The 72,089-nt window shown below is 42.2% G+C and overlaps 4 protein-coding genes and 2 pseudogenes across 4 annotated transcripts; all 6 read right to left on the bottom strand.

The window, feature by feature from the left end:
- Positions 1–6,982: 6,982 nt before the first annotated feature.
- On the bottom strand, positions 6,983–7,915 carry LOC129539394 (olfactory receptor 1L3-like). Its single transcript, XM_055399945.2, has one exon. It carries the CDS (start codon positions 7,913–7,915, stop codon positions 6,983–6,985), a length of 933 nt encoding a protein of 310 aa, XP_055255920.1.
- Positions 7,916–27,979: 20,064 nt separating this feature from the next.
- LOC129539407 (olfactory receptor 1L8-like) lies at positions 27,980–28,924 on the bottom strand. Its single transcript, XM_055399975.2, has one exon. It carries the CDS (start codon positions 28,922–28,924, stop codon positions 27,980–27,982), a length of 945 nt encoding a protein of 314 aa, XP_055255950.2.
- Positions 28,925–37,972: 9,048 nt separating this feature from the next.
- Positions 37,973–38,902, bottom strand: LOC129539410 (olfactory receptor 1L8-like). The gene has a single exon (XM_055399981.2). The coding sequence runs from the start codon at positions 38,900–38,902 to the stop codon at positions 37,973–37,975; it is 930 nt and encodes a 309-aa protein (XP_055255956.2).
- Positions 38,903–48,854: 9,952 nt separating this feature from the next.
- On the bottom strand, positions 48,855–50,657 carry LOC129539996 (olfactory receptor 1L8-like). The gene is made up of 2 exons (XM_055401180.1): positions 50,653–50,657; positions 48,855–49,815 (listed from the first exon to the last, which is right to left on the bottom strand). Exons 1-2 carry the CDS (start codon positions 50,655–50,657, stop codon positions 48,855–48,857), a joined length of 966 nt encoding a protein of 321 aa, XP_055257155.1.
- An 8,475-nt stretch (positions 50,658–59,132) lies between these two features.
- On the bottom strand, positions 59,133–60,069 carry LOC129539406 (olfactory receptor 1L8-like; annotated as a pseudogene).
- A 4,875-nt stretch (positions 60,070–64,944) lies between these two features.
- LOC129539398 (olfactory receptor 1L8-like) lies at positions 64,945–65,880 on the bottom strand (annotated as a pseudogene).
- Positions 65,881–72,089: the final 6,209 nt, after the last annotated feature.

The following is a 72,089-nucleotide window of genomic DNA, read 5'->3' as shown; positions in this document are numbered from 1 at the left end:
AAGGCCCCTGCCCCACAGGGGAGGAAGCCACCCTGAGCTCCCCCTGCCCCCAGGTGGCCCTGCAGAGCTGCTGCTGCCACCGCCCTCCAAAGACTGTGGATTTTAAGCCTGACTCGGTAGGCTTCTTTTCTTCCTCTCTTCCTCCTCAGCCCTGTCCTTCCCCACAGCCTCTCTCCAAGGCCTCAGGGCTGGATTCAGGGCCCTTCTCGCTGGGAGGGCTCCTTGGGGACTGAGCAAGGCCCAGTCTCCCAAATCTGTTTCCGTACCCCCATGTCAAGACTCTGAGGCATTTAATTTTGAATGTTTTCTGGCACGAATTAAGACACTTAAAACTTGTGTGTATGTGAGTGTACAGTTTGTTCTCACATTGCTTCACCATGGCAACAAGGCCTGGCCACTAAGGGCTCATCATCATTCCAGGTCCCTCTCCCCACCCCTCTTCCCTGCACCCACCCGGCTTCATTGAGGACCAAGCCCCGTAGCCAGTTCTGCTTGGTGGCTGCCACTCCACCACCACCACCACCACCCCACTCACTTCCAGGCTGAACAGGAAAGACCACACAGCCAAGACAGAGCGTTTTCCTGGTCATTTCAAATCAGGGGCCTCTGCTTCCTCATCTTTAGATGGGCCAACAACCATTAAGGAAATCCTTTCTCTGCTCATTTCGTTCACCTCTCCCCAGTGCACCCTGGTGTACCCCACCCCTACCATGGCTCCTCAGTCTTTCCAGACTTTGAAACCAACCAAAAAAGTGAAAATATTTTTGTACCGTGTGTAACAAAATATTTATGCAACATGAAAGAGGAGAGTGAAAAAGCTGGCTCAAAGCTCAACATTCAAAAAACTAAGATCATGGCATCCCGTCCCGTCCCGTCACTTCATGGCAAATAGATGGGGAAACAATGGAAACAGTGATGGACTTTATTTTTGGGGCTCTGAAATCACTGCAGATGGTGACTGCAGCCATGAAATTAAAAGACGCTTGCTCCTTGTTATGACCAACCTAAGTTTGAAAGTGAAAGTGAAAGTTTAGTTGCTCAGTCATGTCTGACTCTTTGTGACCCTCAGTTTTTCCAGCAGTCATGGATGGATGTGAGAGTTGGACCATAAGGAAAGCTGAGTGCCAAAGAACTGATGTTTTTGAACTGTGGTGTTGGAGAAGACTCTTGACTGCAAGGAGATCCAACCAGTCCATCCTAAAGGAAATCAGTCCTGAATATTCTTTGGGAGGACTGATGCTGAAACTGAAGCTCCAATACTTTGGCCACCTGATGCGAAGAACTGACTCATTGGAAAAGACCCTGATGCTGGGAAGGATTGAAGACAGGAGAAGAAGGGGGTGACACAGGATGAGATGCTTGGATGGCATCACTGACTCAATGGATGTGAGTTTGAGGCAGCTCCGGGAGTTGGTGATGGACAGGGAATTCTGGTGGTGCTGCAGTCCGTGGGGTCACAAAGAGTCAGACATGACTGTGACTGAATTGATCTGAACTGAACTGAAAGCTTCATGTGTGAGGTTAATTATTGAAGAACCCTTGTCCGCCTTATCAGATAAGTTTAACGTTTTCTTTTGAGACATAAAGAAGAAAAGGGTTTCCTTTCTTTAGCAGTAAGCCTTAACGTCAGCTCTTAGTTTAAGAAAAATGAAGGAAAAATTGTGCAATTTTTTGTTTTGTGAGCTTTGCCGTTGGCTGCAGCTGCGGCTGTCTTGTCATTTTCAGACTTAGAAGATGAGGTGGCTATTGTAATTGCTCATCCTGTGAGAATGTGAAACTGGGTAATATATGAAACACAAAGTAAAAGAAATCATCCAAAGAAAAAAAGAAAAAACCATAGCATACTGTCGATTATTGTAGCCTAGTAAGTCTTGAAGCTAGGTAGCGTGAGTCCCTTCCTTCTTATTTTTTCTCAAATTTATTTTGATTCTTCTAGGTTCTTTGGCATTTCCATATAAGTTTTAGAATAAATGTTTTAATTTCTGTAAAAAAACTGGTAGAATTAAAGTAACTTTTGGTTTTTAATATTTTTATCTTATTTTGGTATCCCTTATTGGGGATGTAAACTTTAAAAAACTATACTTCTGCTACCCAGAGATGACCATTGTTTTTCCAGTTTGGTGGGTTTTCTTCTATGACTTAAAAATTATTTATGTTTATAGTAGATCTTACTTTTGAAGAGTTTAAGGCAGCTTGGAGGAACATATAAGCTACAAGATGTGTAAACTGAAAATAAGGTTGTTGCTAAGTCACGTCAGTTGTGTCCAACTCTGTGTGACCCCATAGATGGAAGCCCACCAGGCTCCCTTATCCCTAGGATTCTCCAGGCAAGAACACTGGAGTGGGTTGCCATTTCCTTCTCCAATGTGTGAAAGTGAAAAGTGAAAGTGAAGTAGCTCAGTCGTGTCCGACCCTTAGTGACCCCACAGACTGCAGCCTACCAGGCTCCTCCATCCATGGGATTTTCTAGGCAAGAGTACTGGAGTGGCTTGCCATTGCCTTCTCCGTTTAGACAAGCACAAAAGAAGGAATAAACAAGGGTGGGGACATAAAATTGAGCCAGGAATGACTCTGAAAATGCAGATGGTAATGACCCTTGTTACGGGTGAGCCTTAGATTTGGCTCCAAGCTTTCTGATCAGTCACAGAATTCACAACCAAAGATAAAAATAAACAGTTGCTTAGATGAAATACTAACATCTGTGTTCTAAGAACAGACACAATGCATGAGCTTTCTTTTAATCAGCTTCAGTTAGAGGCTTTTGGAAATCACATTGGTGCATCAAAGTTAATATTAGTAATGGTTTGGAGGCAAAAATCACACTGTCTAGATGGCACTAGTGGTAAAGACTCTACCTGCCAATGCAGAAGACACAAGAATTGTGGGTTCAATCCCTGGGTCAAGAAGACCCCTTGAAGTAGGAAATGGCATATATTCTTGCCTGGAAAATCCCATGGAGAGGGGAGCCTGCTGGGCTACAGTCAATGGAGTTGCAAAGAGTTGGACATAACTGAGTGGCTGAGCACACAGATATTTATATCTCCAGTGATCTGTGTTGACCATACACTGGATATCAGATCCATGAGAAAGTATGGATGTTATACACATCATTTGGGCAATCTTCTCCAGATAATTTTTCCTTTAGTTAAACTTTTGATAAACATCAAGTGTCAGTGAGCTCTAAATATTATTTCCTGGTTAGTGCTTCAGCTATGACTGGTTTTTATTATTAGTTGAATATCGATGAGTCTTTATTTAGCATTAGTGATCAAGTAACACATTGTAGTGTTGAGAGCAGAGTATTGGGCCAGACTTTTAAATCCTAACCCCATAACTTTACCAACTGTGTAAACATAGGCAAGTTATGACATTTCATCAAATCTCAAGGGTCTAATATGTCTGAAAAGGTTACATGTTCTATGGTTACAACTACATGACATTAAGGAAAAGGAGAAGCTGTAGAGATAGTTGAAAAGATCAATGGTTGCCAGATGGTTTTTTCAAAAGTAATTTCATTTATTTAGTTTTGGCTGTACTGGGTCTCTGGTGCTTCGTGAGAACCTTCTCTAGTTGCGGTGAGCAGAGGCTGCTCTTCACTGCAGTAAGTGGAGGCTACTCCCGTTGTGGCGGCTTCTCTTGTTGGGCACATGCTCTGGGCCTGCTGGCTGCAGTAGTTGCGCGCAGGAGCTCAGTAGTTTCAGCTCGTGGGCTCTAGAGCACAGGTTCAGTAGTTGTGGCTCATGGGCTTAGTTGCTCCAAGGCATGTGGAGTCTCCCCGGACCAAGGATTGAACTTGTGTTTCCTGCCCTGGCAGGTGGATTCTTTACCACTGCACCACCAGGGAAATCCTGGAGGGTTTTTTGTTTTTCCCGGTGGGAGGAAATGAATACGTGAAATAGAGAGCATTTTTAAGGCAGTGAAACTAGCCTATTATAAACCTCATAGAGCTCAAATTGTCATCTCACTACACTGTATTCAATTTTAGTGTTGAAAAATGAGGGCAATTGTTCTCTAAGTGACTAAACCAAATTATACTCCTTTGTGCACTGTCATAGAATTTCACTGTTCCCTACACTCACCAATGTTCAGAATTGCCAGAAATATTTTTTTTCTTGTTCATCTGCTGTGTGTAAAATAATAGCTCACCCTGGTTGTAAGTTTTCCTAATCACTCCTGAGGGTGAGCACAAACCATCTTTTTATAAACAATCTTCCTAAATGATTATGTTTTCTTTCTTCTGAAAGAGTGGATATGGCATGTAATTTGACTACTCTGACGAGTCTAAATGCCCATCTTTCTTCAGGGCATAATGGAGAGTGGTCTTCAGGTGTGTAGCACTTAAAACAAGTGGCCCCAGGGGAGGCTGGGCAGAGAAGTAAAAAGTGGATCTAAGAGAAGAATCATAATGGAGTCGGCAGGTTTGGGAAGGCAAATGGGAGAACAGTAGAGATGTCCACTAGGGTGCTGACAGGCTACTTTTATGCTGTAGCGTCAATTGATGACACGATAGTAAAGAATTGATAGTAATAAAGAATCTGCCTGCCAGTGCAGGAGATGCAAGACAAAGGTTCGATCCCTGGGTGGGGAAGATCCCGTGGAGGAGGAAATGACTACTCACTCCAATATTCTTGCCTGGAAAATTCCATGGACTTAGGAGCCTGGCGGGCTACTGTCCATGGGATCGCAAAAGAGTCAGACACATTTGAGCAATGATCGCACACGCACAGGGGCAATTACAGTGGAGTTCTAGCTTCCTGAGTTCTGCTGCTTTCTATCTCCGTGTCTTGCAGAGCCCCTTCTTTTGTCCCAGTAACTGTAGGAGTCCTGGTGCAGAGTTGTCAAACGTAAATGCAGTTCCAGTACATGGTATAGTGCCAGTTGCCTCAGATCATCTGAGAAGCTTATGAAAACTCCCTGAGCCTCTCCTCTGCAGATTCTTTTTTAAAAAATTGTTAACTAATTTTATTTCAAAAAATGTTTATCTGACTGCACTGGGTCTTAGTTGCAGCATGCAGGATCTTTAGTTGCAGCATATTGGATCTAGTTCCCTCACCAGGGATGGAACCCAGGCCCCCTGTATTGGGAGTCCAGAGTCTTAGCCACTGGACCACCAGGGAATTCCTCCCTCCGTAGATTCTGATTCACCTAGTCTAGAAAGGGACATAGAAGGCTACATCTCCCCATTTCCCAGATTTTCCTGAGTATTTTCCCAGGACTGGCCTCAGAGAATCAGGAGCTGACCCTTGAGTTTTTGCTGCAAGACTCTGATGTGGCCAGAATCTTTTGCATATGTCCCAATCTGCCCAAAAGGAATAAAACACTGTTGTTCCCTGTTCCATTTTGTCAGGCATGGGCACAGAATCTTCCCCAGGTGGCCAGAGTACAGTAAATTCAGTTCAGTCGCTCAGTCATGTCTAACTCTTTGCGACCCCATGAACCGCAGCATGCCAGGCCTCCTTGTCCATCACCAACTCCTGGAGTTCACCCAAACCCATGTCCATTGAGTTGGTGATGCCATCTAGGATGGACTGATTGGATCTCTCTGCAGTCCAAGGGACTCTGAAGAGTCTTCTCCAATACCACAGTTCAAAAGCATCAATTCTTTGGCTCTCAGCTTTCTTTATAGTCCAACTCTCACATCCATACATGACCACTGGAGAAACCATAGCTTTGACTAGATGGACCTTTGTTGACAAAGTAATGTCTCTGCTTTTTAATATGCTGTCCAGGTTGGTCATAACTTTCCTTCCAAGGAGCAAGCGTCTTTTAATTTCATAAGGCTCTATCTGTTGACAAACCTAGACAGCATATTAAAAAGCAGACATCACTTTTCCGACAAAGGTCCATCTAGTCAGAGCTGTGATTTTTCCAGTAGTCATGTATGGATATGAGACATGGACCTTAAAGAAGGCTGACCACCAGAGGAGTGATGCTTTCAAACTGTGGTGCAGGAGAAGACTCTTGAGAGTCCCTTGTACTGCAAGGAGATATAACCAGTCAATTCTAAAGGAAATCAGTCCTGAATAATCATTGGAAGAACTGATGTTGAAGCTGAAGCTCCAAAACTTTGGCCACCTGATGGGAAGAGCTGACTCATTGGAAAAGACCTTGATGCTGGGAAGGATTGAAGGCAGGCAGAGAAGGGGATGACAGAGGATGAGATGGTTGGATGGCGTCACTGACTCAAAGGACATGAGTTTGAGCCAACTCTGAGAGATAGAGAAGGACAGGGAAGCCTGGCAGGCTGCAGTCCATGGGGATGCAAAGAGTCAGACACGACTGAGAGACTGAGCAATAACAAATGCCTGTTGATAATATTTTATTGAAGGATTACACCATAGAAAAGAAAAATACACCGTAGAAACTACGTTCAAGTATAGCACCAGCCCCTAACTTCTCCTAAGAAATCATCAGGCCAGCTGCTCACCTGTCTCCAAGCGGACAAAGACATTTCCTGTCCCTAGACGTGGAGGTCTTCTCAACACCTACTACAGTCAGAGCTCAAGTGCTTCTCAAGAGCCCTGAAAGGAGAAGGTTTTCCCTTTACCTGTTTCTAGGTTCCAGATCCTCATGTAATCAGCCATTCTATGCCCATGACTGATTGAATAAGGAGATATTTGGTCAAGAGAAATTAAAGGCAGGATATTCATTTTCAGCTGCACTTGAAAGGAGTGAATGACAAAAGTGAACGGGAGAAGGAGGTGAGGATTGGGTATGAAGACTCTGGCCAATTGAGGGGCCCCAATAAGGCGGCTTTGATTGGTGGAGATATAAATATATGAATATGCTGTATGCTTACATAATTGTACTATAAATAAATAAGACTGTAGATTCTAGTCTTGTCAGTCATCTACACCATTTCTAATGGACTCTTGCCTTAGGTATGCTAACCTTCAGTAGCTTGATGTTCACACCAGGAATCATCAGAAGTGAGGGGCCTCAGGAGAAGACTCACCCCTGAGCGTGCCCACAGGAGTGCTGCCTAGGTCATCCTCCTGCTCATCAGCTTCCTCAGGCCCCTCTTCATATCTTTGTTCCTCAGGCTGTAGACAAAAGGGTTCAGCATGGAGGACAGAACTGTGTAGATGACGGTCGCCACTCGGTCCTTGATGGTGTAGGTGGACAGGGGTCGGAAATAAACATAAATAATGCTTCCATAAAAGAGGGTCACCATGGTGACATGGGAACCACAGGTAGAGAAAGCTTTATGTTTCCCAGCAGCTGAAGGGATCTTAAGAACAGCAATGAGGATTCGTAGGTAAGAGATGATAACACATATGAAAGGGCTCACCAGGGTTATCAGTCCTTCAGTATTAATTACAATTTCATTGACAAGTGTGGAGGAACAGGACAGTTTCAGTAGAGGGTTGATGTCGCAGAGGAAGTGGTGGATGATATTGGAGTCACAAAAGAGAAGACGATTTATCAGGAGGACCAGTAAGAGGGAATGGAGATGAGAGATGGAGCAGGAGAAGGTCACCAGCAGGACACAACGGCGGCGGCTCATGGCAGTGACATAGTGGAAGGGGTCACAGATGGCCACATAGCGGTCAATGGCCATGGCTGCCAGGAGGTAACTCTCTGTGTTGGCAAAAGCCAAGAAGAAATACATCTGGGCCATACACTCAGCATAGGAGATGGACTTCTGCTTTGACAGAAAGTTCACCAGCATCTTGGGAACTATGGTGGTTGCGTAGCAAACATCAATAAAAGATAAAATGCTAAGGAAAAAATACATGGGTGTGTGGAGCTGAGTGTCAGAGCGGATGGCCAGGATGATAAGCACATTTCCCACTATTGTGACTACGTACATGATGAAGAACAGGGCAAAGAGTGGCTTCTGGTCCTCGGGCCGGGAGGAGAGTCCCAGGAGGATGAACTCAGAGACTCTGCTGGTTTGGTTAACTCTCTCCATGGTCCTGCATAGGCCAAAACATATATTCAAATATATAGTAAAAATATATATTTTAATTCAACAAATTTCAATTTATTCCTCTCTTTCCTAGGATTCCTATAAAAAGTTCGTGATTTTGTCATCCTTTCCACAGTCCACAAAAGTAGGATGAACAATAAAATTGAACCTGTGTTAAGTGCAAGGACATCAGAGAGTGAATTTCCTTTCAGAAAGAATCCCAGATAGACTTCAGCAATGCACAATTCTGATTTCCCCACAAATATTTATTAGATTTGCTGAACTTCATCTCTCTACCATCTTTGCAAACAAAACAAAACAAATAAACAAAAAACCCAACAGTGAATCAGGTAAATGAGATAACTGCTGACATAGGCACAGAGGGTCAATAGTCATCCTTTCAGGGTCAAAATTTTAATTGAAACCTGGTTTGGGGGAAAAAAAAGCTGAATTATAGAATTGGCAAAAATTTCACTTGGGGTTTTCCATAAGATGTATGGAAAAACCCAAATGAACTTTTTGGTCAGCCCAGTATTTGAACCTATGCATTAAAACATTCATAAACATTGAGGATTCATGCTCTCACAATTATTCAGTATCACTGTTTTAAACACTTACTAGGAACCCAACACTGAGATTAAAAAGATGAGTGATTCTCAGTTCTTATTCTTAAGGTGGTTATAGTCTGGCAGGAAGGACAAACTTGTAAACAAATAACTGCCACAAAATTCTACAGGTATGGTGATAGACATACTGAAAAGCAGCAAGCATCATGTGGTGTTTTTGAGAAGAGAATGCATTTTGAAATCAGCTCCTTCACTTTCTGGCTGTGTGGCTTTGGGCTGATTACCTAACATCTCTGTTTCCAGGTGTCCTTCTCTGTAATCTGGGATAGTAAATACCTCCCTTCTCGGCTTCCTCTTCTCCTGCTCCACCATCGTCTTCACGTCTTCCTTTACTTCCTGCCCAAATTCTCTCCTTTTTCAGGTGTACCTGGATGCTCTTGAAAACAGTTATTCTATACTTCTTTGCAAAACCTCATAGCTTTCATATTTTTCATTGTTTGACCGTGCTTCACCCAAGTTTACGAGACTTGGTGGGAGAAATATTTATTTGTGCTTGGCATTATTTGAAAATGAGTGCACAATTAAGAGAAACAATAGTCAAGCTTAAGACCTATTAAGCCTTACTGTGTATTAGGCAGTGAGCTAAATGCTTTATGTATATTACAGATAACAACTCCCTAACCTGGTTCTCAACAACAGTCCCTTTCAATAGATGAGAACATTGAGGTTAGATGTCGAGCACTTTCCTCAAGATCACGCAACCCAGAAGGGCCAGAGCCTAGATCCCAAACAGGATAATCTTAAGCACAAAATGCTTTCATAAAGTTCCAAAAGTTTATGCTAGAAACAAATGTGCAGGGGAGTTGTTTTTCACTGTGGAATTTTCCACCGTAACATCTTTATTCCAGTGATGACAGGCTTGCAAAATCAGTGTTGCGTGTAGTCTCTTACTGTAACTGCTAGAGACAGGACCTCTCCCAAGCCTTGTGTGGACTGGGAGCTGTGGTTCTGTGGAGCTGTGCGAGGGCGGAGGGAAACGTTCAGGAGACAGAGCCAGGAGACGTGGGTTCAGACCTGGGCTCTACCATCTACTCACAATGTGTCTGGCAGAATCCCTTCATCACTCTGAGTTAATCCTAATCCTTAAGATAAAAGCTGCTCTCAAGAGAAAAACAAGGAACATGGGTGTGAAAACCACAAACACGGTATATGTCAGCAGGATGACTGGGAAATGTCTGATAAGAAGAAAGCAGCATCAGGGAAGGCGAGGTGGAGCTAGATGGAGTGCAGACACAGAAAAGGAGTTTGGCTATGAGAACAGATGTGGCTGAGTCTAGAAGCGTGGTGGGTGGATGTTACTGGAATCGGTGATTTTCCTATTTTATTCCATTCTGGGTAGTACCCATCAGCATGGGCTTTGTTTCTTTAAGGATCTCCGTGGTTTCACCTGCTAGGTGTCTCTCGAATCCTGCAACTCTTCCTCTCCCTGGTCAGCACTCTGTTGAAAGGAATCATTTCCCATTCAGACTGTTGCAGCCTCATCTAAATGATGTATTTGGTTCCCCTGTCCTCTCTTGACGGCCCCTCCCCCGTCATTCTCTACCCTGCAGCCACAGTGATCTTTTAACAATAAATGTGATCACCTAACTTTTGAGGTTCAAGTCTGTTTGTTTCCTGGGGCTACTGTAACGAGGTATCACATCGGAGAGATGTGGTTGGAAGACTCTCTCCAGAGTGGAGCTGTGGCATCACCCTTCCCCCAGACTCCTTGGAGAATGGGCCTCCAGGAAGCCGCTCCTTGTATCTTATCTGGGTCTCCCCAACACAGCTTCAGTGATTATCCAACTGCAAGGTCAGAGGCTCCTTGGAGCTTGCTTGGTGCTCATTCAGGGCTCAGTGAGGGACACAAAGTCTCAGGGAGAGGTGGCGACTTGGCCAAGACCACAGAATAGAGTCAGACCTCCTGCAGACCTAGGGCGCCCAGCACCTGGCACTGGCTCCTTCCCTAGTTTTACACAGAAAATGCAGGTCCCTCCTGCAAACATGCTTCCTTCTCTGGTCTCAGAGCCAATGTGACAGGAAACTCTGACTCTTCATGCATCTCATTATAGGGGGTCAAGAGTGTAGCAACGGGCATGAGGAGCCCGAGAAGTCACCTCAGATTGCTGGGGTCAGAGGGCATGACCTTCTGGTTTAGGTCTTCTCATGTCACAGAATCATGCAAATAGTGTTGCTAAAGCCCTGACTTAAAACAATCAAAACGCCTTTTCTCATGGTTCCAAAGGCTAGAAGTACAAAGTCAAGCTTGTGGCAGGATTGGTTCCTTCTAGAGATGCTTATGGAGGGTCTGCTGCAGGCCTCTTGCCCAGCTTCTGGTGGATAGGGGCGGTCCTGGATAGTTCTCGACTTGGAGATGCCTCAGTTCAGTCTCTGCCTCTGTCTCCACATGGCCAGTCATGCTCCGTTTCTTTACACGGCCCTCTTCCTCTCTGTGCCTGCCTCCAGAATTCCTTCTAGGAAAGATACCAGCCTCGAGGGCCCACTTGACTCCATGGTAACCTCATCTTAACTTGATTATATGTACAAAGACCCTACTGTCAAGTTAGGTTTCATTCTGTTTCCATACCAAATCCTATCTGAAGACAGTGCACTTAAGAATCTTCACAGCTTCTGTTAGAGACATAATTGACATAATTCCTTTTTAGGAATGAAGGAAAATACTCCCACTTTTGAACCATCCTTTTATGTCAATTCTACATAATTACCTGTTACTTTATACATATTTTAAAAGATATAATTTTCTAAATATTTAATATTCTGCTAATTTGATTTTGAATAGTAAATGTCGAGTATCCTGCTATTATACTTTGTTAAAAAGGAAACAGCATACATTTTTAGAATATTTTTATGAATAAATTTAAGGCACTGAAAATACAAAAATTAGGTAGCTTTCTGGAGTTTTTGGTGAATATAAATTTGGTGGGAGGGGGGACACTACTCAAGCCCCTCTTCATTTAATGTGAATTGAGTTCCTGTTCCCCTCCAGTCCCATCACATTCCTGTTTCCCCAGGGGTTTCCTCCTGCTCTTCAATCACATTCCTACCTGGACGGTCCTCGCCCCTTGCCCGCACGCTTTTCCTCTCTCTCGTCCTTTGGGTATCAATTCAGCCGACACTTGTTCTGGGTCAAGTCTCCCTGTTTCATGCTCTCATGGAGCGCTCCTTTCCCCTCCTTTACGGCACATATCACAGTTTGTAATTATCATTTATTTATGTGAGTGGTGTTTGTCTTGACCAGACACAGGAATCCAGTTTCCTTTCCCTCACCATTCTATCCCCAGAGTTTAGCACAGTGTTTGTGGAGGAAACGAAGCCTCACCTGGCACTGAGGCTGGAGCACCACGAGATGAAAGTCGGAGCTGGGTGTTACGACGAAGGAGGTGATGATGCCTTGTGTCCTCAAGTTGCTTGTCTGTGTAGAACTTGTGTCTGTGATTCCTGATGGGCTGGTTGACAAGACTTGGCTCTGGCAACGTGTTTACCTGAGCTACAAACCCAGCCCAGACACTGCTCTTGATTCTGCATTTTCTCTCATTTCCCACATCCCACTGATGATCACATCCTAGAGATGTTGCCTGTCCACCTCTCTTGGTCTCTGCCAGCACTGCTCAAATGGAGACCTTTATCATCTCCAGCTTCCAAAATAGCCTCCTGGCAGCCATACTTGTCTTTCAGTTTCCTCTCAGCACTGTAGGCAGGTCAGTTTTTCTAAAGCGCAAATTTGAATAACTCACTATATTAGTTTGCTGGGGCTGTTGAAACAAAGTACCATGCATTGAGAGGCTTGTAAACGGTGGAAATGTACTGTCTCACAGTTGTTGGGACTAAAGGTCCACAAAGTGTCAGCGTGGCTGGCTCCTTCTGAGGGCTGTGAGGAAGTGTCTGCTCCACGCCTCTGTACTTGACTCACAGGTGGGGTCTTCCCCCTGTGTCTCTTCTCATCCTCTTCCATTTTGCATGTGTGTTTCTGTGTCCAAATTTCCCCTTTTAATGAGGACGCCAGTCATGTTGGATTAGGATCCACCCTGATAACCTCATTTTAACTTGATTACCTCTGAGAAGACCCTACCTCCGGGGGACTTCCCTGGTGGTCCAGTGGTTAAGAATCTGCCTTCCAAGGCAGGGGATGCAGGTTTGATCCGTGATCGGGGAACCAAGATCCCACATGCTACCAACTACAGAGTCCATATGCTCAAAAGTAAATAAATATTCAAGAAATAATTTCAGATTCTTAAAGATCCTGTTTATGAATCAGGTCACAATCTGAGGTTCTGGGGATTAGGGCTCCAATATATCTTTTTTTGAGGGGGACACAATTCAACCCATAACAGTCACTTTTCTACTGCAGAAGACTCCTTGTTGCTAAGTTGCTTCAGTCATGTCCAACTCTTTGTGACCCTATGAACTGCAGCCCACCAGGCTCCTCTGTCTGTAGGATTCTCCAGGGAAGAATAGTGGGGTGCGTTACCATTTCCTGCTTCAGGGGATCTTCCTGACTCAGGGATCAAACCAGCATCTCTATGTCTCCTGCACTGGCATTGACAGGCAGGTTCTTTACCACCAGAGCTAACTGGGAAGGCTCCAGCCTCCCTGTTGCCCACAGACTGAAGACCAGCTTCTTCCGGAGCTTACAGTGCATCCGGTGATGTGTCTGCGGCTGGACTCTGCATCTCAACTCTTGCTTCCCTCTCTGTTCTCTTTCATGCCAGCATTGCTTGCTTCTTCTTATCTTGGTCACTTACTGTTCCATCTGTTTGAAATGTTCCCTGCGTGCCGTTTGTTAGCTCTGGTGGCTGGTGGGCACTCAGAATGGATACCCCGTTCTTTCTGAAGCCTGGCCTGCCCTTCTTCCTGGATGGACACCTGGATGAGGTGCCCCTTTGGCACACATAGCACAGAACTGAATCTCAGTACGTACAAGGCTGTCTTCTCTACTTCAGCTGCACAAGAATGAGGATTGTGTCTGGTTCTTCGTTACACCATCCACTCTGGAGCCATGCCTGGAACATAAAAATCCCTTGATAAATATTTATAAAATGAAAGCATGCCTGGATGGTCATTTAGGAGTTTGAACAGATGGAAGGAAGAGTTGCGGCAGATCTCAAGTCGCAATCTTAAGAGCAGCATTCCATTTCATTCGCTGCATGCAGTTGGGGTAGAGTCCAGGCAGGAATAGCTCAAACCTGCTCTCCTGGAAGGTGCTTCTTGATTTCTCATTGCTTCAACTTTAAAGCACACACAGTGGGTCTCTGAGCCAGAGAAACTCTTAGAGATCATGTAGTCTAATTGGTGGGTGCTCAGTTGCCAAATCCTGTCTGACTCTTTGTGATCCCGTGGGCTGTAACCTGCCAGGCTCCTCTGTCCATGGGAATTCCCAGGCAAGAATACTGGAGTGGGTTTCCATTTCCTTCTCCAGGGGATCTTCCTGACCCAGGGATCGAACCAACATCTCTTGCATTGGCAGGTGGGTTCTTTATCACTGAGTCACCAGGGAAGATTGTAGTCCAATTGGCTTGTCTTAAAGAAGGGGGAAATGAAGGCATGGGGGGGTGGGAGGACCTTATTATCATGACATTTTAATTGTTAGAACCAGGACTGGAACACAGGCAACTTGGCTTCTCCCTGAAGCTTAGGTTATGCTTTGCCTGTTATGGATGCAGAGAGGCTAAGAGCTTGGGCTCTGGCCCACTTTCTAGGTATGGAGTCCTGTAACGTAACCTCTCTGGGGCACAGTTTCTCTACCCTTAAAGTGGGGATAATGGGAGTCCCTATCTCATAGAGTAGTTGGGAGGACTCAGAAAACTAACGTCAAAGCACAACACCTGGCAAGTGGTCAGCACTTCCACCCCCAAAGTTAGCTACTTATACTATGAGGCAGAGAAAAATATTTTGATGAAGTAAGCAACCAGTTATGGTTAGATGTTGGACGTCTGCCTGGTCTGCAATTAGGTGACCAAACATGTGAAAACCAGAGGCTTACTCAGTGGTCACTCATTCCTTTGTGTACACATAGAGAGCTCTCGATTTCATTGGGTTAATTTTGACAATAACACAAGGATGACATTTTCCTGATTCACTGACATCAAAACATTCAAGCTTTTTGACAGGGTTTGATTCACGGCCGCTTTGGGACTCACTGATTTCAGATGGCTGGCAGGGAGGAAGGCGTGCCCGGTTCATGCGGATTGTTTAGTCCTGGTCGTTTCCTGAGTCCAGACGTTTTCACTCCCACAGCTGTCTCTCCAGATGTGGAAGCCTTTTCCATGCCATGTTGGCAAGTTTATTCAGAACCCACACTTCAGCTGAAGGTCCCAGCCTCCTTACCCTCCTCCCCAACCCCTGTTAAAGGAAACCACTGAGAACGTGGTCAGTAAGGGTGATGGGTTTCCCGACACTGCTTCAAATCCTTTCTCTTTCCCCACCTCTGGTGCCCAGCTCCATCCTGACTCCTCTTTTCAGAAGACAGAGCTCCCCAGAATCAGTGAGCTGAGGATCCTCCCAGCCCCTAGTAGTTTAGCATCCTTTTGCCTGGCCTCTTTGGAGCTCCTTATCTCTGAGAGAGAAGGTGTTCTCTCTTCCTGCTAGACCCCAGGGAACTCTGCTTTGTGCCTTCTGCAAGTTTTGGCAGCAAAACACAGCCCAAGGGGGATGGAGAATGTCATGTGCCTCCTGCTTAGTGTTGAGAATATTCCCAGAGCCTCCTTGAATTCATGGTTATGTCTCACAGGTGTGACTCAGCTACCCCGCTTATTGACCACTAGGACTGAGGAACAATGGTGGGTATTCTGGAAAATAAGGATTTTTTTTTTTTTTAAGATAGGGGGTAGAGTAATATGTTGTTGTTGTTCAGTTGCTCAGTCATGTCAGACTATTTGTGACCCCATGGACTGCATGCCAGGTTTCTGTGTCCTCACCATCTCCTGGGGTTTGCTCAAACTCGTGTCCTTTGAGTTGATGATGTTATCCAACCATCTCATCCTCTGTCACCCCCTTCTTCTGCCCTCAATCTTTCCTAGCATCAGGGTCTTTTCCAATGAGTTGGCTCTTCACACCAGGTGGCCAAAGTATTGGAGCTTCAGTTTCATCATCAGTCTTTCCAATGAATATTCAGGGTTGATTACCTTTAGGATTGACTGGTTTGATCTCCTTTCTGTCCAAGGGACTCTCACGAGTCTTTTCCAGCACCACAGATTGAAGGCACCAATTCTTTGACGCTCAGCCTTTTTTATAGGTCAGCTCTCACACCTGTACACGACTACTGAAAAAAACCATACCTTTGACTATACCTCTGGACCTTTGGAGGCAAAGTAACATCTCTGCTTTTTAATATGCAGTCTAGGTTTGTCATTGTTTTTCTTCCAAGAAGCAAGCATCTTTCAATTTCATGGTTGCATCACTGTCCACAGTGATTTTGGGGTCCCCAAAATAAAGTTTGTCACTGTTTCCATTGCTTCCCCATCTACTTGCCATGAAGTAACATGGGAGAATAGTAGACTTCAGGTGATGAAAAAGTGTGTGGTGTGTGTGTTTGTGTGTGTGTGTGTGCTAATGCTAATCCACAGACAAGTGAGGAAGGTAGGATAGAATTCCAGGTTGGTTTATGAAGTACCATTAGCTTCTTTGGGTTCTAGACATCTTGATATCAGGTGCCCCTCAGAGTGAATTTTCAGTATGGAGTTACAATAATGTTTCATATGATTTATAAATCAGGATGGCTCTTAACATTAATTGTTTCAGTTTCAACTGCAGTATCGGCCCAACAGCTCTTTCCAGTAATCTGCTAGCTGATGTGGAGTCATTGGTCTCCAGGGAACACCTCTGGTTCCCGAGCCAAGGAGAAGGATGTAGGCCTGGTCCTTTGAATTCTGGGAAGCATCCTCAAGAGCTTCTGTACATATCACAGGAGCTGGGGTCTTGTTCAGGAGAGAGACCTGACTTTCTGTTCATTTACATCTTGGAGTCACTAAGTCATACTTTGAAATACCCCAGGATCACAAGAAAAGAAAATAACCGACTACATGTCTGACTGGATTTCTTCCTCCCAATCCTCTTTTTTTTTTTTCACTTGCTCTTTCCTTTTTCTTCCTTCTGCTTCTTTTATTTTTTCCCACTGTATTACTTCTAAAAAGAACAGGGTTGTTTAGAAAGGTAGATACAACAAGCAAAAACATAAAAAAACAACAGAGGGACAAGAAGGAAAAAAGTAAAAGCATAGGATGAGACTCCCCTGTTGGCCCAGTGGTTGAGACTTCCACTGTAGGGGATGTCGGTTCGATCCCAGTGTGTGAGCTAATATCCCACGTGCCTCGTGGCCAAAAAACCAAAACATAAAACAGAAGTGACACTGTAATAAATTTGAAAAAGACTTAAAAAATGGTCCACATAAACAAATCTTCAAAAAAAGTAAAGTGTAAGAAAAAGATCAACCCTGAATATTCATTGGAAGGACTGATGCTGAAGTTGAAGTTCCAATGCTTTGGCCACCTGATGTGAAGAGCCTACTCATTGGAAAAGACCCTGATGCTGGGAAAGAATAAAGGCAGAAGGAGGAGAAGGGGGAGACAGAGGATGAGATAGTTGGATGGCATCAGTGGGCATGAGTTTGGGCAAACAGTGAAGGACAGGCAAGCCTGGTGTGCTGCAGTCCATGGGGTCTCAACGAGTTGGACATGACTCAACGAGTTGAACGACTGAACAAGTGTAAAATGAATGTACAAACTCAGAAAGAAGTTCTGATAAGTTTGTTAGAAGTTCAATTGACTCTAAACTCACTCATGACCAATGTGAAGAAGGTGAGAAGATGATTTAAATGATTCTTAGTATCTAAGAGATAAAAGCAAGTAGATTATTTAGGACCTGCATTACCAATTCTGGCTCTGTGATTTAAGAGAACTGTGTCCCATGGATTTTCATGAAGCGATTACTGTGCAATGCAAAGCTAAGCCTTTTCAACAAGATCCTTAGAGGAAACATTCTTCTGAATTCTTCTAAAGGTCCTCAGTGGGACCTAGGGGGCAATCTGCCAAGATCTAATTTAGTGGCAGTGATCCTAAGGGGGTCCATAGTATTTGCAGGTATTCTGCCCTCTGATGGTCTGGCTTATTTCAATATTAGTCTTTACTTAAGGGCTGCTGCTGCTGCTGCTAAGTCACTTCAGTCGTGTCCGACTCTGTGTGACCCCATAGATGGCAGCCCACCAGGCTCCCCCATCCCTGGGATTCTCCAGGCAAGAACACTGGAGTGGATTGCCATCTCCTTCTCCAATGTGTGAAAGTGAAAAGTGAAAGTGAAGTCGCTCAGTCATGTCAGACTCATAGCGACCCCATGGACTGCAGCCTACCAGGCTTCTCTGTCCATGGGATTTTCTAGGCAAGAGTACTGGAGTGGCTTGCCATTGCCTTCTCCGAGTCCCTCTGTTAGGTTTTGATAATTGTGTTAGTGGTGATGAGTCCTGTATTAGCAAGTGCCCAGAGGGCCACTCCTCTGCGTGTCTGTGAAAGTGTGTTCAGTCATGTCCAACTCTTTGCAACTCCAAAGCACCAGGCTCCTCTGTCCACGGAAATTTTGGGGCAAGAATACTGGAGTGGGTTGCCATTTCCTACTCCACGGGCTCTTCCTGACTTAAGGATTTCGAACCAATGTCTCTTGCATCTTCTCAATTGGCAGGTGGATTCTTTACCACTAGCCCCACTTAGGAAGTCCTTCATGTCTAGTAAGAGTTGGACAATTAGCTTTCACTGTCCCAGGTGGCGCTAGTGGTAAAAAACCTGCCTGCCAATGCAGGAGATATAAGAGACATGGGCTCTATTCCTGGGTTGGGAAGATCCTCAGGAGGAGGGCATGACAACCCACTTCAGTTTTCTTTCCTGGAGAATCCCATAGACAGAAGAACCTGGTGGGCTACAGTCCATAGGGTCACAAAGAGTCAGACACGACCGAAATGACTTGGCACGTCCATGCTCATGGCCTTAGAGCACACATCAGTCATGAAAGGCTATGGCTGAGATCTTGCTGGGGAGATTGAGTTGTCGGGAAGACCCCCTGGAGAAGGAAATGGCAACCCACTCCAGTATTCTTGACTGGAAAATTGCATGGACAGAAGAGCCAGGCAGGCTACAGTCCATAGGGTTGCACAGAGTCAGACACAACTGAAGCGACTTAGCAGAATGAGGATGGGGCCTTTGCTCATCTTCTAGTTAATGATACTGGTGTCCTGTGAAATGGGACAATACACTCTTACCTGCTTAGGAGGTTAACTTACTTTTGGTTGGATGTGAGTCTGTAAAGTTCCCCTGATATATCCAAGCGTCCCATAGAAGAGAAACCTGGTGTCTGTTCTAACACAATACTCAAGGCCACTAATTTTTCATGCCAGAGAGCAGGGCCACCATCATTTAAGCCTGGAACTTCCCTTCTGTAGTTCCGTGTTCAAATTTTGGAAGTAGTATATGCTCATTGCCAAATATTCAAATAATTCAGATGTTTAGTTAGGTTGGGGCTTGGGACTGGTCTGGCCTTTAGTGTGTGTGGCCAAGTACTGGGCACTAATAGAAAGAGAATTCCAAAATGTCATTTCCCACTGGTGCAGGTGTTATTGTAGAACAAGCTCAAAAATGGCTGCCCCTATCATCTCCATCCCGAAGGGGAGTCCCGGTTGTCCCTTGCCTCTCTAGAAGTCACTCCAAGATCAATGTGGATCTGAACCAGGCCACTTTCAAACTACTTCCTTTGTTCTGGATTTGCATCATGTGAGATTTTGTAGATGCTCATTAAGAGTAGAATCTCTCTTTTTAATATTAATAGCAGTGTAGCTCTTCTAACGGAGAAGGCACTGGCAACCCACTCCAGTACTCTTGCCTGGACAATCCCATGGACGGAGGAGTCTGGTAGGTTGCGGTGGTCCATGGGGTCACTAAGAGTCGGACACGACTGAGCAACTTCACTTTCACTTTTCACTTGCATGCATTAGGGAAGGAAATGGCAACCCACTCCAGTGTTCTTGCCTGGAGAATCCCAGGGATGGGGGAGCCTGGTAGACTGCCATCTATGGGGTTGCACAGAGTTGGACATGAATGGAGTGACTTAGCAGCAGCAGCAGCAGCAGCTCTTTTAAAGGTAGTCCTGCTGGTTTTCAAAGCTGCATATTCTAGGAGCCCATCTTCCTAGTGCAGGACCTCCTGCTGTGAGCTTCCTGCTGTGAAGCTCAGACACCTTGCTCTTGGGGGATGATCTCTGCAACTGTGGTAGTCCTCTAATTTGCAGATTGCTGACATGGGTGGCGCTAGTGGTAAAGAACCCATCGGCCAAAGCAGGAGACATAAGAGATGCCAGTTCGATCCCTGGGTAGGAAGATCCTGGAGGAGGGCTTGGTAATCTACCCAAGTATTATTGCCTGGAGAATCCTATGGACAGAGGTGCCTGGAGGGCTATAGTCCATAGGGTTGCACAGAGTTGGACACAACTGAAGCGACTTAACATGCACCTGGCTGTATGGGTCCTAACTGCACTGCATCTCCACCCTTTAAACCTGTCTCATTGTGGTTCCTCCTTTATGTCTTTGGTTGTGATAAATCTTCTCTGCTAGTCTTCAGGTCATTCTCATAGATATTTGCTCTGTGGACTCAATTGAAAAATTGTGTCCAATTCTTTGCAAACCCATGGACTGTAGCATGCCAGGCTCCTCTGTCCATGGGGTTTTCCAGGCAAGAATACTTGAATGGGCTGCTGTTTTCTCCTCCAGGTTTTTTTCTCAGTCCTAGGAATCGAGCCCATGACTCTTGCATCTCCTGCATTTGTAGTAGGATTATTTACCACTGTGCTATCTGGGAAGCCCACTTGCTCTGTAAGTAGCTATAATTTTAGTGTGTCCATGGGAGGAGGTGCGTTCAGGATTTGCCTCCTCTGCCACTTTGGCTGCCTCTCTGCAACCATTTCATACCTATGTTTCTTCCATTTTCATTTATTTTTATAACTTAGTCTAAAATTCTTTACTATGCTGTGTAGCTGTGGCAGAGAGAATAAATCATTTGCACATACATATAATATACATTGGTTGCTATAACAAGGCCAATTTTTTAAACTTTCTTAGAAAAATACTGTTTGCTCATATATCTTTTATTTCTCATTACTGGTATAATTTCTGAAAGTCATGGCTCAGTAAACTCTAGGTTGCATCTGGTCTTTAGGCATAATTACATGTCATCCACCAAAGAACACATTTTATTTTCACTCAGGGTCTAGGTATCATTTTGGAGCACTGCCCATCTGTCCCCCATAGGGATATCCCAAAGTTGATCTGTGATCTGTTCAAACTCTACCAATTGTATCATAAAGAGTCAATTACATTTCTTAATGGTGCGGCTCTGACAGAGATTCAGCAAATGTCAGGTTTACCAGTAAAATCTTGCCTTGGTTTATCCTGTTCATAGTGTTCCCACAAATAAAACTTTTCTTGCCTAAGCCTGTCGCACAACTAACCACTACTGTTTAAATATATCAGATGCTGCTGCTATCAAATGGCAGTTGTTCCTTCCTGGCTGAGGGTATGTGTTCTTTCCCACGGTTATGAATTAGTGAGATACAGACTCAGTTTAGCAAAGGCATGGTCTATTCAAATATTGCTTCATCATATTTCTGAGCCAATTGCCAAGTTAGCCAGTTTTCTGGAGAGGACTCCCTCTAGTGACCAACAGACTATAATGGTGAGTCTCCAGGAAAGTGTTTCTACTCAGTCAACACACTTAACCAAGTTCCCAACTTCCTAAGTCCCTCTTAGTTCTCTGGGCCAGTGTTATATGATCACAAGTGTTGTTGCCGTAGTATTCATAGCATGAAACTAATTCAAGTACACTACATGCACTAACAGGCTTCCCAGGAGGCACTAGAGGTAAAGAACCTGCTTACCAATACAGGTAGCCGTAAGAGACACAGGTTCGATCTCTGGGTTGGGAAGATCCCCTGGAGAAGGGCATGGCAACCCACTTGAATACTCTTAACTGGAGAATCCCATGGATGGAGGAGCCTGGAGGGCTACAGTCCATGGGGTTGCAAAGAGTCAGATACGACTGAAGTGACTTAGCTTGCACACACACACATGCACCAAATGGTGTTGAGTTCCTCAGAAGATTGTCAGGTGAGCATCTTCACTTAACAAATGTGGTTTAGTTCAAATAACTCAAAGCCTTCCCCGAAATCATTTTTTTATTAGAAGTTCCAGAGTGAAATAATGGATGTGTGACAATTCTGTCATGTCAACTTTCCACTCTTGGACGTCACTGTGATCCTTGAATTGCTGCCAGTATAGTCTTCCATCCACAATCATATCTGGTACAGTTAAAAGAGAAAATTCAATTTGCAGAAGATCGCAACGTGTCTCATTCACACTCAGGTATCTGTTTAACCAGTGTTTCCCTGGTGGCTCAGAGGGTAAAGTGTCTGCCTGCAATGCGGGAGACTCAGGTTCAATCCCTGGGTCGGGAAGATTCCCTGGAGAAGGAAATGGCAACCCACTCCAGTACTCTTGCCTGGAGAAGCCTGGTAGGCTACAGTCCATGGGGTTGCAAAAAGTCAGACACAACTGAGTGACTTCACTTATCCTGATTATAGAAATATAATGTTTTATCCCTGGTCAGTCAGGACGATTCCTTGGAAATGGAAATGGCAACCCATTCCAGTATTCTTGCCTGGGAAGCCCCATGGACAGAGGAGTATGGCGGACTACAGTCCCTGAGGTCAAAAAGAGTCAGACACAACTGAGCAACTAAAGGACAACAACAAAGCAGGTCATCAAGGAACTCATTAATGTCTTCTCTCCAAATTGTATACATAAGGTCTCAGGAAATTGTTGTAATGTGATCTAGGTCAAATTCTTTTCAGTAGAGAATAAATCCTGGAGCATCTTGTTTTGGCCCTGACTCAGTACCATGTATGAGAGAAACAGCTGAGAGTATTACTGTCTTGCTGTGAGATAGTTTCTTATGAAACTACCTTTCCTGCTGTTATTTCCCATTATGTGATCTCTTTTCAGCACTCATAGTCCTCCCATTTTTCCCAGTACAGTTCAGTTCAGTTCAGTCGCTCAGTTGTGTCTGACTCTTTGCGACCCCATGAATCACAGCACGCCAGGCCTCCCTGTCCATCACCAACTTCCGGAGTTCACACAAACTCATGTCCATCGAGTCGGTGATGCCATCCAGCCATCTCATTCTCTGTCATCCCCTTCTCCTCCTGCCCTCGATCCCTCCCAGCATCAGAGTCTCTTCCAGTGAGTCAACTCTTAGCATGAGGTGGCCAAAGTATTGGAGTTCCTCACTGAGTTTGTTTGGCATCAATGGCTCAGCTATAATGCCCTCTAGAGGCACTTAGCAGCATGTCTTTTCATATTTGGTATTGGCTATTAGAATATCTTTTATCATAAAATGACTGCTCAAGTTTGTGGCCACCGTGGTGTTGGAGAAGACTCTTGAGAGTCCCTTGGACTGCAAGAAGATCCAACCAGTCCATTCTAAAGGAGATCAATCCTGGGTGTTCATTGGAAGGACTGATGCTAAAGCTGAAACTGCAATACTTTGGCCACCTCATGCGATGAGTTGACTCACTGGAAAAGACTCTGATGCTGGGAAAGGTTGGGGGCAGGAGGAGAAGGGGACGACAGAGAATGAGATGGCTGGATGGCATCACCGATTCTCTGGACATGAGTTTGAGTGAACTCTGGGAGTTGGTGATGGACAGGGAGGCCTGGCGTGCTGTGATTCATGGGGTCACGGAGAGTCAGACACGACTGAGCGACTGAACTGAACTGAACTGAACTGAACAAATTGAGTGTGTGTTTACTTATGATTCATGTGAGTTTTCTGTATATTCTGGTATGTCTTTAGTCACATACGTGAGTTGTGAATATTTTTCCTTTTTCATTTTCTTAAGGTGTCTTTTGATGAAAAAATTTAAATTAATAAATCCAATTTAATAATTTTTTTGTGTGGTTAGTCCTTTTTGTTTCTTGATCAAGAAATATTCACTCATCTAAAGATCACAAATATTTTAAAATTATATTTTTCTGTTTTCTTCAAGAAATTTTATGATTTTATTCCTTGCATTTAGGTCTATGAGCCCCTCTGAATTAATTTTTGTGTGTGGCATACAGTAAGGGGTCAAGGTTTAACTGTTTCCTGTGTGCACATCCAGTTACTCTATGCCTCCTCTTCTCCACATTAAATGGCACTGGTACTCTGCCAACAATGAAATGATTGTATAAATAAAGATTTATTTCTGAGTTCTCTGTTTTGTTATAGTATACTGAGAGTCACTCAGTCGTGTCTGACTCTTTGCAACCCCATGGACTCTACAATCCATGGAATTCTCCAGGCCAGAATACTGCAGTGGGTAGCCTTTCCCTTCTCCAGGGGATCTTCCCAACCCAGGGATCTAACCCAGGTCTCCTGTATTTCAGGCAGATTCTTTACCAGCTAAGCCACAAGGGAAGTCCAAGAATACTGAATGGGTAGCCTATCCCTTCTCCAGCAGATCTTTCCGACTCAGGAATCCAACTGGGGTCTCCTGCGTTGCACGCGGATTCTTACCAACTGGGCTACCAGGTAACCCTGATAGTTTCTATTTTGTTCGTTGATCTATTTACAGGTTCTTATAAAAATATGCATACAAATCACTTTAACTTTGTACTTGGTTTGGTAATGTGTGTCCTCTAACTTTGTGATTTTTCAAGGTTGCCTTGACTGTTCAAGGTCATTTTCAGTTCAGTCGCTCAGTCGTGTCTGACTCTTTGTGACCCCATGAACTGCAGCACTGCCAGGCCTCCCTGTCCATCACCAACTCCCGGAGTCCACCCAAACTCATGTCCATCGAGTTGGTGATGCCATCCAAACATCTCATCCTCTGTCTGCCCTCAATCTTTCCCAGCATCAGGGTCTTTTCCAATGAGTCAGCTCTTTGCATCAGGTGGCCAAAGTATTGGAGTTTCAGCTTCGGCATCAGTCCTTCCAATGAACACCCAGGACTGATCTCCTTTAGGATGGACTGGTTGGATCTCCTTGCAGTTCAAGGGACTCTCAAGAGTCTTATCCAACACCACAGTTCAAAAACTTCAATTCTTCGGCGCTCAGCTTTCTTTATAGTCCAACTCTCACATCCATACATGACCACAGGAAAAACCATAGCATTGTGAGCTGTAGTTTCTGGAAAGTGAGCAGCTCTCATTCCTATAACTTGTGTAATCCAGTCATTCGTGTGCTTCCTTCTTGAGGATTCAGTATGGCTGTGGTGCTGTTATCCCTCTGATAGGAACTCTAACTTGGTGTAAAGCCCCAAAGATCTGTTACTTATTTTTATTTTATATTGTACTATATTTTATTTACAGTGTTATGTTTGTTTCAGGTGTATAGCAAAGTGATACAGTCATATATATATATGAATTAACAAAAGCAGTTCCCATCTTTTGATGGGGTGCACATGGTTTATAACATAAATGGCATTATTTTGAGAGAGGGATAACTTAGGTATGGCACTGGGTTTTTTTCTTTTTGCAGTTTGAGGAAGTTGTAAAATAACTTAATGTAGCTTTTTACAACTGTGTATTCTATAGTATTTTTTCATTTGGTGAAATTTTAACTGTTAATGTTTTTGGCATTGTGCTTTGTACCATTTATTAAATAAAAATTAAAAAAAAAAGAAAAACCATAGCCTTGATTAGACAGACCTTCATTGGTAAAGTTCCATTCAAATTTTAGAATTGGCTTGTCTGTTTCCATGGACAATAACCAAGATTCTTTGCCTAGGCTTTGAGTAAATGAGTGAAATCAAGGTCTTCACTCATAAGGTCTAAGTGGAGGCAACATGGTTACGTTGAATGTAGGGTGTAGACTATGCTTAGGTGAGAAGATCATGAAGGACGCATTAGAATGGCCTCTTGCTTCTCACCAAAAACACCTGATGGCAGAACCACAGTGAGATACGTCCTCAAAGTTTCAATAGTTTTGGTACTGAGAACGCTGTATCCTATCAAATGATCATTCAAGACTAAGAGCCAAACAATGATGTTTTTCTAATTGCAATACCTAGAAAGTTTCCCTTCAGCTGAATCTTACAAAGAATGTCTTTCACCATTACGTTGGTCATCTGATTGATTAGCAGTATTAAGTTCCACAAGCTATAAATATTTATTTGAACAAATGCAGACATTACCAGTGTGAATCAAGAAGTGGAAATTCTCTCCCTGTCTGTCTCCCCCTGCTCTCCCATGCTTACTCCAGTGACTGGATTCATATAATAGTTATTACTTTTTGCCTATTCTCTGCAGCACGCAGGATCTTCTTTCCCCAACCAGGGATTAAACCCGAGCCGCCTACAGTGGAATCACAGAGTCCCAACCACTGGACTGCCACGGAAGTCCCATGTTCATATAATTTTTTAAAGCATAATGGATTAATGCTTTTACACTTTGTTCTACATCTTTATTTTTTTACTTAATTTCTTTTCAAAAAAGTAATAGAGATCTGTTTGATTCTTTCAATTTGTTGCATATGGTTGCATTCTATAATTACTCTGTTTCCTGTTATTAGGGTTTTAGGTTTTTGCCAGTTTTTAATCTCTTAGACTGAGACTCATTCATAAAAAGCCTCAAACTGTATATACATTTATGATAATATTTTTATAAGTCTGACTTCTAAGAGTGGGAATTTCTAGAATAAAATATTAAATCACATATTTTTATACACACAGCTTTATGGATAGATGGAGGGAACAAAGTTTCCAAAATCCCCACTGTGGAATGGATAATTTTCTTGTTATCATTGTTGCATTTGTTCTTTCTGTCCATTAGCATTTTTTTATTGTTTGGTAAAAAAATAATTGGATAAAAACTCATTGGAAAGGACCCTGAAGTTGGAAAAGATTGAAGGTGGGAGGAGAAGGGGATAACAGAGGATGAGATGGTTGGATGGCATCACTGACTCAAAGGACATGAGTTTGAGCAGGCTCTGGGAGTTGGTGATGGACGGGGAAGCCTGGCGTGGTGCAATCCATGGGGTCACAGAGTCGGACATGACTGAGCGACTGAACTGAACTTAACTGAAAAAAATAAGAGGGATTTGAAAAGAAATAAAGCCATAGCAATATATTAAAGGAAGGGTGGATAAGAAAAGAATAAAATGAAAACAACTTTTTTTTAAAATTTGTTTTTTGTAGTTAATTTATTTTTTATTGGAGGCAAATTATTTTACAATATTATATTGGTTGGTTTTGCCATACATTGATATGAATTTGCCCCGGGTTTACATAAGTTCCCCCTCCTGAACCCCCCTCCCACCTCCCTCCTCCCTTTATCCTCCCTCTGGGTCATCCCCGCATGCCAGCCCCGAGCATCCTATAATATGCATTGACCCTGAACTAGTGATTCGTTTCACATATGACAACATACGTGTTTCAATGCCATTCTCCCAAATCATCCCACCCTCACCCTCTCCCATAGAGTCCCAAAGACTGTTCTATACATCTGTGTCTCTTTTGCTGTCTCGTATACAGGGTTATCATTTGCATCTTTCTAAATTCCATATATATGCGTTAGTATGCTGTATTGGTGTTTTTCTTTCTGGCTTACTTCACTCTGTATAATAGGCTCCAGTTTCATCCACCTCATTAGAACTGATTCAAATGTATTCTTTTTAGTGGCTGAATAATACTCCATTGTGTATATGTACCAAAGCTTTCTTATCCATTCGTCTGCAGATGGACATCTAGGTTGCTTCCATGTCCTGGCTATTATAAACAGTGCTGCAATGAACATTGGAGTACATGTGTCTCTTTCAATTCTGGTTTCCTCAGTGTGTATGCCCAGGAGTGCGATTGCTGGATCATATGGCAGTTCTATTTCCGGTTTTTTGAGGAATCTCCACACTGTTCTCCATAGTGGCTGTACTAACAACTTTTAGGCAAGAAAAAATTTTTAAAAAGAATAAGGAACTATAAAAATTCTCAGATTGTGGAAATTAGCTAGAAGGTACACCTTCTCCTCTTTTCCTTCACTCTGTTCATTCTTTCCTCCTTCAAACATTTTCAAGGACATTCAGCAGCTGTACAATTAAGTAATTTTTTTAAGTAATGTACAGAAATGTGAAAGATTTTTGAGGATAATTCTCAACAAAAGAGAAATCTGTTCAGGAAATATCTGTGAGAAAAGGCTTAATTTAAAGCAACCTTTGGAAGAGAGGAAAGTGATGAATCTTCATATGAGAGAAGAGAAGTAGTGGTGAAGAGCATCATGATTGTAGCCAGAGGCAGAGCCAATTGGTGGACCATCATCAGTGGATGTTAAGTGTCCACAATAGCCTTGTTTCCCATGGGTTGAAAATGATAACTCCCGGCAGCTTGATTGTTTCCCAAGAGTCACAGAAACCAGATTCCAGTGGAGCAGATTCCACATATGTGTTCATCAAGAGGTTGCTGCCTGGAGACACCTCCTGCCCACCAGCTTCCTCAGACCCTGTTTCAGGTCTTTGTTTCTTAGGCTGTAGATAAAAGGATTGAGCATGGAGGACAGAACTGTGTAAACAATTGTTGCCATGTGGTCCCTGACAGTGTAGGTGGACACAGGCTGTAAATAGACATAGAAGATGCTTCCATAAAAGAGTGTTACCACAGTGAGGTGCGAACCACATGTGGAGAAGGCTTTGCATTTCCCAGAAGTTGAGGGAATTTTGAGAATTGCAGTGATAATCTGTATATAAGAGAAAGTAATGAATAAAAAGGGGGTCACCAAAAGAACAGGTCCTTCTGTCATTATCACAATTTCATTGATTAATGTGGGGGAGCAGGACAATTTCATCAGAGGGCTGATGTCACAGAGAAAATGATGGATAATATTGGAGTCACAGAAGATGAGCTGATTCAGCAGAAGTACGTGTAGGAGTGAGTGGAGGTGAGGCAATGAGCAGGAGAAGGACACCAGCAGGACACGGCAGTGGTGGCTCATGATGGTGACGTAGTGGAAGGGATCACAGATGGCCACATAGCGGTCAAAGGCCATGACCGCCAGAAGGCAGCTGTCAGTGTTGCCCAGAGCATATATAAAATACATCTGGGTCAGACACCCAGCATAGGAGATGGTCTTATGTGACAGGAAGTTCATCAGCATTCTGGGGACAATGGTTGTTGTATACCAAATGTCAGTGAAAGACAGGACACTCAAGAAGAAATACATGGGGGTGTGCAGTTGGGAGTCAGAGTGGATGGCCATGATGATGAGCAGGTTCCCTGTTATGGTGACCAGGTAAATGATGAGGAAGAGGATGAAGAGTGGCTTTTGGTCCTCAGGCCGGGAGGAGAGTCCCAGCAGGATAAACTCAGAAACACTGCTGGTTTGGTTGAGTTTTTCCATTGGCTTGGGTCTGGTTAAGTACAAGACATTCTGTTATTTCACATGCTACCATTCCATAGCCCAAATCATAACCCAGCAAGTCTTTGTTTTCTCTATTTGGTCAAAATTATCAGCTATTCAGGCAAAGCTCGTCACTCTCATGGTTCTTGATGTGGACCTCCCTTCCCAAACCCATGGGCATCATAAGTGCTTTATGTTGAAAGCTGGAGGGACAGAATAAGAGCTTTCCCTTAGAAGTCATCAGAGGTAGACCTCTCTGATTCAAGTTCCTTAGAACCCAATCTGGGGAGAGCACTGTTTCCCTACTGGGGACATAGCAATTCAACTGAGAAATCTTTGCCTTTTGTGCCATTCATGTTGTAGTTTGGGTGACAGATCATCAACAAACAGATTATGTAATATAATATTACGAAAAAACTCTACATCTGCAGAGTGTTTTAAAAAAGTGTTTTATGTCAACTTCTTAGAGTCAGCATATTCACCCCTGCCTTTTCTATAGACACATTCCATAAGAATTTCAATCAGTTTTAGATATTGGTTATTTATAGATGCTTGATTACCATAAAAATCTCTACAATGAACATACTGTATTAACAAAGTGTTTTAAATCATTTTTTTAGAGGCAGCACAGTCTTTCACACGTTTTGAACATACATTGGCATACTCTGTGTGCATGCTCAGTTGCTTCAGTAGTGTCCGACTCTTTGAGACCCTATGGACTATAGCCTGCCAGGCTCCTCTGTCCGTAGGGTTCTCCAGGCAAGAATATTGGAGTGGGTTTCCATTTCCTTCTCCATTGGTATAGTACATTGATGCATTAGTATATTACTTCATTGAACAAATAGATACTTACATTTTAGTTGTAAGCTACTAAACAGTTTTTAAACTTCAGTTACTTCATATGTAATATTGGACACAAATATCTACATTCTCATGAAGGTTTAGTGAAAGAAGGCAGTTAAAACACTTGGAAGAAAGACAAGCATATTGCAAACATCCACGAGAAGATGTTGATACTCATCAGTCCCTGTGCCATCGTTCCTTATGTGCTATTTCCAGATGTTCTCATAATCAGTTAATTCATATGTATAAAATACCACATTCTTCATTACTGAATTGTCAGGCTAATTTCAGGATTTTCCAAGATTTTATGGAAGAACACCTTGCTTATGCCTTGAGCTTTGAGTGAATTAAGAGTTAATAATAATATCCAATTATTTATTGAAAAGTTATTACATACCACATTTATGCTAAGCACCTCACTACATCCCCCAAAAAGAGGAATTGAGAGGCATGTGTTTTTATCAGGAGACTGAGGCTTATGGAGGTGAAGTGGTTTGCCCAAGGTCATGAAGGAAGTGACTACGAATCAGGATTTGAATCCTTCTCAGATTTCAGACACACTCTAAGCTCATGCTCCCAAACGTTATGCTACCCTCTAGTTTTGGTATACTTATTATCTGTCACAATTTGGCACAGGCACTGTTTTCCTCATTTTGAAAATTTCCTACATGAATTATCCTTCTACCCTTTTAAACTGACAAGTCTTTCTTCCTCCATGTTCTTATAGTCACAAGAGAGTTGATCTACCTTTCTGTGTTGAAGAGATGGTGGAATTTGAAAATTGGAATATCCTTGATTAAAGGGCCCAAATGAGGCAGAAATAATTAGCCATGCTTGACTGGGATGAGCCTGGTGTGTGGAGCTGTGACTGTGCCATGGACAGTACCCTGAAGACAAAAAGTATGGATTTGATTTATCTTGCATCACCTGCTCACAAGCTGATTCCTGATGTTTTATGAATAGTCAGGGAATATCATGTGAATAAGGAAGTTTATCACACAGATCAGTATTCAAAAATGAGTCACTTGTGAAAGGTCTGCCTGGGGGATGTGGAATATTAAAAATCAGTGGTGATCTGGTGAATTAATGAGATTGGAGCCTCCAGCTTGTAGATATGAGGAACACCCAGGCTGACTAGTAAAAGAGGAAGATTTTGGATTTGAGAATCAGGAAGATTAGCTCTAAAAGGACAGGGTGTATGAATGATGCTGGGAATACAACTCTTTCTTTCCTCTTATTTCTATTGAAGGATTTTTCTTCTACCAAAACATTTGGTGTAGGTGCCTAGAAGTCCAACTGGATGGATTTAAAACCAAGTGACATATGGAAATGTTACTTGGATCTTATGACTTCTCAATCCATGAAATATTTGAAAGTATCAGGGAGAAAAGAGTAATGTACCAAACTGGATTGGAGTAGCCAAGTGAGTGGCCAGCTTCTGAAGCTCACCTCCATGTCCAGATGCTTTTCTTTCCTTCCCAGCCTCTCCAGAAGATGATGTGCACCACGTCTGCTAATCAGGTCAAGTCTGCTTCTCAGCCAAAGTTCAGCTTCTGCATGTGTCTTTCACGTACTTCTGGGCTGATTGACAAGGAGAGAAGCAGGGATGGAGGAGGAGCCGACATACTACTCCAAAGGGATAACACATTTCCCTTTCCTGACTCAACCCCCATTTCTTCCCTAATGCCTGGTCCCTAGCATGCTGCTGCTCCTCCCAACTCCAGATCTCAGAAGGCAGAGGTGCTCTGACTCAAGTGGGAGGACTCTCCTGCTTGTGGAAGCCCAGCCAGCTTCTCATGAGTCTGAGATCTGCTCTGCTGGTCTCTGGGGCATTTATTAGGCTGAGGGAGTCGTGATGTGAGGACCTCTCAGAGGAGTTTGTCCTTGAATCTCTGTAGGCAGAGAAAGCAAATGGGAATCACAGCCAGCTTTGCTCACTCCAAGGGGACAGGGGACCCCTGAGGCTTCCTGTTAAGATGTTGGCACTAATCTCAGAGTTTCTGAACCTCAGTACATCATCTCAAGACTATGCTTCAGTTTCCCCAACTATGAGCTATCATGAGTGGACAAATATTTATGTGGGTGAGTACTTTTATTTCGGGGGATTCAGATATGGACCAAGGTGTAGTCTAGATCTGGCAGACCATAAGTCAATATGGGAACATTGTACTTTTCAGGGGATTCAGTTGAGGGAGATCAGTGGTGTGTATGTGCTTGCCAGTGTCTGGGGAGGCATATGGATTAGATTTTTTTCTGTGTGGGATTAGGTTAATATTAATGTATTTTTGATGCACAGGGTCAGGCAAAATTTATTGTCATATTTAACAAAGGAGCTTTGGAAAAAATGTGTGTATTTCAGAGTTCATTTGGTATGCATACAAAATAGAATATTACTCAGGCAGAAAAAGTGAAATCTTGCCTCTGGCAACAACATGGATGGGCCTAGAGCAGTGTTTTGAGGTTAAGTTGTTCCTTTAAATTTTTTAAAATTGAGGTATGATTGATATACAATATTATGTAAGTTCGGGTATCCAACATAGTGAATCACAATTTTTAAAGGTTGTACTCCATTTATAGTTATTATAAAATATTGGGTATATTTTCTGTGCTAAACAGTATGTCCTTGTAGGTTATTTATTTTCTACATAGTGGTTTGTGCCTCTTAATTCTCTACCCCTATCTTGTCTCTTCCCTCTCTCTTTGCCTACTGCTAATCTATAGTTTGGTGTATGTATCTATAAATCTGTCTTCTTAAAATTTTCAGTAGTATATCTTTTAATAGCCTATATATAAGTGATATCATATAGTATCTGTCTCTCTTTTTTTTAGGGGAAATTGTTTCATCTAGTGTTTTGTTTTTATTCAGTGAAAGATTCTTTAAATTCTATAGTGCTTTACAACTTTTAAAAGTTTCACTTACACAGTTTCATATAATCCCACAGTAACCCTTTATAACAAGTTCCCTAACCCTGTGTTTCCCCTCCCCTCCTCCTTCTCCCCACTGGTAGCTACTGGTTCTTTTTGTATAACTGTGAGTCTATAACCATTTGTTCCATGCAAAGTTATTATAATACTATTGACCTTATTTCTTAAGATGTACATTACATCTCTACAACTTATTTATTTATAACTGGAAGTTTGTATCTTTTAGTTCCCTTCAACTATACCCTCTCCCCTCCAAAGTCCATCTCCTCTGGCTACCACCCGTCTCTTCTCTGTATGTGTGAGACTTTTCATTTTTTTTTTTTTTGCTTGTCTTGTTTTTCAGATTCCTCATTAAAGTGAGATCATATGATATTTTTCTTTCTCTGTGTGATTATTTCACTTAGTATCATACTGTCTAAGTTCATCCATGTTGTTGCAAATAGCAAGATCTCATTTTTTTCTGGCTGAGTAATATTCTGTTTTGTTTGCATACATACCACATTGTTTTAAAATCTGTTTATCTACTGATGGATACTTAATTAGCTTTCATACTTTCTCTGTGGTAAACAATGCTTCAGTGAACATTAGGGTGCACTTTTTTTTTCAATTAGTGTGTTTGTTTTCCTCAAGTAAATACTCAGAAGTGAAATTGCTGGATCATGTGGCAGTTCTATTTTTAACTCTTTGAGTTCCTTCCAGTATAATTTTCCACGCAATTTAAATCTGTTGTAGTTAAAAGACCAATTAGATTCCAACACATAGGGTGGAGGACCACAACATGTACTTGTACTCAGGTGCTGCTTTAACCAAGGTGTCATCCTGGTTACAGAAACGTACAGCAGCAGGTGCTTGCTGACAGCCACAGTATGTCGCTGATGTTCAAGGGCAGGGGTCCTGTCTTAGTGCTACAGCAAATGTAACAGCAATATGTGTCTAAAGTGGTCATCCTAACTTCCTGTTGTCTAGGCAAATGTAACAGCAATATGTGTCTGAAGTGATCATCCTAACTTCCTGTTGTCTAGGCAGGTCTTTAAGAAACTCATTGGTATCTTCTCTCTAAACTGTATACAAAATGTCACAGGAAATTATTATAGCTTGGTTTTGGCCCAATACTTCATCTCTTAGAAAAATAAACCCTGGAAACATCCTGAACTGGCCCTGACTCAGCACTACACGTGAGAGAGGCAGTTAAAAACACTACACTCTTGCTTTGAGGTAGTTTTGTAATAAAGGAATATTGAATCCCTTTCCTGCTTTTATTTTTCATTAGATGATTTCACTTCAGCTGCCTTAGTTCTTCCACTTTTTCTGATTACTACCTGTCCTAAAACTAAAATCATGGCACTTGGTCCCATCACTTCATGGCAAATAAATGGGGAAACAATGGAAACAGTGAGAGACTTTAATTTTTTGGACTCCAAAATCGCTGCAGATGGTGACTGCAGCTGTGAAATTAAAAGACACTTGCTCCTTGAAAGAAAAACTATGACCAACCTAGACAGCATATTAAAAAGCAGAGATATTACTCTGCCAACAAAGGTCCATTTAGTCAAAGCTATGGTTTTCCCAGTAGTCATGAATGGATGTGAGATTTGGACTATAAAGAAACCTGAGCAGCAAAAAGTTGATGATTTTGAACTGTAGTATTGGAGAAGACTCTTGAGAGTCCCTTGGACTGCAAGGAGTTCAAACCAGTCAGTCCTAAAGGACTAGACAGCATATTAAAAAGCAGAGACTTTACTTTGCCAGCAAAGGTCCATTTAGTCAAAGCTATGGCTTTCCCAGTAGTCATGTATGGATGTGAGATTTGGACTATAAAGAAAGCTGAGCACCAAAGAATTGATGCTTTTGAACTCTGGTATTGGAGAAGACTCTTGAGAGTTCCTTGGACAGTAAGGAGATCCAACCAGTCCATCCTAAAGGAAATCAGTCCTCAATATACATTGGAAGGTCTGATGCTGAAGCTGAAACTCCAATCTGTGGCCAACTGATGCGAAGAATTGACTCATTGGAAAAGACACTGATACTGGGAAAGATTGAAGGCAGGAGGAAAAGGGGATGACAGAGGTTAAGATGGTTGAATGGCATCACTGACTCAATGGACATGAATTTGAGCAAGCTCCAGGAGTTGGTGATGGACAGGGAAGGCTGGCTTGCTGCAGTCCATGAGGTTGCAAAGAGTTGGACACGACTGAGTGACTGAACAGAACTGAGCCTGTCCTAACCCAGAGTGCACTTCTCTGGATAATCAGCTCTGGTTCAGCTCTGGTTCAGCTCTATTGCTTTCTATAGGCATGCAAAAAGATCAGGCTCTCCAGAGCTGCTGCTTTTGTCCATTTGTAGGAAGAAGTGCAACACCAGTGGCTCAGATGGTAAAGAATCTGCTTGCAATGCAGGAAACCCAAGCTTGATCCCTGGGTTGAAGAGATCCCCTGGAGAAGTGAATGGTTACCCACTCCAGTATTCTTGCCTGGAGAATCCCATGGACAGAAGAACCAGGCGGGCTACAGTCCATGGGATCACAAAGACTTGGACTTGACTGAGTGATCTCAAACCAGAAGACCAGAAAGATGTAGAAAGATAAAGAATGATGGGATTATCTCTAAATAGAGGGACTGAGGCATTACCCATGGTCAGTCTTAATTTGGCCCAGCTAGAGGAAGTCATGCTCCAGAACATTTTTCCTTTAGAAGTAGGCACAGTCAAAATTTGTTGTTGTTCAGTTGCTAAGTCATGTCTGACTCTTGGACACCCCACAGACTGTAGCACACCAGGCTCCTCTGTTCTTCATTATCTCCTGGGGTTTACTCAAATTCATGTCCATTGAGTCAGTGATGCTAACTATCTCATCCTCTGCTGACCAATTCTCCTCTTACCCTCAATCTTTCCCAGCATCAGGGCCTTTTCCAATGAGTCAGCTCTTCACATCAGGTAGCCAAAGTATTGGAGCTTCAGCTTCAGCACCAGTCCTTCCAATGAATATTCAGAGTTGATTTCTTTTAGGATCGACTGGTTTGATATCCATGCTGTCCAAGGGACTCTCAAGAGTCTTCTCCAGCACCACAGTTCAAAAGCACCAATTCTTTGGTGTTCAGCCTTCTTTATGGTCCAACTCTCACATCCATATGTGACTGCTGGAAAACCATACTAGTACTTTGACTATACAGACCTTTGTAGGCAAACTGGTTGGAATTGAAATAGAATTCTCAGCAGCACTGTCTCCTTTGGTATGGACATGTAAATAGTACCCTTAACTTAAATCAATTGGATTCCCAAGACAAAGAGTAAACTGGTAAAAGTGTTAGTTGATCAGTTGTGTCCGACTCTTTGCGACCCCATGGAACTGTAGCCCACCAGTCTCCTCTGTCCATGAAATTCTCCAGACAAGAATACTGGAGTGGGTTGCCATACCCTCTCCAGGGATCTTCCCAGGTTCAAACCTGGGTCTATTGCATTACAGGTAGATTCTTTACCATCTGAGCCATCTGAGACAAAGAGAAAATTGGTGAGTTGAAGGTAAATTTTGTGAGGTGAAAGCTAACAGTACCCTTGACCCTCTCATTCCCTTGTATTCAGATGAAGCACACATTTGGCTAGTATTAATCTTTATTGTGCACCAGTGATGAATCATCCCCAAAATCTTTGCTAATTATCTCCAGGTTCCAAGCTTCTTTTTTTTCAAATTGATGCATAATTTTTATTTAGTAAAATGACAAATCTTATGTGTACAGCTTTTTACTGATGACTTGGTCATCTATTTCTTGTTGCTGACCATTTCATTTGTGTTTTCAGTTCAGTTCAGTCACTCAGTCGTGCCCGACTCTTTGCGACCCCATGAATCACAGCACGCCAGGCCTCCCTGTCCGTCACCAATTCCCGGAGTTCACTCAAACTCATGTCCATCGAGTCGGTGATGCCATCCAGCCGTCTCATTCTCTGTCCTCCCCTTCTCTCTCCGCCCCTAATCCTTCCCAGCATCAGAGTCTTTTCCAGGGAGTCAACTCATTGCATGAGGTGGCCAAAGTATTGGAATTTCAGCTTTAGCATCAGGCCTTCCAATGAACACCCAGGACTGATCTTCTTTAGAATGGACTGGTTGGATCTCCTTGCAGTCCAAGGGACTCTCAAGAGTCTTCTCCAGCACCACAGTTCAAAAGCATCAATTCTTCGGCGCTCAGCTTTCTTCACAGTCCAACTCTCACATCCATACATGACCACTGGAAAAACCATAGCCTTGACTAGATGGACCTTTGTTGGCAAAGTAATGTCTCTGTTTTTTAATATACTATCTAGGTTGGTCATAACTTTCCTTCAGTTTTTCCTAATATAAAATACTATGAATATTTTTGAGTTTTTAATAAACATAAAGTACTATTATGTTTATAAGAATTTCCATACTGCTTTCCAAAGTGATTGTATAATTTTATATTAACAGTCACTGCTTCTAAGTCATGAGGTTAGGGTAATTTTTAAATTTTTACTTAAAAAATTTTTTGTATTATGTTTCTATACTAAAAAAAGAGTTGAAGTTTCTAGAAGAAATATTAAATTATATGTTTTAAACATATAGTTGTAGGAAGAGATGGAGGAAAGAATGTTTCAACATTCCTATTGTGGAATGGACAACTTCTTGGTTCTTGTTCTTTCTGGTCATTAGCAATTTTTAATTGTTTGGGAAAATGAGGAAATTCAAATGAAAGAAAGACATAGCAATATAATAAAGGAGGAATGGAAAAACAAGAGAAGAGCAAAAGTGAAAACTGAAGTTTTCAACAAAAAAATTTTGAAAGAGAAAAATGAGGAATTATGAAAATCTTCAAACTGAAAATCAGCTAAAATGTACTTTCTCCTCCTCCTCCCTCTCCTTTCTTCCTTTCCCTTTTCAAATATTTACAAAGGCATCAGAGAGCTACAAATTAGGAAATTATTTTTAGCGATATACTGAAATGTGAAGAATATTGGTGGATAAGTCTTGAAAAGAGAGCAATTTTTTCAGGAAGTATCTATGGGAAAAGGATTAGTTTAAAGTATCTCATTTGGAAGATTCAGTGTGATGACTCTTCATAGGAAAGAGGAGAAATAGAGAGGGAAAGTATCTTGATTAAGCAGAGGCAGAGACAACTGAAGGATCATAATCACTGGATGTAATTACCCATAATGCCTCATCTCACATGGGTTGAAAAAACTCACCCCCAAGAACGTGCTGGTTTACCAAGAATCAGCAGAAACCAGATTCAAGTGGAGCAGAATCCACATGGCTGTTTCTCAAGAGGGTGCTGCCTATGGTTTCCTTCTAACCAACAGCTTCCTCAGGCCCTGTTTCAGGTCTTTGTTTCTCAGGCTGTAGATAAAGGGATTGAGGGTGGAAGTTAAAACTGTGTAGACAATTGTTGCCAAGTGGTCCCTGACAGTGTAGGTGGACACAGGCTGTAAATAGACATAGAAGATGCTTCCATAAAAGAGTGTTACCACGGTAAGGTGAGACCCACACGTGGAGAAGGCTTTGCGTTTTCCAGCAGCTGAGGGAATTTTGAGAACTGCAAGAAGGATTTGTATATAAGAAAAAGTAATGCATAGAAAAGGAGTCACCAAAAAAACAGATCCTTCTATCATCATCACGATTTCATTGACAAATGTGGAGGAGCAGGATAATTTCACCAGAGGGCTGAAGTCACAGAGGAAGTGGTGGATAATATTAGAGCCACAGAAAGTGACCTGATTCAGCAGAAGTGTATGTAGGAGTGAGTGGAAGTGAGGCAATGAGCAGGAGAAGGCCACCAGCAGAACACAGCAGTGATGGCTCATGATGGTGACATAATGGAAGGGGTCACAGATGGCCACATAGCGGTCAAAGGCCATGACTACTAGAAGCCAACTGTCAGTGTTGCCCAAGGCATATATAAAATACATTTGGGTCAGACACCCCGCATAGGAAATGGTCTTACGTGACAGGAAGTTCACCAGCATCCTGGGGACAATGGTTGTTGTAAAGCAAATGTCAATGAAAGACAGGACACTCAAGAAGAAATACATGGGGGTTTGGAGCTGGGAGTCAGAGTGGATGGCCAGGATGATGAGCACGTTCCCTGTTACGGTGACCAGGTATATGATGAGGAAGAGGATGAAGAGTGGTTTTTGGTCCTCAGGCCGGGAGGAGAGTCCCAGGAGGATGAATTCAGAGACTCTGTTGGTTTGGTTGAGTCTTTCCATTGACTTGCATCTACTTATATAGAAGAAGGTTTGTTATTTGTCATGTTCTAATTCCATCGCCCAAATCATGATAACCCAGTAAGTCTTTGTTTTCTCTATTTGGTCACTGTTAGTAGCTGTCCCGAGAAAGCTTGTCCAGCTTATGGTTGTTGATGTGGTCTTCCCTTCCCAAATTCACGGGCATCATAAGGGCCTTGTATTGCAAGCTGGAGAGACAGAAGAGTTTTCCTTTAGAAACTGCCAGAGGTGGCCCTCTCTGATTCAAGTTCCTTAGTTCCTATTCTGGGAAAAGTCCTATTTCCTTACTGGGAACATAGCAATAAAACTGAGAAATCTTTGCCTTTGTGTAGTTTATGTTGTACTTTGGGAGACAGATCATCAACAAACAAATACGCAACATAGTATCAGGTACAGATAAACTTTGTTAACCAAATAGAGCAACATAAGAGAATGGAACTTACTGAGTAGTGGAGGTGGAGGTATTTTAGATAGGGAAGTCAGAGGGTCCTCATTTTTTATTAAGGCAAATTCTGTTGAATAATTCTAAAGTTTTCCTTTGCACTGTTTTGGATAGGATAAGAGCATTTGTGAAAATAATCAAAAGGGCACATCTGGGAAGAATGGTAAATGTAGTTCAACAGTATTTTTTCCTCCTCTTGGCAGAGAATGAGAGGCTCATCCTTCTTAGTTCATGGGATGCTATCATCACCAGTCTGTGCAAGTTGTATATAATTTTTCCTTTCGTTAATTCCCCTGTCCTAAATCTCATGTGTACAGGATGGGCATCCTTCGTTGATTATTCAATTCATGGTTAAAAAATTCATGTTTATTCAAAAAATATATGAGAAACATGTTTATATACTTTTTTTTAAAATCATATCCAGTTGTCCAACAGTGGATATTGAAAAAGCCTGTTTCTTGGTACTGTAAAAAACTAGGTAATGAGAGCTCTTACACCAGCAAGGTGCTTTAAATAAAATTTTTTATAATCAGCATGTCCAACCATGCCTTGTGAATAGATGTATTCCATAGGGATTTTTAAGCATTTTGAGACATTGGTTATATAGTCTTGGTTACTGTAAAAATCTCCACAATACATACTTACATTGTCCCTCACTGTCAAATTGTCAGGCTAATTTCAGGTTTTTACAAGATTTTATGGAAGAAATTATGCTAAAGCTGAAACTCCAATACTTTGGCCACCTCATGCGACGAGTTGACTCACTGGAAAAGAGTCTGATGCTAGGAGGGATTGGGGGTGAGAGGAGACGGGGACGACAGAGAATGAGATGGCTGGATGGCATCACCGACTCGATGGACATGAGTTTGAGTGAACTCCGGGAGTTGGTGATGGACAGGGAGGCCTGGCGTGCTGTGATTCATGGGGTCACAAAGAGTCAGACATGACTGAGCGACTGAACTGAACTGAACTGATGGAAGAAATGTTTGTTTAGGTATTCAGCTTTGAGTGAATCAATAATTATTACTTAAAGCTCAATGTATAACAAATATTTCTCCCATAAAATCTTGTAAAAACCTGAATACGTCCTGATGGCTCAGTGGGTAATGAATCCTCCTGCAATGTAGGAGACACAGGAGACACAGGTTTGATCTGTAGTTTGGAAGATCCCCTGGAGAAGTAAATGGCACCCTCCTCCAGCATTTTTGCCTGAAAAATCCCATGGACAGAGCAACTTAGGGGGATACAGTCCAAAGTTTGCAGAGTCAACACGGCTAAGTGACTGAGCAAATGAAGTGAATATTGTTATTAATCAATACTTATTGAAAGTTTTTTTGATATCGTGCTTATGCTAAACATCTCACTAAACTCCACAATAAAGAATTGGGAGATGTGTGTTGTCATCAGGTGCCTGAGTTTTATGGAGATGAAGCAATTTGCCCAAGGTCACTAAAGGCAGTAAATAGCCATCAGGATTTGACCCCCACTCACTGACCTAGAGCCAGACATCTTGGAATGCGAAGTCAAGTGGGCCTTAAAAAGCATCACTAAGAACAAAGCTAGTGGAGGTGATGGAATTCCAGTTGAGCTATTTCAAGTCTTGAAAGATGATGCTGTGAAAGTGCTGCACTCAATATGCCAGCAGATTTGGAAAACTCAGCAGTGGCCACAGGACTGGAAGAGGTCAGTCTTCATTCCAATCCCAAAGAAAGGCAATGCCAAAGAATGCTCAAACTACCGCACAATTGCACTCATCTCACACGCTAGTAAAGTCATGCTCAAAATTCTCCAAGCCAGGCTTCAGCAGTATGTAAACCGTGAACTCCCAGATGTTCAAGCAGGTTTTAGAAAAGGCAGAGGCACCAGAGATCAAATTGCCAACATCCGCTGGATCATGGAGAAAGCAAGAGAGTTTCAGAAAAACATCTATTTCTGCTTCATTGACTATGCCAAAGCCTTTGACTGTGTGGATCACAATAAACTGTGGAACATTCTGAAAGAGATGGGAATCCCAGACCACCTGACCTGCCTCTTGAGAAACCTGTATGCAGGTCAGGAAGCAACAGTTAGAACTGGACATGGAACAACAGACTGGTTCCAAATAGGAAAAGGTGTACGTCAAGGTTGTATATTGTCACCTTGCTTATTTAACTTATATGCAGAGTACATCATGAGGAACGCTGGGGTGGAAGAAGCACAAGCTGGAATCAAGATTGCTGGGAGAAATATCAATAACCTCAGATATGCAGATGACACTACCCTTATGGCAGAAAGTGAAGAGGAACTCAAAAGCCTCTTGATGAAAGTGAAAGAGGAGAGTGAAAAGGTTGGCTTGAAACTCAACATTCAGAAAACAAAGATCATGGCATCTGGTCCCATCACTTCATGGGAAATAGATGGAAAAACAGTGGAAACAGTGTCAGACTTTGTTTTTTTGGGCTCCAAAATCACTGCAGATGCTGATTGCAGCCATGAAATTAAAAGACGCTTACTCCTTGGAAGGAAAGTTATGACCAACCTTGATAGTATATTGAAAAGCAGAGACATTACTTTGCCGACCAAGGTCCGTCTAGTCAAGGCAATGGTTTTTCCCGTGGTCATGTATGGATGTGAGAGTTGGACTGTGAAGAAAGCTGATCGCCGAAGAATCGATGCTTTTGAACTGTGGTGTTGGAGAAGACTCTTGAGAGTCCCTTATACTGCAAGGAGATCCAACCAGTCCATTCTAAAGGAGATCAATCCTGGATGTTCATTGGAGGGACTGATGCTGAAGCTGAAACTCCAATACTTTGGCCACCTCATGAGACGAGTTGACTCACTGGAAAAGACTCTGATGCTGGGAAAGGTTGGGGGCGGGAGGAGAAGGGGACGACGGAGAATGAGATGGCTGGATGGCATCACCAACTCTGTGGACATGAGTTTGGGTGTACTCCGGGAGTTGGTGATGGACAGGGAGGCCTGGCGTGCTGTGATTCATGGGGTCGCGGAGAGTCGGACACGACTGAGCGACTGAACTGAACTGACTGAACTGAACTGATTTCAGACTCACTCTAAGCGTATGCTCTCAAGCATTGTGCTAACTCTCTTATAGTTTTGGTATATTAATTTTCTGTCACAATCAGGCAAGGTTCTGTTTTCTCATTCTGATAATTTCCTACATGAATTACCCTTCTATGCCCTTTAACTGACAATGTTTCTTCTCCCATACTTACTTGCAAGAGAGGTGAATTATCTTTCTGTGTTGTAGAGATGTTGGAATTTGAAAATATGAATATTCATGATTAACTAGCCATAATCAGACAGAAATAATTGGCCATGAATGACTGGGATATGTCTGGTATGTGGAGCTGTGGCCCTGTGGTGGACACTGCCCTGGGTTTAAGACAAAAAGTAGGGGTTTGTTTTGTCCTGCATCACCTCTCACAAATTGGTTCCTGATGTTTTGTAAATAACAAGGGAGACACCTTGTTTTTGTCTGTAAAGCAGTTTATCACACACAAATCAATGTTAAAAAAAGGAGTCATTTGTGAAAGTGCTGCTTGGGGGATGTTCAATACAACAATTAGTGGAGATTTGGTTGGATGGCATTACCGAATCAATGGACATGAGTTTGGGTTGGGGAGTTGGTGATGGACAGGGAGGCCCGGCGTGCTGCAGTCCATGGGGTCGCAAAGAGTCAGACACGACTGAGCGACTCAACTGAACTAACTGAACTGGTGAATGAATGGGGTTGAGTACTCCAGGTTGTAGATCTGAGGAACACTCAGGCTGATGACTAGGAAAAAGGAGGAAGGTTTTGGATCTGAGAATCAGGAAGAACATTCTGAAAGCACAGGGTGAGTGAATGAGGCTGGGGATACAACAGTTTTTGTCTCTATTCTGCTTATGGGCTCTGCTTCCATTAAAACACGTGGTATAGGGGGACTTCTCTGGTGGTCCAGTGACCAAGACTCCATGCTGCCAACGCAGGGGGCTTGGGTTCGATCATTGGTCAAGGAACTAGATCCCACATGACGCAATTAAGAATTCATATCCTACAACTAGGAGTCCGCATGCTGCAACTAAGACCTGGTGCAGCCAACATTTTAAAAAATGTGGTATAGATAGCCTAGAAGTCCAACTAGATGGATTTAAAACCAAATGGCATATGGAAATTTTACTTGGACCTTATGACTTCTCAATCCATGAGTTATTTGAAAGTGTCTTGGAGGAAAGAGTAAGGTACCAAACTGGATTGGAGTAGCCAAGTGGGTGGCCAGTTTCCTGAAACTCACCTCCATGTTTTTCTTCCCTTCCCAGGCCCTCCAGAAGCTGATGTGCACCACATCTGTTCATCAGGTCAAGTCTGCTTCTCACACAAAGCTCAGCTTCTTCACGTGTCTCCCATGAACTTCTGGGCTGATTGACAAGAGAAGCTGGGAGGAAGGAGGAGCTGATATACTACTCCAAAGGGATAACGCATTTCCTTTCCCTGCCCTGAAGCCCCATTTCTTCCCTAACACCTGGTCCTAGCTCACTACTGCTTCTCCCAGCTCCAGATCTCAGAAGGCAGAGATGCTCTGACTCAATTGGGAGGACTCTCCTGATTGAGGAAGCCTAGCCAGCTTCTCATGAGTCTGAGGTCTCTCTGCTGGCCTCTGGGTGCTTGTTAGGCTGAGGGAGTTGAGGTGTGATGACCTCTCCAGGGAGTCTGTCTCCAGAGAGTAGGCAGAGAAAGCAGAATGGGAATCACAGTCAGCACGGCTGACTCCAAGGGGACAGGGGGACCCCTGAGGCTTCCAGTTTAGATGTTAGGACTAATCTCAGAGCTTCCAAACCTCACTGTGACATCTCAAGGGCATGCTTCAGTTTCCTCTACTATGGATTATCAAGAGTGGACAAATATTTATGTGGGTGAATACTTTTATTTTTGGAGACTCAGATGTGGACCAAGGTGTATTCTAGGTTTGGGGAGGTCATAAGTCAATGTGAAAGGGCTGCAGTTTTCAGAGGCTTCCACGGGGGTAGGTCAATGGTGTGTACATGCTTTCCACTGTCTGTCTGCATGTGGATTAAATATTTTACTAGGTGGGATTAGGTTAACATTAATGTATATTTAAAGGGCAGGTTGCAGTAAAAGTTACTGTCACATTTAGCAAAGGAGCTTTAGAAAAAAATATACGTATTTCATAGTTCAGACTAAGAGCAGTGTTTTGAGGTTAAGTGTTGGGGAAAGGAGATATTTACTAGAATGTTGGCCTTGTCACTTAGTAGTTGCTTTTAATAAGCTTCTTAGCCTCTATGAGCTTCAGGTTCTTCATCTGAAAAATTAGTGTAACAATTCTGGCACCAAAACAAGAAATGAAATTTCCTTTTGAGTTCTATACTGAGAATATTGTATATTATGGTGAATAATATCTACAATATTGGAGGAAATAAAACACATTCTGCTACCACCCTCGGAGTACCACTGCCTCACACAGAACATGTATTTATTGAAGGATGATCACTATAGTAGTGTTAGTTAACACATCCATACGTTAAATGGTTACAACTTATTGACTTGTTTTGGTGAGAACTTTTAATAACCCTTAAAAAAGTCCCTAACCCTGTATCGCCCCTCCCCTCTCACCACTGGTAGCCACTAGTTTGTTCTCCATATCTGTGAATCAGTAATCATCCGTCCTCATACAGAGTTATTACATCATTATTGACCATACTTCTAATGATGTATATTGCATCTCTGCAGCTTATTGATTTTTAGCTGGGAGCTTGTATCTCTTAATCCCCTTCCACTTTCCCCTTCCCCTCCAAATTCCTTCTGGCTATCACCCATTTGTTCTCTGTATTTATGAGTCTGTTTTCATTTTGTTTTTTAGATTCCATATTAAAGTGATATCATAGGGTATTTTTCTTTCTCTGTGTGACTTATTTCACTTAGCATAATATCCTCAGGTTCATCCATCTTGTTGCAAATGGCAAGATTTTATTTTTTATGGCTGAGCAATATTCCATTTTATATGTATGTTACTGAAAGCTATGCGGGGTTTGGCTGCTCACCTCTCAAAAGTCAACAGACAGACCAGGTTGGTTGAATGGAAAGTTTGCTTTATTTCAGGTGCCAGCAACTGCGGAGGAGGGTGGCCAACATCTGTCCAAAGGCCGACTACTACCCTGCCCCCAACAAGCAGCGGGTGAGAGCTTTTACAGACAGAGTGGTGGCAGGGTGGGAGTGGGGGTGAGCTACATATAGAAACAGCATAGTCATTTTCAAACTGGTCATCATTGATCTGACCAGCATCATCTTGGTTGTTTTAGGTACAGTTAATCTTCAGTTTCAGGGTCCATATGTTCCCATTTCTTTTCAGCCAGTTCTCAGAATTGTGGCCCCTTATGTCGGACACGACTGAGCGACTGAACTGAACTGAACTGACCTGAACTGATGCCCTGGGTGCGGAGAAGGCAATGGCGAGCCACTCCAGTACTCTTGCCTAGAAAATCCCATGGATGGAGGAGCCTGGTAGGCTGCAGTCTGTGGGGTCACTAAGGATTGGACACGACTGAGCGACTTCACTTTCACTTTTCACTTTCACACATTGGAGAAGGAAATGGCAACCCATTCCAGTGTTCTTGCCTGGAGAATCCCGGGGACGGGGGACCCTGGTGGGCTTCTGTCTATGGGGTCACGCAGAGTCGGACACGACTGAAGTGACGCAGCAGCAGCATGCCCTGGGTGCAGTCTGGTCATCAAGCAGTTAACTTCTCCACCTGGTATTCTAGTATCTATAAGACAGCTCACAGGATAAGGCTCAGAATATTATCTTACAGCCCTTGAGAAAGAACTAAATGTCCTTGACTTTAGTTCATGCTTAATGACCACATTATTATTGTTTGGTCTCCTTTGACTGTTTTCCTTTGTTTCTGAATTTCTTACTTCTCTGATTAAACTTATTCTTTGATTAAACTTTTCCACAGACAAAAGGCAGGCAGAGGACATGGTGGTGGTGGGGGTGGTACCACCCAACAATAGCATTCTGCTCTGTTTCATGCATACCACATATTTTTTAAATCTATTCATCTCCTGATGAGCACTTAGTTAGCTTTCATATCTTCTTTATTGTCAATAATGCTTCAATGAACATCAGGGTGCATTTTTTTGGGTTAGTGTTTTTGTTTTATTCAGGTGAATACCCAGAAGTGAAATTGCTGGATCATTTAGCAGTTCCATTTTTAACTTTTTAAATTCCTTCCAGTATAGTTTTCCATCCACATTCAAATCTGGTGTAGTTAAAAGACCAAATTAGATTCCAGTGTGTCAGGCAGAGGACAGTAATGTGTCTCTCTCATAATCAAGTACTTGCTTTAACCAGGGTGTTATTCTGGCTACAGAAACATAAAGTAGCAGTTACTACAGTATGTCACAGAGGTTCAAAGGCAGGCATTCTCCTAGTGCAATAGCAGACGTAATAATATGTGACTAAAGTGATAAGCCCAAATTACTATAGTTTAGGCAGGTCTTTAAGGAACTCATTGACATCGTCTCTCTAAGTTGTATATAAATGGTATATAAAAGGTCTCAATGCACATGAATTTGAGCAAACTCCAGGAAATAGTGAAGAACAGAGAAGGCTGGCATGCTGCAGACCATGGGGTCTCAAAGAGTCAGACATGATTTAGTGACTGAACAACAACAAAATAAAAGGTCTCAGAAAATTATTTTAGTGTGGGTTGGTCCAATTCTTCCTCTCACAGAAAAATGAATTCTGGAACATCTCTTGTATTGGCCATGACTCAGCACTACACATGAGATAAACGGTTAAGAACACTAAACTCTTGCTTTGAGGTAGTTTCTTAAGAAAGGAATATTGAATTTCACTCCTGTCTTTATTTCTCATTAGGTGATCTCTCTTCAACTGCCTTAGTTCTTCCACTTTTTCCGATTGCTACCTGTCCTAACCCAAACTGGGCTTCTCTGGGTAATCAGCTCTGGTTCAACTCTACCACCCTCTATAGGCATGCAGCAAGATGAGATTCTCCAGAGCTGCTTCTTTCGTCCATTTCTGCTGAAGAACTGATGCTTTTCAACTGTGGTGCTGGAGAAGACTCTTGAGAGTCCCTTGGACAGCAAGGAGATCAAACCAGCCAATCCTAAAGGAAGTCAACCCTGACTGTTCATTGGAAGGCCAGATACTGAAGCTGAAGCTCCAATACTTTGGCCAGCTGATGTGAAGACCTGACTCACTGGAAAAAACTGATGTTGGGAGAGATGGAGGGCAGGAGGAGAAGGGGGAGACAGAAGAAAAGTAGGTTGGATGGCATCACCTACTCCATGGACATGAGTTTGAGCAAACACCAGAAGACAGTGAAGGACAGGGAAGCCAGACATGCTGCAGGTCACGGGGTGGCAGAGTCGAACATGACTTAGCGGCTGAACAACAGCAATTGCCAAATAAGTCACTATATAGTCTGTCTGCTACTTGGAGTTTGCACTATTTTTATTATGATGGGGTGGAAAAGTTTTCTGCTTCGAAGATCAGACTCCTGGCTTTTTATGGATGCACACTATTTTTTGAAATACAAATATCTCCCATTCTCCATCTACTACAGCCCTTACACATTAAAACAATAATACAATTAATCATCATTGATTTATTTCCTATTGATAAGATTTTATGGTTTGGCCTATTTTTATATTAAAAACTGAGATTCACTCAAATAAAATCTCTATACTCAACATACAGTTATGGCAGTATCTCTGTGAGATTCTTAAGACTTGAAGTTTCTAGAATAAGTATTAAATTATATATTTTAAAGCATACTTTAGTGATAGATGGTGGGAGGAAAGGTTTCAGCATTCCCCCTGTGGAATGGATAATTTCTTGGTTCTTATTCTTTCTGGTCATTAGCAGTTTTTAGTTGTTTGGTTAAAAAATGATGAAATTGAAAAGAAATAAAGTCATAGTGATATAATAAGGGAGGAATAGAAAAACTAAGAGGAGGAAAAGTGAAAACTTAAGTTTTAAACAAGAAAACATTTTTGAATGAGAAAAATGAGCAATTATAAAAATATTCAAAGTGAAAGTTAGGTAAAATGTACTCTTTCTCCTCCTCCTCTCGTCTCCCCTTTCAAATGTTTGCAAAGGCATCCAACAGCTACAAATTAAGTAATTATTTTTAGCACTATACTGAAATGTGAAGGATTAAGGATTTTGGAGGATAAGTCTTGAAATGAGAAATTTGTCAGGAAATATCTGTGGGAAAAAGATTGGTTTAAAGCATCTCATCTGGAAGACGCAATGTGATGAATCTTCATAGGAAAGAGGAGAAACAGTGAGGAAGAACATCATGATTTAAGCAGAAGCAAAGTCAAATAATGGGTCTTCATCAATGGATGTAATTGACCACAATTCCTTTTCTCACATGGGTTAAAAATGCTAACCTCCAAGAGCTTGCTTGTTCACCAAGAGCCAGTAGAAAACAGATTCAAATGGGGAAGATTCCCTTGTGTTTTTATCAAGAGGGTGCTGCCTGAGGTTTCCTCCTGCCCACCAGCTTCCTCAGACCCTGTTTCAGGTCTTTGTTTCTTAGGCTGTAGATAAAAGGATTAAGCATGGAGGACAGAACTGTGTAGACAATTGTTGCCACGTGGTCCCTGACAGTGTAGGTGGATACAGGCTGTAAATAGACATAGAAGATGCCTCCATAAAAGAGTGTTACCACGGTAAGGTGAGACCCACACATGGAGAAGGCTTTGTGTTTCCCAGTAGCTGATGGAATTTTGAGAACTGTGATGAGGATTCGTATGTAAGAAAAAGCAGTGCATAGAAAAGGAGTCACCAAAAAGGCAGATGCTTCTGTCATTAACACAATTTCATTGACAAATGTGTAGGAGCAGGACAATTTCATCAGAGGGCTGATGTCACAGAGAAAATGATGGATAATATTGGAGTCACAGAAGGTGAGGTGATTCAGTAGAAGTGTGTGTAGGAGTGAGTGGAACTGAGGCAATGAGCAGAAGGACACCAGCAAGACACAGTGGTGGTGACTCATGATGGTGACATAGTGGAAGGGGCCACAGACGGCCATGTAGTGGTCAAAGGCCATGACTACTGGAAGCCAACTGTCAGTGTTGCCCAAGGCATATATAAAATACATCTGGGTAAGGCACCCAGCATAGGAGATGTTCTTATGTGACAGAAAGTTCACCAGCATCCTGGGGACAATGGTTGTTGTGAAGCAAATGTCAGTGAAAGACAGGAAACTCAGAAAGAAACACATGGGGGTATGCAGTTGGGGGTCAGAGTGGATGGCCAGGATGATGAGCAGATTCCCTGTTATGGTGACCAGATATATGATGAGGAAGAGAATGAAGAGTGGCTTTTGGTCCTCAGGCCAGGAGGAGAGTCCCAGGAGGATGAATTCAGAGACACTGCTGGTTTGGTTGAGCCTTTCTATTGACTTGGGTCTATAGAAGCTGTTTTGTTATTTCACATGCTACAATTCCATTGTCCAAATCAGGAGAACCCAACAAGTCTTTATTTCCTCTTTTTGGTTACCATTAGCAACTGTACTTTCCCAAAGAATCTGTCCGCAATGCAGGGGACCTGGGTTCAATCCTTGGGTTGGGAAGATTCCCTGGAGAAGGGAACGGCTACCCACTCTAGTATTCTTGCCTGATGAATTCCATGGACAGAGGAGCCTGGCAGGCTACAGTCCATAGTTCCACTAACACTTTCACTTTCACAGAAGGTGTGCAGGGAAAGCTTGTCATCCTCATGGTCCATGATGTGGTCTTAGCTTCCCAAATCCATGGGCATCATAACGACCTTATATTGCAAGCTGTAGGGACAGAAGAAGAGTTTTCCCATGGAATCCATCAGAGTTGTCTTCTTTGATTCAAGCTACTTAGTTCCTATTCTGGGAAAAACTCTGTTTCCCTAATGGGGACATAGCAAAAAAATAATATTTGCTTTGTGTAGTTCATGTTGTATTTTTGGAGAAAGATCATCGACAAACAGAATATGTAACATTATATCAGGTAAGGAGAAGTTTTGTTAACAAAGCAGGGTATTATAAGACAATGGAGATGGCTGGAGGGTATGGATGGTGAAACACAGAAGTCACAGAACCATCATTCCCTCTAAAGTACATCCAGTTGTTATCCTATTGGATTTAACTTTACATGTCTGGGAAACTGGTAAGGATTTGCCAAAACAAGCCACAGGGCAAGTCTAAGAAAAATGGTGAAGCTAGGTCAACATTGTTTTATTTTCCTTGTTTGGGCACAGAATGGGAAGCTAATCCTCCTTACCTCATGGCATGATATCATTTTGCAAGATTTTATAGAAGGAATATTTGTTCATGCATCTAGTGATTTGAGTGTATCAGTAGTTAAAGCAAAAAATAACAACCAGTGTTTACAAATGCAAATACATACTCCGTATGAAACCTATGCTAAGCATTTGACCAAATCCCATGATAAGGAATTTTGAAGCATGCATTGTTTCAGGAAACTAAGGTTTACAGAGGTGAAGCAGTTTGCTCATGGTTACTAAGGAGTTGAATAGCAATCAGATATCGAACACCAACCTTATGCTCTAGTTTTGGTATATTTATTGTCTATCACAATCAGGCACAGACACTGTTTTCCTCATTTTGACAGTTTCCTACATGAATTACCCTTCCATCCCCCTTAACTGACAATGTTTCTTTTTCCGTGATCAGAATCCATCCTTGGAGTTGCAAAAGAGGTAGCCTATCTTTCTGTGAAGTAGAGATGGAGAAAGTTGAAAAATTGAATCTCCATGATAAACTGGCCAAAATCAGGTGGAAAAATTTGACTATGTGTGACCACTGTGTCTCTAGTGAGTAGAGTTGGGGTCCTGCAGTGGACAGTGCCCTGGACTGAAGCTGAACTGTGGGAGTTTGATTTGTCCTCCATCACCTGTTCACAAACTCATTCTTAATGTTTAATGAATAGCAACTGAGATACTATGTCTGTAAAGCAGTGTATCACACTGATCAATATTCAAAGATGAGGTATTTATGGAAGGATTGCCTGGGGAATGTGGAATACAAAAATTAGTGGAGAGTTAGTGAATTAATGGGATTGGGTGCTGAAGGTCACAGATGTGAAGAACACACAGGCTGATGACTAGAAAAAAGGAGGAAGATTTTGGATCTGAGAATCAGGAAGAATAGTTCCGAAAGCACAGGGTGAGTGGATCAGGCTGTGAATATGATGGGATTTCTTTTCTTTCCCTTCTACTGGTGGGGTTTTACTTCCAATAAAACAAATGGTATAAATGGGTTAGAGATCAAACTGGTTGAACCAAAGACCAAATGCCACATGGAAGTTCTACTTGGACCTTATAATGTCTCAATCTGTGAGATATTTGAAAGTATCTGGGAGAAAAAAGTACATTCTGCTACTGCCCTCAGGATAAGCCAGTACCTCATACAACACATGTGTGTCTTTTTCCTTACCTGTGAATTTAATTTAAAAATTTTATCTAGCAGATTCATGTCAATGTACGACAAAACCAATATAATATTGTAAAGTAATTAGCCTGCAATAAAAAAAAGAAAAAAATTTTTTATCTACATATTAAGAGTAAAAACTATAGAGACAGAAAGTCCTGGGTTTGGGTCCTGCATCTTCTAATCACTATTCAGGTGGCTGTCTTTCTTTCTATTCATTTAATCTCTTGACAAATACTATTTATTTACAGTTTATTGAGAAATAATGGACATAGAACATTGTTTAATGTGTACAACACAGTGATCTGACAGATGTATTTATTGCAAAACGATGATCACAATAATGTTAGTTAACATATCCATAGTTTTGATTTTTGTAGTGACAACTTTTAAAATCTACTGTCATAACAATTTAAAAATGTACAGCACAGTCTTGTTAAACCTAGTCACCTTGCTGTATCTTTACTTGAACTATATAGATGTTAACAAATTGTTTCCCAAAGTGACTGTACCAGTTTATATTGCTACTAACAGCATAATTTTATATTGGTTCATATTTTCTTAGACTTTTCATATTTATCCTCAGAATTCTAATTTTTGTTATCTGTTGGTACGCAATGGCTTCCCGTTGTGATTTAATTTGAATTTCTCTGATTATCAACGTAATACATCATATTTTCATATGATTATTGGTCATTTAGATTTTCTTCTCTTTTGTGAAATGTTTTTAATTTTTTTCCTAGACCCTCATCTCCCTCAGCCCCCAGCTTTGCCTGTTTTTCTTACTGATTTCTAGGGATCTTTATGTACTCTTAATCAGGATATTTTAATTGGTTTTATGAATTTCAAATACCTTTTACTATTTTGTTATTTGTCTTTTTCTGCTATGATGTCTTTGATATTAACATAGTCTAATTTACAATTTTCTTTTATGGTTAGTTCTTACTTTCTGTTTCTTATTAAAGAAATATTTTTCTATCTTAAGGAGAAAAAGATATTCTCCTATATTTCTAAATATTTTTAGTTTTTGGTTTTCATATGTAAGTTTGTAATTCATCAGGAGTAAATTTTTGCATATAGTATGTGGTAAGAATCCAGTTTCATTTTTTCATGTGATTTTCAAACTGTCTTAAGCTGCACTCAAGGAAAGATGCACCTCATTCATGTCAAGTGTATACCAAAAGGGGGAGGGGTGTGTGTTTCTGGGGTCTCTATTTTATAGCAGCTGTCTTTGTCTAGTCTTTCACCAATGTCCACATAGCCTTCATTACAATAGGTCTATAGTGGGTCTTGATATCTAGTAGACTAGTGATTATCAAAGTATTTTTCTTAATCAGTATTTGGCATCAACTGAGGGCTTGTTAGAAATGAAAATTCTTGGACCTTGTTCAGACTGACTCAAGGGACATAGCCATAGCTCCATGGCCATGCCCAGTCTTGGAGAAAAGCGTAAAGATCAGGATTTTCTCTTCCAAACCTAAAGTGTTGATAGCAAAACCCCTATGTTGTGTAGAAGTGCGATTGTTTCATGCATGAAGTGTTTCCTCCTTATTTAGTTTATCAAAATGAGAATCAGGACATTCAATGGAGGGTCCCATTGGTGATCCGACCTCTTTTACATCAGCTCTTTCCTATCATGACGTGATATTATTGCTATTTAAACAAAACAAAACTCAATGATGAAGAACAACAGAGCAATAGAGTTTACACTACTCTTAACAATTGGTGTTTATTTATACAAAAAAATTATGTCCCTGTTTAAAAATTCTGATGTTAAAAATATGTGCAGACTTGAAAGCGCACATTATTTCCTTCTAGTCTTTTGTATAATGGGATATATATATATATGTGTGTGTGTGTGTGTTTGTGTGTAAGGCTGTATGTTTTTTTACTGGGTACATAATCTCACCAGATACACAAAAATATACCCTCACACACACACACACAGATATATATACATTTTTTTTTTACCCTAACAGGTTTACTCATAGACATTTTGGCTTATATTCATAATGGCTTTTCAGGTCAGTCCTAGAGATATACCTCCTTATGTATACCTATTACAGATTATTTCTCTCTGTGGAAAAATTGAACCACTATTTATCTATTTCTCTATTGATGGGCATTTAGATTATTTTTAATTTTTCTAATTTTTTCTGTTATGAAAAATGCTGTAATCAGTGTCTGTATACATGTAGATTATACACTTGATATAGCATTACTGAAGGCATGAGTCCAGAAATATAAGCAATGGGACATAGGGAGTGGTCGGGAGATTTCAATCATGCAGCTTCCCACATAAAGACTAGGTTAGTCTTTTCTATGGGGTGCTCCTTAAAATGAAGATTCACAGGCCCACACGACCTATTGAATAATAGCTCCAGAAAGAACATCAGTTCAGTTCAGTTCAGTTCAGTCGCTCAGTCGTGTCCGACTCTCCGCGACCCCATGAATCACAGCACGACAGGCCTCCCTGTCCATCACCAACTCCCGGAGTACACTCAAACTCATGTCCACAGAGTCGGTGATGCCATCCAGCCATCTCATTCTCCGTCGTCCCCTTCTCCTCCCGCCCCCAACCTTTCCCAGCATCAGAGTCTTTTCCAGTGAGTCAACTCGTCGCATGAGGTGGCCAAAGTATTTCAGTTTCAGCTTTAGCATCAGAAAGAACATAGAAGAATAATAAATGATAAAATGTTCAGATGTAAAATAAAGTCTGAAATTACTGAGTAATAATAGACAATAAAGGAAGAAACAGAAGTGAATGGTATAAAGTCCTTGCCTAGACGACTCTACTTCCCAGAGCACTCAGTATGTCTCTGAATGGTTCTAGAAGTTCCTAGTTATATCTGCCTTTAATGTTCATGTGTGGGTTTTTATACTCTCCTTGAATCATTAATTTTAAGTACATAAATTAGTGTATGTACTTTCTCTGGGAAGCAGACAGATGTGGATTGTTATGATGGTGGCACTAGGGGAATCTCTAAGGGGAACTGAAGCTAAGAGAGGGAACGAGACCGGTGACTTGAGGCATATTTGAGGCACCAGATGACCAGGGTAGAGACCCGGCAGCAACTCAGCCTCACGCACACGGGCCTGATAATCAGGGCAGTTGTGTGCTGAGCTACTAGGTCACCTGGCTAGGCGGGGCTAAGAGTTGGGTTTTTGTTCACTACAGAGCCCAGAACATTGTGCTGTAAAAAATATGCAAGAAGGAAGAGGCACAATCCCTGGATAACTGTTGCACTAGACACACTCCTTGCTTGGTGGAAGTTTCAGTTTCTTAAGAGTCTCAATCCTGTCACTCTCTCTCCGCTTCTCCTTTTCTGAATCATTGCAACAACTTTCAAAAAGCTAGTTTATTACAGAAATTACATTGAGAGTCAAATTATATTAAGGGAATCAAAAGTTATTGAATAGATATATGTCAAGTGACGCCGGCCCCCAGCGGCGCAGACGCGGGAGACGCCGGCAACCGACCAGGCAAAGAGGCGCGGCCGAGAGGAGCTACCCCACGCCTGAGGGCAGGGCCGGCGGCCGAGAGGAGCTACCGCACGTCCAACAGGCGGTGGCTGCGCGGGTGCAGGAGGGCCGAGAGGAGCTACTCCACGTTCAAGGTCAGGAGGAGCGGCCTTGAGGAGATACCCCTTGTCCAAGGTAAGGTACGGCGGCTGCACTTTGCTGGAGTGGCTGTGAAGAGATTTTCCACGACCAAGGTAAGAGAAACCCAAATAAGACAGTAGGTATTGCGAGGGGGCATCAGAGGGCAGACACACTGAAATCATAATCACAGGAAACTAGTTGATCTGATCGCATGGACCACAGCCGAATGTGGTCCACTGGAGAAGGGAATGGCAAACCACTTCAGTATACTTGCCTTGAGAACCCCATGAACAGTATCAAAGGGCAAAATGATAGGATACTGAATGAAGAATTCCCCAGGTTGGTAGGTGCCCAGTATGTTACTGGAGATCAGTGGAGATGTAACTGTAGAAGGAATAAAGGGATGGAGCAAAAGAAAAACCAATACCCAGTTGTGGATGTGACCGATGATAGAGGCAAGGTCCGGTGCTGTAAAGAGCAATATTGCATAGGAAACTAGAATGTTAGGTCCATGAATCAAGGCAAATTGGAAGTGGTCAAACAGGAGATGGCAAGAGTGAACATAGACATTCTAGGAATCAGTGAATTAAAATGGACTGGAATGGGTGAATTTAACTCAGATGACCATTATATCTAATACTGTGGGCAGGATTCCCTTAGAAGAAATGGAGTAGCCATCATGGTCAACAAAAGAGGCTGAAATGCAGTACTTGGATACAATCTTAAAAACGACAGAATGATTTCTGTTCATTTCCAAGGCAAACCATTCAATATTACAGTAATCCAGGTCTATGCCCCAACCAGTAATGCTGAAGAAGCCGAAGTTGAACAGTTCTATGAAGACCTAAAAGACCTTTAAGAACGAACACCCAAAAAAGATGTCCTTTTCATTATAGGGGACTGGAATGCAAAAGTAGGAAGTCAAGGAACACCTTCAGTAACAGGCAAATTTGGCCTTGGAGCACGGAATGAAGCAGGGCAAAGGCTAATAGAGTTTTGTCAAGAGAACGCACTGGTCATAGCAAACACTATCTTCCAACAACACAAGAGAAGACTCTACACATGGACATCACCAGATGGTCAACACCGAAATCAGATTGATTATATTCTTTGCAGCCAAAGATGGAGAAGCTGTATACAGTTAGCAAAAACAAGACCAGGAGCTGACTGTGGCTCAGATCATGAACTTCTTATTGCCATATTCAGACTGAAATTGAAGAAAGTAGGGAAAACCACTAGACCATTCAGATATGACCTCAATCAAATCCCTTATGAGTATACAGTGGAAGTGAGAAATAGATTTAAGGGACTAGATCTGATAGATAGAGTGCCCGATGAACTCTGGACGGAGGTTCTTGACATTGTACAGGAGACAGGGACCAAGACCATCCCCATGGAAAAGAAATGCAAAAAAGCAAAATGGCTGTCGGAGGAGGCCTTACAAATAGCTGTGAAAAGAAGAGAAGCGAAAAGCAAAGGAGAAAAGGAAAGATATAAGCATCTGAATGCAGGGTTCCAAAGAATAGCAAGGAGAGATAAGAAAGCCTTCCTCAGTGATCAATGCAAAGAAATAGAGGAAAACAACAGAATAGGAAAAACAAGAGATCTCTTCAAGAAAATTAGAGATTCCAAGGGAACATTTCATACAAAGATGGGCTTGATAAAGGACAGAAATGGTATGGACCTAACAGAAGCAGAAGATATTAAGAAGAGGTGGCAAGAATACACAGAAGAACTGTACAAAAAAGATCTTCACGACCAAGATAGTCACGATAACGTGATCACTGACCAAGAGCCAGACATCTTGGAATGTGAAGTCAAGTGGGCCTTAGAAAGCATCACTAGGAACAAAGCTAGTGGAGGTGATGGAATTCCAGTTGAGCTATTTCAAATCTTGAAAGATGATGCTGTGAAAGTGCTGCACTCAATATGTCAGCAAATTTGGAAAACTCAGCAGTGGCCACAGGACTGGAAAAGGTCAGTCTTCACTCCAATCCCAAAGAAAGGCAATGCCAAAGAATGCTCAAACTATCGCACAATTGCACTCATTTCACACGCTAGTAAAGTCATGCTCAAAAGTCTCCGAGCCAGGCTTCAGCAATATGTGAACCATGAACTCCCAGATGATCAAGCAGGTTTTAGAAAAGGCAGAGGCACCAGAGATCAAATTGCCGACATCCACTGGATCATGGAGAAAGCAAGAGAGTTCCAGAAAAACATTTATTTCTGCTTCATTGACTATTCCAAAGCCTTTGACTGTGTGGATCACAATAAACTGTGGAACATTCTGAAAGAGATGGGAATCCCAGACCACCTGACCTGCCTCTTGAGAAACCTGTATGCAGGTCAGGAGGCAACAGTCAGAACTGTACATGGAACAACTGACTGGTTCCAAATAGGAAAAGGAGTGCGTCAAGGCTGTATATTGTCACCTTGCTTATTTAACTTATACGCAGAGTACATCATGAGGAACGCTGGGGTGGAAGAAGCACAAGCTGGAATCAAGATTGCTGGGAGAAATACCAACAATCTCAGATATGCAGATGACACTACCCTTATGGCAGAAAGTGAAGAGGAACTCAAAAGCCTCTTGATGAAAGTGAAAGAGGAGAGTGAAAAGGTTGGCTTGAAGCTCAACATTCAGAAAACAAAGATCATGGCATCTGGTCCCATCACTTCATGGGAAATAGATGGAAAAACAGTGGAAACAGTGTCAGACTTTATTTTTTTGGGCTCCAAAATCACTGCGGATGCTGATTGCAGCCATGAAATTAAAAGACGCTTACTCCTTGGAAGGAAAGTAATGACCAACCTTGATAATATATTAAAAAGCAGAGACATTACTTTGCCAACAAAGGTCCATCTAGTCAAGGCTTGTTTTTCCTGTGGTCATGTATGGATGTGAGAGTTGGACTGTGAAGAAAGCTGATCGCCGAAGAATTGATGCTTTTGAACTGTGGTGTTGGAGAAGACTCTTGAGAGTCCCTTGGACTGCAAGGAGATCCAACCAGTCCATTCTAAGGGAGATTGATCCTGGATGTTCATTGGAAGGACTGATGCTAAAGCTGAAACTGCAATACTTTGGCTACCTCATGCGATGAGTTGACTCACTAGAAAAGACTCTGATGCTGGGAAAGGTTGGGGGCAGGAGGAGAAGGGGACGACCGAGGATGAGATGGCTGGATGGCATCACCGACTCTGTGGATATGAGTTTGAGTGAGCTCCAGGAGTTGGTGATGGACAGGGAGGCCTGGCGTGCTGTGATTCATGGGGTCGCGGAGAGTCAGACACGACTGAGCAACTGAACTGAACTGAACTGAACTGGAGCCTATTACTGAATCAACATAAAGTCTCCATGGTTAGTAGATGTATGTGTAAAGAAGTGGACACAACCCAACATCTATGACACATGTGAGTCATATCTGATGCCCTGCTGCTGCGCTGCTGCTGCTGCTGCGTCACTTCAGTCGTGTCCGACTCTGTGTGACCCCATAGACGGAAGCCCACTAGGCTCCCCCATCCCTGGGATTTTCCAGGCAAGAACACTGGAGTGGGTTGCCATTGCCTTCTCCAATCTGATGCCCTACAGGAGTTTATTATGTGTATCAGGAACCAACAGAAACAGCATCTAGAGCCTCAGAGAAACCCATGAACATATCCCCAAAAGGCTAGGATTTCCTCCTTCTGGCTAGGATTTCCTCCTTCTGGCTAGGATTTCCTCCTACCCATCAGCTTCCCCAGGCCCCTCTTCATGTCTTTGTTTCTCAGACTGTAAATGAAAGGGTTGAGCATGGAGGACAGAACCGTGTAGACAAGTGTAGCCACTCGGTCCCGAACAGTGTAGCTGGACAAGGGCTGTAAATAGACATAAAAGATGCTTCCATAAAACAGGATCACCACAGTAAAATGAGAGCCACAGAAGGAGAAGGCTTTGTGTTTCCCTGCAGCTGAGGGCATCTTGAGAACTGCTACGGGGATTCGCACATAAGAGAAAACAATGCATAGGAAGGGGGTTACCCAAAACACCAGCCCTTCTGTCTTTACTGTGAGATCATTGACAAATATAGAGGAGCAGGACAATTTCAGCAGAGGGTTGATGTCGCAGAGGAAGTGGTGGACAACATTGGAGTCACAGAAGGTGAGCTGATGCAGCAGAAGTGTGTGTAGGAGTGAGTGGAAGTGAGGCAATGAGCAGGAGAAGGCCACCAGCAGGACACAGCGGCGGCGGCTCATGATGGTGACATAGTGGAAGGCCAGATGGCCAGATGGCCACAAAGCGGTCATAGGCCATGGCTGCCAGAAGACAATTATCAGCGTTGCCCAAGGCATATATGAAATACATCTGGGTCAGACATCCAGCATAAGAGATGGTCTTCTTCTCCAACAGGAAGTTCACCAGCATCCTGGGGACAATGGTTTTTGTATACCAAATGTCAGTGAAAGACAGAACACTCAAGAAGACATACATGGGGGTGTGCAGATGGGGGTCAGAGTGGATGGCCAGGATGATGAGTAGGTTCCCTGTTACGGTGACCAGGTACATGATGAGGAAGAGGATGAAGAGTGGCTTCTGGTCCTCAGGCCGGGAGGAGAGTCCCAGGAGGATGAACTCAGAAACAGTGCTGGTTTGGTTGAGTCTTTCCATTCACTTGGGTCTAGTTAGATACAAGAAGGTTTGTTATTTATCATGCTCCAGTTCCACAGCCCAAATCACAAGAACCCAGCAAGTCTTTCTTTCCTCTGTTTGGTCACTACTGGCAGCTGTGCTGGGAGTTTATTACCCTCGTGGTCTTTGATGTGGTCCTCTGTTCCCAAATCCATGTTATCATAAGTGTCTTATGTTGAAACCAGGAGGAACAGAAGAAGAGTTTTCCTTTAGAAACCTCTAATTCAAGTTCCTTAGTTCCTAGTCTGGAAAATCTAGGACATTCCTATTGCTGGGAATACAGCAGCAAAGCAGAAATCTTTGCTTTTATGTAATTCATGTAGCTTGGGTGATAGGTCAGATTATTACAAACAGTATATGTAATACAATATCAAATAGTGATACATTTGTTAAAAAATAGGATATTAATAGTGTAAGAGATCATTGGGGGTGGGGAGTATTTTATACTGAAATCATAGGACCCCCATTCTTTATCAAAGCAAATTCAGTTGGTATAAAATTAAACTTTATCCTTGCATGTCTTCAATAGAAATAAGCATTTGCCAAAATAATCAACAGGGAATATCCGAGAGGAATGTTGAACCCAGTTCAACAGTGTTTCTTTCCTTGTCTGGACACAGAATGAGAGGTTCACCCTCTGTAGCTCACGTCATGCTATCATCAGTCTGGGCAAGTCTCCCCTCTTTCGTAAACCGTTCTTCCTTTCATTGATCCCCTGTCCTAAACCACTTTTGTACGAAGGGCATCCATTGTTAACTGTTCAGTTCATGTTTTAAAGTTTCTTCTCTCACATATTTATTCAAAGATATCTATGAGAAACATGTAAGTATGTGTTTTCCAGTCATACCCAGTTGCCTAATAATGGGCATCAAAATTGCTCTCTTTCTTGCTACTACAAAATACTCTATAATGATAGATCTTACATCAGCAAATATTCTTTAAAGAAATTTTTTAGAGCCAGCATATTCATCCATACTTTGTGAATTACACATTACATCGGAAGTTTCAAACATTTTGAGACATTGGTTATTTATAAATTCTTGGTTACCATAAAAATCCCTACAATGAATACATTTATATCATTAAAGTGTTTAAACTAATTTTCAGAGGCAGTATATTCTTTAATACATTTTAAATGGACATATTGCACTGGAACTTTAAGGCATTTTAAAGTCTTATGTTTTAAAGCCTTTGTGTGTGTGTGTGCTCAGTCGCTCAATCATGTCCAACTCATTGAGGTCCCATGGACTATAGCCTGCCAGGCTCCTTTGCCCATGGAATTTTCCAGGCTAGAATACTGGAGTGAGGTGCCATTTCCTTCTCTGGGAGAACTTCCCAGGGATCGAATCCATGTCTCTTATATCTCCTGGGCTGGCAGGCAGATCCTTTACCACTAGCAAAACCTGGGAAGCCCTTGAAGTCTTATATTATATGTTAACTTGTTTATTAATATATTAATTTATTTAACATTCTTAAATTAATATGTTGCTTCATTTACAATTAACTGCTCATATTCTAAGTTATCAAACATCTTTAAACTTCAAATACTTCATGGGTAATATTGGACTCAAATATTCACATTCTCACGAAGATTTAGTGAAATAGCACATGAAAACACTTAGAAGAGAGACAAGCATGTTGTTAGCATGCAGGAGAAGCTGTTGATCCTCATCAGTCCCCGTGTCACCTTCCTTTATCTTCTATTTCTTGATGTTCTCAAAATCAATTAATTTATGTACATAAAATATCACATCCTTCACTGCCAAGTTGTCTGGCTAATTTAAGGATTTTGCAAGTTTTTAATGGAAGGAATGTTTGCTTATGCATTGAATAATTGGATGAATTGGTAATTAAAGTTAATAATAATGACCAATATTTGTGAGTAAGTACTATGTATCAAGTTTATATTAAGCATCCTACTAAATCCTAAGGAATTATGAAGCATTTTAAGAGACTAAGGCTTACAAAGATGAAGTATTTGCTAAGGACATTAAGGCTTCCCTGATAGCTCAGTTGGTAAAGAATCCACCTGCAATGTGGGATACCTGGGTTAAATCTCTGGGTTGGGACGATCCCCTGGAGAAAGGAAAGTCTACCCACTCAAGTATTCTGGCCTGGAGTATTCCATGGACTGTATAGTCCATGGGGTTGCAAAGAGTCAGACACTACTGAGCTACTTTCATTTTCACTTTCAAGGATGTGAAGAGCAATCAAAATTTGAATTCCAAGCTGGCTCACTGTAAGTTTATGCTCTCCAGTATTATGCTACCCCTCCTCAAGGTTTGATATCAACACAGGCACTATTTTAATTGTTTCGACAGTTTCCTACACAGTTTGCCCTTCTATCCTCCTTATCTGACACGCTTTCTTCTCCCGTATTCAGAATTTATCCTTGTATTTGCTAGAGAGGTGGCCTATCTTCTGTGCTGTCGAGATGATGGAATTTGAAAATTTGAATATCCGTGATTAACTGGCCAAATCAGGTGAGAAAATTGGCCATGCATGACTAGGGCGTGTCTGGTGTTGGTATTGGTGTTGGGGTCGTACAGAGGACAGTGCCCTGGGCTGACGACAAACAGTGAGGGGTTTGATTCATCCTGCATCACCTGCTCACAAGCTGGTTCCTGATGTTTTCTGAATAACAAGGGAGACACCATGTCTATAAAGCAGTACATCACACACAGATCAGTATTCAAAAGTGAGTCATTTGTGAAAGGACTGCCTGGGGAATGTGCAATCCAAAAATTAGTGGAGATTTGGTGAATTAATGGGATTGGTTGCTCTAGGTCAGAGAAGTGAGGAACACCCAGGCTGAAGACTAGAAAAGAGGAGGAAGGTTTTTGACTGGAATATTCTAAAAGCAGAAGGTGAGTGGATTAGGCGAAGATTCCAATATCTTTTTTTCTCTTTTCTTTCTACTCCTTGGGTTTTGTTTCCATAAAAACAAACGGTATATATGGCCCAGAAGTCCAACTGGATGGACTTAAAACCAAATTCCAAAAGGGAGTTTTACCTCCCTGGACCTATGACTTCTCAATCCATGAAATATTTGAAAGTATTATGGAGAAAAGAGTAAGATACCAGACTGGGTTGGAGTAGCCAAGTGAGTGGTCAGCTCCTGAAGTTCATCTCCACGTCCAGACGCTTTTCTTTCCTTCCCAGCCACTCCAGAAGATGATGTGCACCACGTCTGTTAATCAGGTCAAGTCTGCTTCTCAGCCAAAGTTCAGCTTCTGCATGTGTCTCCCATGAACTTCTGGATGATTGACAAGGAAACAGTCAGGGATGGAGGAGGATCTGATATACTACTCCAAAGGGATAACATATTTTCTTTCCCTGAATTCAACCCCCACTTTTTTCCTAACACCTGGTCCCTAGTTCTCTATTTCTCCTGCCAGCTCCAGATCTCAGAAGGCAGAGATGCTCTGACTCAAGTGGGAGGACTCTCCTGATTGAGGAAGCCCAGCCAGCTTCTCATGAGTCTGAGGTCTGCTCTACTGGCCTCTGGGGTGCTTGTTACGCTGAAGTTGTTGAGATGTGATGACCTCTCTGGAGAATTTGTCCTGGGGTCTCTGTAGGCAGAGAAAGCAGAATGGAAATCACAGCCAGCACTGCTGACTCCAAGGGGACGGGGACCCTTGAGATTTTCTGTTTAGATGTTGGGACTAATCTCAGAGCTTCTGAACCTCAGTGGGTCTGTTTCGGTTTCCCCATGTGATATGCTTTATCGAGGATGGACAAATACTCACTGGAGTGAATACTTCTATTTGAGGAGAGTCAGATGCGGACCTGGGTGCGTTCTGGATCCTGCAGGTCACGGGTTAGTATAGAGGAGGGTTGAAGCTCTCAGCGAATGCGGGGGTGATCCACGTGCTTTCAGTGTCTGTGCTCTCCAGGATCCGGGTTGGCCCATGGACGAGACATTTTTCCACGTGGTATGCAGTTGTTTACGTATGTTTAAAGCAGAGTCATGCAAAGGATACTGTCATATGTAACAAATGGGCATTGGATAAAAATGCATGTGTTTTCAGAGTTTAGTCTCAGAGCAGTGTTTGAAGTTTAGTGTTGAGGAAAAGACATATTTATTAGAATACTGCCCTTTTCTGTTAGTAGTTACGTTTAAGAAGTTACTTAGCCTTTAGAAGCCACAGGTTCTTCCTTTACTAAATGAGGATAAAACTGCTTCTTGGCATGAAAATTGAACAGAAAATTAACTTTTGAATTTTATACAGAATATATTGTTTATTTTGGTGAACATTATCCATAGTAAAGTTATAGGAAAGCAGGTACATTTGGCTACTGCCCTCAAAATAAACCACTGCCTCATGCGATACCCATGGGTCCTTTTCCTTTGTGGTGAATTTATTTTTAAACTTTTGTCTACATATCAAGAGTAAATAATGTCGAGACAGAAAGTCTTAGCTTTGGGTTTTGTCTCCTCCACTTACTATTCATGTGTCTGTCTTTCTATTCATTCATCCTCTTGACAAGTATTATTTTATTCCAGTTTTATTGAGATATACTGGACACATGACACTGTTTAAGGTGTCCAACACAGAGATTTGATAGATGTTTTTATTACAGAATGATTACGACAATACTGATAGTTAACATACATAGTTACGATGTAGAGAGATGTAGATATATTAAAACTGGAAGTCAAGAGTTTGGCAGATGTGGATCCTATTACTGAATCATCAGAAAGTCTCCGTGGTTGATAGTTGCATGTGTAGAGAAGTGGACACAATCAAACATCTATGCCACATGTGAGTCGTACTTGCTGACTTATAAGAGTTTGCTGTGTAAATCAGAAACCAGCAGCAAAACCTATGAACATGTCCAGAAAGATTCTGGCTAGGATTTCCTTCTGCCCATCAGCCTCCCCAGGTCCTTCTCATGTCTTTGTTTCTCAAACTGTAGATGAAAGGGTTGAGCATGGAGGATAGAACCATGTAGACTATTTGTAGCCACTCAGTTCCGAACAGTGTAGCTGGACAAGGGCTGTAAATGGACGTAAAAGATGCTTTCATAAAACAGGATCACCGCAGTAAAGTGGGAGCCCCAGGTGGAGAAGGCTTTGTGTTTCCCTGCAGCTGAGGGGATCCTGAGAATTGATACAAGGATTCACACATAAGAGAAAACAAAGCATAGGAAGGGGGTCACCAAAAACACCAGCCCTTCTGTCTTTCTTGTGAGATCATTGACAAATATGGAGGAGCAGGACAGTTTCAGCAGAGGGTTGATGTCACAGAGAAAGTGGTGGACATCACTGAAGTCACAGAAGTTGAGCTGATTCAGCAGAAGTTATGTGTAGGAGCGAGTGGAGGTAAGGCAATGAGCAGAAAGCCACTAGCAGGACACAGCGGCAGGGACTCATGATGGTGACAAGTGGAAGGGATCACAGACGGCCACAAAGCGGTCAAAGGCCATGCCTGCCAGAAGTCAGCTGTCAGTGTTACCAAAGGCATATATAAAATACATCTGGGTCAGACATCCAGCATATGAGATGGTCTTCTTCTCTGACAGGAAGTCAAGTAGCATCTTGGGGACAATGGTTGTTGTGAAGCAAATGTCAGTGAAAGGCAGGACACTCAAGAAAAAATACATGTGGGTGTGAAGTTGGGGGTCAGAGCAGATGGCCCGGATGGTGAGCAGGTTCCTTGTTACAGTGACCAGGTATATGATGAGGAAGAGGATGAAGAGTGGCTTCTGGTCCTCAGGCTGTGAGGAGAGTCCTAGGAGGATGAACTCAGAGACACTGCTGGTTTGGTTGAATCTTTCCATGATCATGAAGCCAAGTGAAATAGAGAAGATTCCCAGAATGTAACACACATCTCCATGACTAAAACCACAAACAAGCCAACAAGTCTGTGCTTCTTCCTACCTTCACTTCACTTCTTCCTGCCTCCACCTATAGGGTTGTGACTAGCTGCCACATAGGCAAATTGTCACCTTTACGGTCCTTGAACTTGCCCTTCCTTCTCAACTCTAAGATATCACATGCTTCTTGTGTTGATAGCAAGAACTTTTGAGGAAGAGCAGAGTTGAACCTTCATTAGTTTACTTTTAAATCTAGAAACTTGGTTACTGAGGACCTTTTCTGCAAAAAATATTCTGGGAGTGGGGAAACAGTTGTGAACATGGCATAGTCAGGCCTGTTTGTGGGTCTGGCTTTCTAATGGAGGATCTATCTGTCTGTATACCCATTTATCTATCTGTCTATGGGTCTATCTATCATCAGCTAGCTCTGCATTTTATAAAGAGAGATAAAGCCACATAAGGGTATAGAGATAGACAGAAATAAGGTGGGGAGTTTATTTATTTCAGATAAGGTGGTTTGATTTTTCTCTATATATCAAAACAAACTTTCAGTACTGGCATGTTAAACTTTATCTTTGAATTTCCTTTCTAAAAAAGGGGCTTGATAAAATAATCGACTGGGAAATCTAAGGAATAATATACCTGCTGCTGCTGCTAAGTCACTTCAGTCGTGTCCGACTCTGTGTGACCCCATAGACAGTAGCCGACCAGGCTCCGCTGTCCCTGGGATTCTCCAGGCAAGAACACTGGAGTGGGTTGCCATTTCCTTCTCCAATGTGTGAAAGTGAAAAGTGAAGTCGCTCAGTTGTGTCCGAACCTTAGCGACCCCACGGACTGCAGCCTACCAGGCTCCTTCATCCATGGGGTTTTCTAGGCAAGAGTATTGGAGTGGCTTGCCATTGCCTTCTCCCATAATATACCTAAGCCAACAAAATTGTACTGTTGTGTTTGTTTGACCTTCAGAGGCACTTATTTAGAAACTAATACTTCTTCAGTTTGTTAGTTCAGTCGCTCATTCGTGTCTGACTCTTAATTATACTACCAGTCCATACACATCTTTATTTTTAAATTTACTTTGCTACTTAATTTTTCCTCTAGCTTCTTAAAATTAATCATGTTTCACATCTTGGGCTCCTAACTATTAAGCAAGCATGTCCCTCAATGTCAACACCCACTTATTTACTGATCTGTATGGCAAGCCACTCAAGTATTCTTGCCTGGAGAATTCCATGGACAGAAGAGCCTGGTGGCCTATAGTTTATGAGGCCACAAAGATCGGACACAACTGAGTGACTAACACTATTTTCTTGAAAGGGCTTCCCTAGTGGCTCAGATGTTAAAGAATCTACCTGCAGTGCTGGAGATGCAGGAGACTTGGATTTGATCCCTTGGTTGGAGAGAGCCCCTGGTGGAAGAAATGGCAACCCATTCTCATATTCTTGCCTGGGAAATCCTACAGACAGAGGAGCTTGGCGGGCTACAGTACATGGGGTTGCAAAGAGTCAGACACAACTGAAGCAACTGAACACACACAGGCATCTCCTTGAAAAACATACACTATTGCTTTATGTGTGTGCTTTTATTCCATTTACTTTAATAATAATAATGTGGCATGTACCTCATTCTGTTTTTCTCTCTTTATACACATTTTTTTGAGAGAACTCTTTGTTCTGGTTCGTTAATTAAGACTCTTTGCATTGTAGGTACACAGCACACTTGATTTAATGTTTCCCTAGATGTCCTATAGGTCTTTGCTACCATGAACAACATTGATTGAAATACCCTCATGCTCACAAACTGTTTTAAATATTTCATCCAGAAAGTGAGAACAAGCTCATTGCATAGGCATTTTTAAATAGTAGTTCCAGGAATCATTCATCCATCCATCCATTCATGGAACAATTTAAATATCTTGAAACATCAGTTTTCTCATCTGAAATAAAGCATACCAATATTTACCCTGTGGATCTTCCAGGTGGTGTTAGTGGTAAACAATCTGCCCGCCAATCCAGGAAGCACAGCAAACGTGGTTTTGATGCCTGTGTCAGGAAGATTCTCTGGAGAAGAAAATGGCAACCCACTCAACTATTCTTGCCAGGAGAATCCCATGAACAGAGGAGCCTGGGAGTCTACATTCCATGGGGTTGCAAAGAGTTGGATATGACTGATCATCTGAGCACACAGAACAGAAGTTACTCTATAAAATTTCTATGAGGTTTTCGCAATAGCTTGTGTTTAAAGCTAGCCAAGGCTATGGTTTTTCCCGTGGTCATGTATGGATGTGAGAGTTGGACTGTGAAGAAAGCTGATCGCCGAAGAATTGCTGCTTTTGAACTGTGGTGCTGGAGAAGACTCTTGAGAGTCCCTTGGATTGCAAGGAGATCCAACCAGTCCATTCTAAATGAGATCAATCCTGGGTGTTCATTGGAAGGACTGATGCTGAGGCTGAAACTCTAATACTTTGGCCACCTCACGCAACGAGTTGACTCACTGGAAAAGACTGATGCTGGGAGGGATTGGGGGCGGGAGTTGACAGGGACGACAGAGAATGAGATGGCTGGATGGCATCACCGACTCGATGGACATGAGTTTGAGTGAACTCCGGGAGTTGGTGGTGGATAGGGAGGGCTGGCATGCTGTGATTCATGGGGTCACAAAGAGTTGAACACGACTGAGCGACTGAACTGAACTGAACTGAAAGCACTTAGAATGGTACCAGGGACACAGTAAACATTTGATACCACTGTATTCTCCCCATTAGCATCATTGCCTGTGACTTGGTCCCCAACCAAATATTTGTACTAGTTCTCAAAATTAATGAATCTGATAATTAAATGACCCTAGCTCTCACAGTCTAATGCTCAAATGGTCAAATGAACTTGGTTGTGAGTTTACAACACCTTTTTAGATGGTACTTTTGTCCATGCTTTGAATAATCTGAGAGTAAACTGTAATTAAGCACTTCCTTCGTATAGGATGTACTTTAATTTTCATGACAACCTTGTGAGGTATAAACTATCTTTCTTCTCATTTTTTTCCAGTGAGGAAACAGATATAGAAGTAAAGTAATAGGCCGTACGTCAAGTATCTGACAGACATAGGAATCAAATGCTAAGTTAATTCTTAATCTCAAAATTTAAGCACTATGCCATTTTTTTTTCATATTTTCGTAAAACTGTACTGACAGGGCCTACATGGGGGCTCATTGTTAAAATGGCTTATTATGTTGACCTTGCAAACAAAGAATAAAATCACAATGATCCTTGAGACTGACCAAATTGCCCAAAAGACATTCTGTTTTCCCACTGGCAGCTCCCTTCTCAAGGCTATGAGGAGAAAACCAGATTTCAGACCTCTGGCAACACGACTGTAGGACTCAGCTAAGGCTAAAATTTAACCATCTTTTCAGAGACGTTTTCATTGGCGGGGTATAAGAAAGACCTCATCAGAAAGGGAGGACGCTGGTTCTCCTCAAGGGCCAGTCACTCTCTCGTTGCCCTCTAATCAATTTCCATTTTCTTGCCTAACTTCCCGGCTCGCTCTCTGTTTCTCCATACTCACCTTACATATACAAGTATATATCTGAAACAATCACGCTGAAGATCTATTTTTTCCCAGTTTAGTTATTTTCTATTCTGACATATACACAAATTTTTTTAAAAATGCTTTTCATCCCATGTTAAGAACATACCTGTGCTGTTACAATGGGAAATCTATGATTTCTGTGCTGAACAGATTTTAGAATTTTAAAATTCTAGTAGGCAGGATTTATACATAAGCAAAAATAAGGGAGAATTTGGTCTTTGATGGCTGGAACATTAAACGTGTGTGTGATTGTGGGTTTAGCAGAAAGTGCGCTGAACTTGGAAGCAGAAGGTGGGGGTTTGTGCTGACTTTCATTACTTGTTCATTGAGCAATCTTAGGTATTCTAAAAAGATAATAAAATAGTATGTATAAGTGCAGTTTATAAAACATACATCCTCAAAAAATGTTCGTGAAGGGAATGCCTGGGGAGTGTGAGATGAAGATTCAAAATGGTGAAGTAAGATTAGATTTCCTGTGCTCATCTATGCCGAGTACTCTAAAAAATGGAAGGAATTTTTAAAGTGAGAAGGTGAAGAAATTATTTTAAAAGCCTGGGATGTGTCTGTGAGGGGAAATTTTTTTCTTTTCTACTGAGTTCCCCCTATCCACTTATTGGGGACCTGCTTCCTCAAGAACTGTGGGATAACAACATACCCTGTCCCAGTGGTCAAATAGGATGGTCATAACATACAAAGTTAGTCTTACATGTTAGGGTGAACTCTGTTATATACAGTGTCCATGTGATTTTTTTGGAACCGGATCAAATTCAAAAACTGAATTTTGAGGCTGAAATAAGTACCTGATTGAGGTGCATAGTTAGGCAGGTAGTCAGTCCATTCATGCTCGCTGTCAATATCCAGATATATTCTCATCTTTCACAGGTTTTTTTTTCAATCTGTTCTTCTTCCTGTACCAAACTGGTTTTAAGTCCACTATCATAAAGATGATCTTTTTGACATTTGAGCCAGTGATAAGCAAGAAGATTTGAGAGGAAGGACAACGCAGATTGCTCTCGGTTCTAAAGGGGTCAAGCATTTTCTTGATACTGCCTCACATTCTTGACTCACATCCCTGCCTCTTTTTGGCACATTTCTATTTTTCTCTGTTTCCTATTGTAGAAGGCAGAACTGCCCAGACTTGCTGTGGCAAGAACTCTCTTGGTTGGGGAAACCTGTCTGCTAACTTCTCAGGGGGTTGAGTTCAGCCCTCCTGGCCTTCTCTGGGTCCTTGCTGGTGAGGGAGCTATGATGTGTTTATTACAGCCTGTCCCCTTAAGAGAGTTTGCTCTGTGTCTTCTCTAAGTACAGAAATTCCAGGGGGCAACAAAATGAGTGCAACTGCCCTCAAGGAGGCAGGGGACTCCTGAGGAGTCGTTCTGAAGACAGAGGCTATTTTCAGAGCCTTTTAAACTTAACATGAAATCTCCAGGACATGCTTTAAGTCAAGTGTTAGTCACTCTACCATCTGATTCTTTACTCTCTGCGCCACCAGGAAAGCCCATAGTTTCCTCAACTGTGGGTGATCAGAGGTCATATAGTATTGTGTGTGTGTGTTTTTGATGAATAGGAAATGGGTTATCTAGGAAGGAGACTCTGAGATGGAGATTAGCATGCAGAATGTTTATTAGAGAGTGCTCTTGGGTAGGGCTTTCCAGGTAGCACAGTAGTAAAGAATCCAATTGCCAATGCAAGAGATGTGAGCTCAATTTCTGAGTTGGGAAGATCCCTTGGAGAAGGAAATGGCAACCCACTCCAGTATTCTTGCCTGAAAAAATCTAATGGATGGAGGAGCTGGTGGGTTACAGACCATGGAATCGTAAAATGTTGGACACGACTGAACGACTGGGTGTGCAAACTCTTCGATTAGCTTTTTTATCTTTACTTTTGGCCACACCACATAGCATGCAGAATCCTAGTTCCCTGACTAGCAACGCAACTGGCGTCCCTGCAGTGGAAGCACAGAGTCATCCACTGGACCGCCAGGGAAGTCCCCTGGGGTTGCTCTTGGGATTAATATCTGTGGTTGGGTAGAGGGAGAAGTTGGGTTGTGATGAAGTCCCACTGAAGATCCCAGCTGACCCTACTGAGAACTCTGGAACTCAGATGCCAAGGAGTATGGTTCTTTAGCTGACAGGATGCAGACTGTCCTGGAAGGAAGCATTTTCTTTGGTGAAGCAATTTCTTTCAGCCAAGATCATCTCTAGAGAAACCTTAAAGCTAAGGACTATCTCACAAAGCGACCATTGATGAGCTACAGTGTAGTCAGTGTTCATTTCTGACCTGCCCTTACACGGCGAGCTGACCCACCCAGGACTTGTCTCCTTTAGGATAGACTGGTTGGATCTCATACTTTCATTAGAATAATTAATTATAAGTACATACAACTCTTTACCTGGGAAGCAGACAGATCTGGTTGGTTATGACGGTGGCAATAGGGGAATCTCTAAGGGAAACTGAAGCTAATAGAGGGGACAAGACCAGTGCCTTGAGGGACAAATAACAAATGACCAGTGTAGAGAGCCAGAGGCAACTCGGCTTCCTGCACCCTGACCGGATTATCAGGGCAGTTGAGTGCTGAACTACTAGGTCACTTA

The sequence above is a fragment of the Moschus berezovskii genome, chromosome 11, assembly GCF_049115385.1.
Source record: "Moschus berezovskii isolate FMDL1 chromosome 11, NW_MosBer_1.0, whole genome shotgun sequence".
In the NCBI taxonomy this organism is placed as follows: domain Eukaryota; kingdom Metazoa; phylum Chordata; class Mammalia; order Artiodactyla; family Moschidae; genus Moschus; species Moschus berezovskii.
This window is presented reverse-complemented; position numbering and strand designations above follow the sequence as displayed.

Coding starts and splice junctions, on each gene's coding strand:
- LOC129539407 (XM_055399975.2), bottom strand. CDS start 28,924: ATGGAAAAACTCAACCAAACCAGCAGTGTTTCTGAGTTTATCCTGCTG.
- LOC129539394 (XM_055399945.2), bottom strand. CDS start 7,915: ATGGAGAGAGTTAACCAAACCAGCAGAGTCTCTGAGTTCATCCTCCTG.
- LOC129539410 (XM_055399981.2), bottom strand. CDS start 38,902: ATGGAAAGACTCAACCAAACCAACAGAGTCTCTGAATTCATCCTCCTG.